The sequence below is a fragment of the Trichomycterus rosablanca genome, chromosome 24, assembly GCF_030014385.1.
Source record: "Trichomycterus rosablanca isolate fTriRos1 chromosome 24, fTriRos1.hap1, whole genome shotgun sequence".
NCBI lineage: Eukaryota > Metazoa > Chordata > Actinopteri > Siluriformes > Trichomycteridae > Trichomycterus > Trichomycterus rosablanca.
In genome coordinates, this window is record NC_086011.1 from 10338484 (window position 1) to 10410572 (window position 72089).

Here is a 72089-nt window from a genome sequence, read left to right on the forward strand (position 1 = left end):
CGAGACGACCGTGCAAATGATGCTGCTCCTGCCGGATGTGACGAGCCTGAAGCATTTGCACCAAGAATGACAAAAACTCACTACAGACTTCATTACATTCTGAACTGAATAATAACTCTATTATTATTAATAACTGTTATTATTTAAGTACTTATTGCCAGTTATAACTTTTAGTTCATTTAATTCTGTGTTTGTATGATTTGTGTAAATCCTATTTATTTAAAGTATCCTCCAGACCACCCAAGAAGGATGGGCCCTGCTGAGTCTGGTTCCTCTCAAGGTTTCTTCCTGTAATTTTCAGGGAGTTTTTCCTTGCCACAGTCGCCCTCGGCTTGCTGAACAGGGGTTTTTGGTATCTGTTGGTCCTGGAAGTTGCTTTGAGACAATGTCTATTGTAAAAAGCGCTATATAAATAAAGTTGACTTGACTTGACTTTTTGAGATGGTTATCTTCTAGACCTTCATCAGTGGTCACAGGACGCTGCCTACGGGGCGCTGTTGGCTGGATATTTTTGGTTGGTGGGCTATTCTCAGTCCAGAAGTGACAGTGAGGTTTTTAAAAACTCCATCAGCATTAATGTGTCTGATCCACTCATACCAGCACAACACACACTAACACACCACCACCATGTCATTATCACAGCAGTGCTGAGAATGATCCACCACCCAAATAATACTAGTAGACACATACAGTGTGGCAATGATCTGTGAGATCCACATAGACAAGCACTGACAGCAAAATGAAATTAGCAAAATGCCATTGGTTGGCTCCTTCTTAAAAAGTCAGTTTATGCACTGTTTGAACTGTGCTAAGTGAATACATCTGCATTTATCATCAGGTTGAAAAATCTAGCAGCAGCAAAATCTTGCACAAATCTGTAACTCATAGAGGTTCAAAGAGCAGGACCATACTTTTAAAAACATAGAACAGAAACTGTCAGGATCCATGCCAGGACGAACTTGACTGGAGCATCAGTCATGTACAAAGGCTTTGAGATAAAATTAATTGCCCAAATAATTGGCTAGATGCAAGATATTTTATGCAGTCATACCTGCAGCCAAAACCTAGTAAAACCCTTTTTAAAATATTAAAACCTACGTTTTTTTTCCTTCTTTTATTTCATGTGGTGTTAAAACAATCACATACGTATAAATGTAGGGTTTTTTAAATAGGTTTGTCCCATTGGTAGCTCATTGACACTTCAAAAAATGATAGAAATCAAAAGCACATACGCAAGTACTTGTTGATAAAAAGCACTATAATGTAAAACAAAGTTTATTTATAAGAGAAGATGCATTCCAAATCTAAACAATACATTTCTTGTTTACTTATAAACACCGGCACATCAAGGACATTTTAACTACATGGTAGTCATGTTGTTTCCTCCTTTGTTTATCCATCTTTTCAAGTGAGTGTTACTGCCTACCCTTTTATTAGTCCTTATAGTGACCGTCTTTACTCGAATGCAGCTGTTTCAGCACATTTAGCTTTGATGCTATCCAGTCTTTTAATCTGTGATGTATATCATGTTAGTTAATATACCTTGATTTCATAGATATTGCATTTTAGGCATTACCGTGCATCACAAGAACATACATAAAACATATATACTTAATGAAGACATGCTTTAAAGCGATTGTGCCTGTTTGATGTTTAATAAATATGCCATGTTAAGCTCAGACAAACATTTCTGAAGCTAACAAGCAACTGTATATCACAGTGGTTCTCAGCCCGGACTGTACTTTTATATAACAAAGCTAGAGTGTAATGCTACACACATTTCAGCCATAACAGTAAAACCACCTCCTTGTTTCTACACTCACTGTCCATTTTATCAGCTCCACTTACCATATAGAAGCACTTTGTAGTTCAACAATTACTGTCTGTAGTCCATCAGTTTCTCTACATGCTTTTTTAGCCTGCTTTCACCTTGTTCTTCAATGGTCAGGACCCCCACAGGACCACCACGGAGCAGGTATTATTTAGGTGGTGGGTCATTCTCAACACTGCAGTAACACTGACATGGTGGTGGTGTGTTAGTGTGTGTTGTGCTGGTATGAGTGAATCAGACACAGCAGCGCTGCTGGAGTTTTTAAATACCGTGTCCACTCACTGGCCACTCTAGTAGACACTCCGACCTAGTTGGTCCACCTTGTAGATGTAAAGTCAGAGATGATCGCTCATTGCTGCTGTTGGAGTTGGTCATCTTCTAGACCTTCATCAGTGGTCACAGGACGCTGCCTATGGGGCGCTGTTGGCCAGATATTGTTGGTTGGTGGACTATTCTCAGTCCAGCAGTGACAGTGAGGTTTTTAAAAACTCCAGCAGCGCTGCTGTGTCTGATCCACTCACACCAGTACAATGAGAATGATCACTGCAGTGCTGAGAATGATCCACCACCCAAATAATACCTGCTCTGTAGTGGTCCTGTGGGGGTTCTGACCATTAAAGAACAGGGTGAAAGCAGGTTAAAAGGTATTTAGAGAAACAGATGGACTACAGTCAGTAATTGTAGAACTGGAGCTGACAAAATGGAGAGTAAGTGTAGAAACAAGGGGGTGGTTTTAATGTTATGGCTGATCAGTGTATAATGAGGATAGTGAATCTACCTGCAACAATATTAGCAGCAGCTCCATGCAGTTTGTAAACTGTAATGCACGATGTGACACTGTGATATATAGAACAGGGTCGTGTCCTGAATGGCTCCCTAGAAGTCTGCACTAGTAATCGAGTTGAGATGCAGCCTCATAAGGAGTATAATTTTACCACAAGCCTGTAAGACTTGCCCTGTTACAAAAAAGGGTTGAGAACCACTGATATACTGCCTTGTCTTGCTTGTCCAATCGTACTGTTGATGTCATCAGTACTGTCAAGTGAACAGGAGCACTGTGCAAAGAGGAATTTCAATTCTTCCTATATCACTATTGAGTGAAGATATCTAAAGCACATGATGACATCCATGGGAATGGGAGGACTCAATTGATTACCATCCAGCCGCAGATACCTCAGCCTGGGCAAGTGGTCCGGATCGTGCACGTCTTCATTTAGCTGAAAGGGGCAGATCTCTGTTCCGTTTATGCCTGAAAGAAATACACAGTGCTGTTTAGGACACAAAGATAAGCATGAGATTAGTCAGTTTTGGGAAATACACAAGAAGATTTGATTTGTATATGCACTCTTTCATTCACCAGGGCCTGATGTGTACTTCTGAATGAGTATCCAGGAAGTACCTAAGCCTACAACCCTGTTTGGGTCCTACTCCAGCTCTGTTATTTAGCTCTGTTTACACACTACTCCACGTAACCAGAAACAAGAAAAATAAACAATGGAAAGCTGAGGGATCATATAAATACATGCCAAGATGACAAATCCAGATGTCCTAATAGTTGTTAATTCTTTTACTGTTGCTAAAACCTTGCTTGATGGTACAAGCCAACAGTGAACTACATCCCAGTCTGCTGTAAAACCACATCATCGTTTCTACACTCACTGTCCATTTAATCAGCTCCACTTACCATATAGGGGCACTTTGTAGTTCTACAATTACTGACTGTAGTCCATCTATTTCTAAGCATGCTTTGTTAACCCCCTTTCATGCTGTTCTTCAATGGTCAGGACTCTCCCAGGACCACTACAGAGCAAGTATTATTTGGGTGGTGGGTCATTCTCAGCACTGCAGTGACACTGACATGGTGGTGGTGTGTTAGTGTGTGTTGTGCTGGTATGAGTAGATAAGACACAGCAGCGCTGATGGAGTTTTTAAACACCTCACTGTCACTGCGAGGCCACCAGCCAAAAATATATCCAGCCAACATCGCCTCGTAAGCAGCGTCCTGTGACCACTGACGAAGGTCTAGAAGATGACCAACTCAAACAGCAGCAATAGATGAGCGATCGTGTCTGACTTTATGTCTACAAGGTGGACCAACTAGGTAGGAGTGTCTAATAGAGTGGACAGTGAGTGGACATGGTATTTAAAAACTCCAGCAGCGCTGCTGTGTCTTATCTGCTCATACCAGCACAACACACACTAACACAGCACCACCATGTCAGTGTCACTGCAGTGCTGAGAATGATCCACCACTCAAATAATAGGTGCTCTGTGGTGGTCCTGTGGGGTCCTGACCATTGAAGAACAGAGTGAAAGCAGGTTAAAAAAAGTATGTAGAGAAACAGATGGACTACAGTCAGTAATTGTAGAACTACAAAGTGCTTCTATATGGTAAGTGGAGCTGATAAAATGGACAGTTAGTGCTTTTAATGTTATGGCTGATCAGTGTATATCATATGTACAGTGTATCACAAAAGTGAGTACACCCCTCACATTTCTGCAAATATTTCATTATATCTTTTCATGGGACAACACTATAGACATGAAACTTGGATATAACTTAGAGTAGTCAGTGTACAGCTTGTATAGCAGTGTAGATTTACTGTCTTCTGAAAATAACTCAACACACAGCCATTAATGTCTAAATGGCTGGCAACATAAGTGAGTACACCCCACAGTGAACATGTCCAAATTGTGCCCAAAGTGTCAATATTTTGTGTGACCACCATTATTATCCAGCACTGCCTTAACCCTCCTGGGCATGGAATTCACCAGAGCTGCACAGGTTGCTACTGGAATCCTCTTCCACTCCTCCATGATGACATCACGGAGCTGGTGGATGTTAGACACCTTGAACTCCTCCACCTTCCACTTGAGGATGCACCACAGGTGCTCAATTGGGTTTAGTCCATCACCTTTACCTTCAGCTTCCTCAGCAAGGCAGTTGTCATCTTGGAGGTTGTGTTTGGGGTCGTTATCCTGTTGGAAAACTGCCATGAGGCCCAGTTTTCGAAGGGAGGGGATCATGCTCTGTTTCAGAATGTCACAGTACATGTTGGAATTCATGTTTCCCTCAATGAACTGCAGCTCCCCAGTGCCAGCAACACTCATGCAGCCCAAGACCATGATGCTACCACCACCATGCTTGACTGTAGGCAAGATACAGTTGTCTTGGTACTTCTCACCAGGGCGCCGCCACACATGCTGGACACCATCTGAGCCAAACAAGTTTATCTTGGTCTCGTCAGAGCACAGGGCATTCCAGTAATCCATGTTCTTGGACTGCTTGTCTTCAGCAAACTGTTTGCGGGCTTTCTTGTGCGTCAGCTTCCTTCTGGGATGACGACCATGCAGACCGAGTTGATGCAGTGTGCGGCGTATGGTCTGAGCACTGACAGGCTGACCTCCCACGTCTTCAACCTCTGCAGCAATGCTGGCAGCACTCATGTGTCTATTTTTTAAAGCCAACCTCTGGATATGACGCTGAACACGTGGACTCAACTTCTTTGGTCGACCCTGGCGAAGCCTGTTCCGAGTGGAACCTGTCCTGGAAAACCGCTGTATGACCTTGGCCACCATGCTGTAGCTCAGTTTCAGGGTGTTAGCAATCTTCTTATAGCCCAGGCCATCTTTGTGGAGAGCAACAATTCTATTTCTCACATCCTCAAAGAGTTCTTTGCCATGAGGTGCCATGTTGAATATCCAGTGGCCAGTATGAGAGAATTGTACCCAAAACACCAAATTTAACAGCCCTGCTCCCCATTTACACCTGGGACCTTGACACATGACACCAGGGAGGGACAACGACACATTTGGGCACAATTTGGACATGTTCACTGTGGGGTGTACTCACTTATGTTGCCAGCTATTTAGACATTAATGGCTGTGTGTTGAGTTATTTTCAGAAGACAGTAAATCTACACTGCTATACAAGCTGTACACTGACTACTCTAAGTTATATCCAAGTTTCATGTCTATAGTGTTGTCCCATGAAAAGATATAATGAAATATTTGCAGAAATGTGAGGGGTGTACTCACTTTTGTGATACACTGTACTAATAAAGAGATACTACTTAAACTTAGGTCACTTACTCTCAATATTATTGTTGTTGAGGTGTAGATGCTCCAGGTGGGAGTTGAACAATGGAACAGTGGTCAAGTTGTTGTGAGACAAGTGCAAATCCAGCAGTGTGCTAACATTAAACACCATCTTTGGGATGCTCTTGTCGGTCAAGTGATTATAGTTGAGTCTTACAAAAGCAAGATGTGTAAAGTCCTTAAAATAGTCTTGAGGAATGTCTTCAATGATATTCCTGTCCAAGAACAGCTGGTAGATGCTGTTGGGTACATTCATGGGCATTTTTTTCAGGATGTTGTGTGCAAGATTAAGTTGTACCAGTCTCTTCAGATCTTTAAATACATTCTTGCCCAGGTTGCTATCACTGATCTTATTATGGTGCAAATCCAGCAGAACCAGGTTCTCCATTTTGTTGAAAGATTCAGGACCGATCTTCGAAATCTTGTTCCGACTGAGTCGTAGTTGCTCCAAGCCAGCTGGCAGATTGCTAGGAACTTCATTTAACTGGTTCCTCTCCATATACAGATATAGCAGATTGGGAAGCTTTTTAAACACTTCTTTCTCTATTGTGCGAATGCGGTTGTTTCCAAGGTTGATCCACTTGACTTCTGTGGCATTCTTGAAGGACTCTGCAGCTACTTTATCGATGTAGTTGTTCTGTAGGTAGATGTAGAGGGTGCGAGATGGGATGATTGGTACCTTACGAAGGTTGCGGTTCTCACAATACAGGGCCGTTGGGTAAGAAGGAGGACAGAAACATTCCTTTGGGCAATCTGCGAATGGAGAAGGTGGGCCAAATATTACTGGTGGAAAGTCAGTGGGCTCCTTAGGTTCAGCAGTTGGAAGTTTCTTGGTGCTATGTGGTTTGAGCCGTTGACCCCAAACATCCATTGTGAGAAGAAGCAGGATCAGAGAGCTGCATCCTAGTTCAGACTTCATTGTCCTAGTTTAAAAGAGGGGGAGACAAATTAATACATAATAAAATGAATACATTTACTTTGACTTTTATTTCATTGCAGACAGGATGAACTTGAGATATTTCATGTTTTGTCTGCTCAACTTAATTTCATTTATTAATAAACATCCATTCCTGCATTTTAGGCCTGCAACACATTCCAAAAAAACTTTACTGTTGGGACAGTAAAGCATTTATCACTTTGTAACATTGCCATTCCTTTTCACCACACTTAAAAGACGTTTTGGCCCCGAGGAGACCAAGTGATTTAGTGTTTCAGGTTTATTTTGTCTCATTCTTCCTGCAAACACGTCTTAAGATGTGCAACAGTACGGGGTCGTCATTGTCGCATTTTTGTTTAAAAATTCTCCACACATTCTCTATTGGGGACAGGTCAGGTCTATAGGCAGGCCAGTCCAGTACCCGTACCCGTACCCTCTTCTTCCGCAGCCATGCCTTTGTAATGTGTGCAGCATGTGGTTTTTGCATCGTCTTGTTGAAAAATGCATGGACGTCCCTGGAAAAGATGACATCTTGAAGGCAGCACATGTTGCTCTAAGATCTCAATGTACTTTTCTGCATTAATGCTGCCATCACAGAAGTGTAACTGACCTTTGCCAAGGGCACTGACACAGCCCCATACCATGACAGACCCTGGCTTTTGGACTTCACCTTTGGCATCCATTTTTTTGACTTCATTTTTTTGACTTCATTCATACGGCGTCCATTTTTTCCAAAAAAAGACCTGGAATGCTGATTCATTTGAGCACAACACACGTTTTCACTGTATGATGGTCCATCCTAGATGCCTCCGAGCCCAGAAAAGTCGACGTCGCTTCTGGACATGGTTAACATAAGGCTTCTTTTTTGCACAGTAAAGTTTTAAGTGGCATTTGTGCATGTAACTCTGTATTGACAAATATTTGCCAAAGTAATCCCTAACCCATGTGGTTATATCAGCTATTGTTGAGTGGTGGTTCTTGATGCAGGGCCATCTGAGAGATTGAAGATCACGGGCGTTCAGCGTAAGCTTGCGCCCTTTGCCATTAAAAACTGAATTTCTTCCTGATTCCTTGAATGGTTTAATGATATTATGCACTGTAGAGGGAGAAATATGCAAATCCCTTCTGATCTTTCTTTGAGGTACATTGTTTTTAAACATTTCAATCATTTTCTCACTCATTTGTTGACAAACTGGAGATCCTCTGATCATCTTTGCTCATCAAAGACTCAGCCTTTCCTGGATGCTGCTTTTGTACCAAACCATGATTACAATCATCTGTTTAGAATTACATAATTATTTAGTTTTTTCAACTCATTACTAGCCCTAAATTGCCCCCATCCCAACTTTTTTGGAACGTGTTGCAGGCCTGAAATGCAGGAATGGAGGTAAATTAACAAATGAAATGAAGTTAAGCAGACAAAACATGAAATATCTTGGGTTCAAACTGTCTGTAATCAAATAAAAGTCAAGTAAATAAATATAAGGAACACTGTTTTTTTTTTATTTGCATTTTTCATACTGTCTCAACTTTTTCTGATTTGGGGTTGTATTTGGCACTGACTAGACTGAGGTTGTATTACTGATATATGATGCCAGCTTTACATCATGGGGAAAGAAAACACAGCCACATACGAATATAATGCAAGAAAGACAAATGTGAGCGTTCCCCTGACAGTGTTCAGACAGCCAAAGCATGGACTTGAACTGCCATGCTCTGACTTTTACAGACCCTTAAATTAACAAACCAGCACTTGATTTTCCTGGTTGCTTCCCAGTCTTGGGGTACACAGCTTCAGAGAAAGACCTCTTTGTGCAAGAAACAACCCTAGACAAAGAACTTAAACGATAAAAACAGAAGGTACCAAGAGCCCAAAGAAACTTAAAGGAAACATGTGGCCAAGAGTCATAAAATTTCAGTGCAGGCTTCTACATTTACCACACATCTGTCTACGCAGTCCGACTAAGGCAGCAGTACTTCAAAGGTTGATGGCTCTCCTGGGCAACATGTGGGAATGAGATAACCCTGACATATCTTTGAAAGGGTATGTGCAGCCATGCCAAGAAGTGAGCAATCAATCACGACTGACTGCTTCTGTGCAGAAGTCTTGCAGGGGCTCTCGGCTATACCAGTTCAGTTTATCAGATTTTTAAATACATTGTCTAGTCATCCTGAAAAGATACTTTTATGAAAAAATAAGGAAAACCATCAGGCTATATTTATTTAGTTAAGGTCAGGTTCCACAGGGGTTCCAGGTCTACAACCTTAAATCAGAAGTTGGGACAGTATGGAAAAATGTTTCTTACATTTACTTTGACTTTTATTTCATTGCAGACAGTATCAACCCAAGATTTATCATGTTTTTTCTGGTCAATTTCATTTATTTAATATACAGTGCCTTGCAAAAGTATTCAGCCCCCTTGAACTTTTCAACCTTTTGCCACATTTCAGGCTTCAAACATAACGATATGAAATTGTAATTTTTTGTGAAGAATCAACAACAAGTGGGACACAATCGTGAAGTGGAACGAAATTTATTGGATATTTTAAACTTTTTTTAGAAATAAAAAACTAAAAAGTGGGGCGTGCAATATTATTCAGCCCCTTTACTTTCAGTGCAGCAAACTCACTCCAGAAGTTCAGTGAGGATCTCTGAATGATCCAATGTTGACCTAAATGACTGATGGTGATAAATAGAATCCACCTGTGTGTAATCAAGTCTCCGTATAAATGCACCTGCTCTGTGACAGTCTCAGAGTTCTGTTTAAAGCGCAGAGAGCATCATGAAGACCAAGGAACACACCAGGCAGGTCCGAGATACTGTTGTGGAGAAGTTTAAAGCCGGATTTGGATACAAAAAGATTTCCCAAGCTTTAAACATCTCAAGGAGCACTGTGCAAGCGATCATATTGAAATGGAAGGAGTATCAGACCACTGCAAATCTACCAAGACCCGGCCGTCCCTCTAAACTTTCAGCTCAAACAAGGAGAAGACTGATCAGAGATGCAGCCAAGAGGCCCATGATCACTCTGAATGAACTGCAGAGATCTACAGCTGAGGTGGGAGACTCTGTCCATAGGACACAATCAGTCGTACACTGCACAAATCTGGCCTTTATGGAAGAGTGGCAAGAAGAAAGCCATTTCTCAAAGATATCTATAAAAAGTCACCTGGGAGACACACCAAACATGTGGAAGAAGGTGCTCTGGTCAGATGAAACCAAAATCGAACTTTTTGGCCACAATGCAAAACGTTATGTTTGGCGTAAAAGCAACACAGCTCATCACCCTGAACACACCATCCCCACTGTCAAACATGGTGGTGGCAGCATCATGGTTTGGGCCTGCTTTTCTTCAGCAGGGACAGGGAAGATGGTTAAAATTGATGGGAAGATGGATGGAGCCAAATACAGGACCATTCTGGAAGAAAACCTGTTGCAGTCTGCAAAAGACCTGAGACTGGGATGGAGATTTATCTTCCAACAAGACAATGAACCAAAACATAAAGCAAAATCTACAATGGAATGGTTCACAAATAAACGTATCCAGGTGTTAGAATGGCCAAGTCAAAGTCCAGACCTGAATCCCATCGAGAATCTGTGGAAAGGGCTGAAAACTGCTGTTCACAAACGCTCTCCATCCAACCTCACTGAGCTCGAGCTGTTTTGCAAGGAAGAATGGGCAAAAATTTCTGTCTCTCGATGTGCAAAACTGATAGAGACATACCCCAAGCGACTTGCAGCTGTAATCGCAGCAAAAGGTGGCGCTACAAAGTATTAACGCAAGGGGGCTGAATAATATTGCACGCCCCACTTTTCAGTTTTTTATTTCTAAAAAAAGTTTAAAATATCCAATAAATTTCGTTCCACTTCACGATTGTGTCCCACTTGTTGTTGATTCTTCACAAAAAATTACAATTTCATATCGTTATGTTTGAAGCCTGAAATGTGGCAAAAGGTTGAAAAGTTCAAGGGGGCTGAATACTTTTGCAAGGCACTGTACATCCATTCTTGCATTTTCGCCTGTAATACACTCCAAAAAAGTGTTGGAGGAGGAAATTTAGGGCTGGTAATGAGATACAAAACTAAATGATGATGTGATTTCAAACAGATGATTGTAATCATGCTTTGGTACCAATCAGCATCTTTGAAAGGCTTTGGGGAGTAGAGATTTAGGAGTATTTCCAGTATTGATGTTCCAGTGTAAATGTATAAAACATTATTTAAATGTTTAAAAACACCGTTCTTCATAGACCAATTTGAAATAATTTGAATATTTCTTTTTACTGTGCATAATATCATTTAATGACTCAAGGAATATGGAGGAATTTAAACTGAAGCTGAACACCTGTGATCGCTGAACCCCCATATGGCACTACATCATTCATCATTATTTCATTCATCAATAGCTGAAATAAAACATGGGCAAGGAATTTCTTTGTCAACCACAATAATATAAAGATATATTCACAAATGCCACTTAAAACAAGCCTTATACACTGATCAGGCATAACATTATGACCACCTTCCTAACTGACTGGTCTGCGGCTATGCAGCCCCATACGTAACAAACTGTGATGCACTGTGTATTCTGACACCTTTCTATCAGAACCAGCATTAACTTCTTCAGCAATTTGAGCTACAGTAGCTCGTCTGCTGGATCGGACCACACAGGCCAGCTTTCACTCGCCACATGCATCAATAAGCCTTGGCCGCCCATGACCCTGTTGCCGGTTTACCACTGTTTCTTCCTTGGACTACTTTTGATAGATACTGACCACTGCAGACCGGGAACACCCCACAAGAGCTGCAGTTTTGGAGATGCTCTGACCCAGTCGTCCAGACATCACAATTTGGCCCTTGTCAAACTTGCTCAAATCCTTAAGTTTGCCCATTTTTCCTGCTTCTAACACATCAACATTGAGGATAAAATGTTCACTTACTGCCTACTATACCACCTGTCAGTGGTCATTATGTTATGTCTGGTCGGTGTATTAACAATCTTCAGAAGCAGCGTTGAGATCTCTCAGCTCGAAGGCATCTAGGGTGGACCATCGCACAGTGAAAACGTGTACTGTGATCAGAAGAATCAGTATTCCAGATCTTTTTTTGGAACAAATGAAATACCATGTGCTCCAGACTAAAAACAAAAAGGACCATCTAGACTGTTATCAGCAAAAAGTCCAAAAGCCAGGGCCTGACATGGTATTTTAGAGCATCATATGCTGTCTTTAATGACATCTTTTCCAAGGACGTCTATACATTTTTACTCTTAATTGCGCCAGACAAACTACTCATCCACACTAGACAAACAGTTCTCGTGTTGATTTGTCACTTCATAGAACTGTTTCAACTCTGCAGGCCTATCTGAATTCCTTCTGGTGTATTCCAGTTGACTTGTGGAGCCTGCTATAAAGTCCATAAGTGATCTTCTTATTGCTGATACAGTCACATCTTATGGTTGTCCCAGCCTTCATTAGGACATCTTGTAACTCTTTGGCAGTAACACTGGGTTTTTCTTTGCTGTCCTGGTTAGATTGCTAAGCGGTTAAATTTGGGGTTTTCTCCCACGGTCAGGCAAGTCTGCTACTGCACCATTAGTTTTACATTTCCTGACAATACTCCCAGTGGTGTTTCTAGAAATCTTCTCATACCCATTGCACCCTTGGTGCAATTAAATGATCTCTCTCAGTGCTGAATAAATTTTTTGTTTTTCTCACGTCTAGGCAAGTTTGCTACTGCGCCATAAGGTTTACATTTCCGAACAATACTCCCAGTGGTGTTTCAAGGAATGTTCAAGACCTTCTTATACCCCATTGTACTTTTGGTACAAAGGAAATGATCTCCTCCCTCAGCTTTTGTAAAGGATATTTTGTTTTCACCATGGTTGCAACACACATCTGGGTGGTGTTTATAATGTATAACATATCACAGCTGAAGCTAATTTAGGGAGGTTATGGTTTAATCATGTTGTAACTCAAGTTTACATTAACTGTAAATTTTAAAAACAGCAATGTTGTGTAGGAGTTGAATAACTGTGATATGGCAGTATTAACAAAATATCCTGCTACTCTAAATTGGTACATGATTCATTTTCTATGTTCATTTGCTGTATCATTCAACTGATAAAGGCTTAATTTAAAGGAAAGTCTAACTGCAGGAAAGTTATAGATTCTTATTTTCTAACTTTTGTTAGTTGGTGGGATTCGGCAACAAATAAATCACAAGGAATTTAGGATTAAAGGTGGTAGCCTAGTGAGTAGAGCTGTGGGTTACCAACTACATCTAGCTCTAGGTTACCATCTAGCTGTGGATTCGAATCTCAGCTCTGCCATGCAGACACTGTTGGGGGCACCGTACAATGGCCACGCCTGCGATCTGTCATTAAAATGTACACCGATCAGCCATAACATTAAAACCACCTCCTTGTTTCTACACTCACTGTCAATTTTATCAGCTCCACTTACCATATAGAAGCACTTTGTAGTTCTACAATTACTGACTGTAGTCCATCTGTTTCTCTGCATGTTTGTTAGCCCCCTTTCATGCTGTTCTTCGATGGTCAGGACTCTCCCAGGACCACTACAGAGTAGAATTATTTGTGTGGTGGATCATTCTCACACGAACATTTATTTTTACACCACTTTTGTTTACAACTGTAAAGCTTAGATTTTAGAGAACTTCTCATTTGTGGACAATTGTTTTCATTCATATATTTAAAAATGCTTGTATACAGACCTAGAAAAGCTTACATATTCAAAATTCCAAATAACCTGCGTGTTTAGGGCGGGGTGGTCTTTTCATCACAAGCTGATGTTGGCTGTAGGCCATTTGGCTGAGTGACAAGTGCCTGGTCATGGAAACCAGACAGTGAAGCCTATTAGCCATGCCATTAATGGCCAGCAAAGAAAGCATGGAGGCATGGAGATGACTCAATGTAACCTCAGTCAGTTTCAGTCCAGTTCGATACGGTCCGGTTTTCCACTAGTACTAATGGATGTGTGGTTCTTTCAAGGGAACTCAGCCAGTGTTGTGGTGACTTTATGGGCATCAAGGGTAGAACTTCTCATATGTGGTCAACTTTTCTCATTCATATATTTACAAATGCTAGTATACAGACCTAAAAAAGCTTACATATTCAAAATTCCAAATAACCTGCATGTTTAGGGTGGTCTTTTGATTACAAGCTGATGTTGGCTTTAGGCCATTTGGCTGAATGACAAGTGTCTAATCATGGAAACCAGACAGTGGAAGAGAGGTCTGTGGAACAAAAAAATTCCTGGGAAAAATTGGGACTGTTTATTTATTCAGCTGCATGACTGTTTTAGGTGGGGCTAAGTAGGAAATTTGTGTCTACTAAAACCTAATAATTTGTCCAAATGCTAACTGTATAGATCCATCAAGGTCTTAATGTCTTCATAACGTCTTTTTAAGGTCATTAAATTGTGCTAACAGATTAATATACAAATCCCTGACAAATGACTTTAAATGCAGTGGTGTTGTAAAAATGATTTCATGTGCACATAAAACGTGATCCTGATTATAGTAGTCTGGAACTGCTTCTAAGCAACAAAAATAAATATTTGCAAAGTATAATAACCAGCCTAGCCGGCCTTTTTCTTGACAGTTTTCACCACAGTTTATGATTTCTCAATTACCATTTTAAAGTGCAGCAATATTATTTTCTAAAATTGTGTTTCTTTACAAACTCTATGTGATTGATCAGGTGTGCTGCTAAAAGCAAAAGCTTTAAATTTGCTAGGGTAGTTGGCCTCCATGTCTGAGGCTGAGATCCTGTTGTTATACAGTGCCTTGCAAAAGTATTCAGCCCCCTTGAACTTTTCAACCTTTTGCCACATTTCAGGCTTCAAACATAACGATATGAAATTGTAATTTTTTGTGAAGAATCAACAACAAGTGGGACACAATCGTGAAGTGGAACGAAATTTATTGGATATTTTAAACTTTTTTTAGAAATAAAAAACTGAAAAGTGGGGCGTGCAATATTATTCAGCCCCCTTGCGTTAATACTTTGTAGCGCCACCTTTTGCTGCGATTACAGCTGCAAGTCGCTTGGTGTATTTCTCTATTAGTTTTGCACATCGAGAGACAGAAATTTTTGCCCATTCTTTCTTGCAAAACAGCTCGAGCTCAGTGAGGTTGGATGGAGAGCGTTTGTGAACAGCAGTTTTCAGCTCTTTCCACAGATTCTCGATGGGATTCAGGTCTGGACTTTGACTTGGCCATTCTAACACCTGGATACGTTTATTTGTGAACCATTCCATTGTAGATTTTGCTTTATGTTTTGCATCATTGTCTTGTTGGAAGATAAATCTCCGTCCCAGTCTCAGGTCTTTTGCAGACTGCAACAGGTTTTCTTCCAGAATGGTCCTGTATTTGGCTCCATCCATCTTCCCATCAATTTTAACCATCTTCCCTGTCCCTGCTGAAGAAAAGCAGGCCCAAACCATGATGCTGCCACCACCATGTTTGACAGTGGGGATGGTGTGTTCAGGGTGATGAGCTGTGTTGCTTTTACGCCAAACATAACGTTTTGCATTGTGGCCAAAAAGTTCGATTTTGGTTTCATCTGACCAGAGCACCTTCTTCCACATGTTTGGTGTGTCTCCCAGGTGACTTTTTATAGATATCTTTGAGAAATGGCTTTCTTCTTGCCACTCTTCCATAAAGGCCAGATTTGTGCAGTGTACGACTGATTGTGTCCAATGGACAGAGTCTCCCACCTCAGCTGTAGATCTCTGCAGTTCATTCAGAGTGATCATGGGCCTCTTGGCTGCATCTCTGATCAGTCTTCTGCTTGTTTGAGCTGAAAGTTTAGAGGGATGGCCGGGTCTTGGTAGATTTGCAGTGGTCTGATACTCCTTCCATTTCAATATGATCGCTTGCACAGTGCTCCTTGAGATGTTTAAAGCTTGGGAAATCTTTCTGTATCCAAATCCGGCTTTAAACTTCTCCACAACAGTATCTCGGACCTGCCTGGTGTGTTCCTTGGTCTTCATGATGCTCTCTGCGCTTTAAACAGAACTCTGAGACTGTCACAGAGCAGGTGCATTTATACGGAGACTTGATTACACACAGGTGGATTCTATTTATCACCATCAGTCATTTAGGTCAACATTGGATCATTCAGAGATCCTCACTGAACTTCTGGAGTGAGTTTGCTGCACTGAAAGTAAAGGGGCTGAATAATATTGCACGCCCCACTTTTTAGTTTTTTATTTCTAAAAAAAGTTTAAAATATCCAATAAATTTCGTTCTACTTCACGATTGTGTCCCACTTGTTGTTGATTCTTCACAAAAAATTACAATTTCATATCGTTATGTTTGAAGCCTGAAATGTGGCAAAAGGTTGAAAAGTTCAAGGGGGCTGAATACTTTTGCAAGGCACTGTATATACACCGATCAGCCATAACATTAAAACCACCTCTGTGTTTCTACACTCACTGTCCATTTTACCACCTCCACTTACCGTATAGAAGCACTTTGTAGTTCTACAATTACTGACTGTAGTCCATCTATTTCTCTGCATGTTTGTTAGCCCCCTTTCATGCTGTTCTTCAATGGTCAGGACCCCCACAGGACCACTACAGAGCAGGTATTATTTGGGTGTTGGATCATTTTCAGCACTGCAGTGACAGACATGGTGGTGGTGTGTTAGTGTGTGTTGTGCTGGTATGAGTGGATAATACACAGCACCGCTGATGGAGTTTTTAAACACCTCACTGTCCCTGCTGGACTGAGAATAGTCCACCAAGCAAAAATATCCAGCGTAGGCAGCGTCCTGTGACCACTGATGAAGGTCTAGAAGATGATCAACTCAAATAGCAGCAATAGATGAGCGATCGTCTCTGACTTTACATCTACAAGGTGGACCAACTAGGTAGGAGTGTCTAATAGAGTGGACAGTGAGTGGACATGGTATTTGAAGACTTTGAAGACACTTATTCCAGCACAACACACACTAATACACCACCACCATGTCACTGCAGTGCTGAGAATGATCCACCACCTAAATACTACCTGCATACCTTGAAAAACAGGGTGAAAGCAGGCTATAAAGTATGTAGACAAACCGATGGACTACAGTCAGTAATTGTAGAACTACAAAGTGCTTCTTTATGGTAAGTGGAGCTGATAAAATGAACAGTGAGTGTAGAAACAAGGTGATTTTAATGTTATGGCTGATCAGTGTATATTTTTTTATGTTTTTCATAAAGCTCAAGTCTGTTAACGTTAACTAAACATCAGAGAAACATTCTCGTGCAGCCCTCCAGATGGGGTTGCCAGATTTAACAGAGCTACCTCTGCACTGCTGCTGCAGTACTTTTTTTTTGTCCATGGATTAAATGTTGAACTTTTCTGGATACTTTAGATTGCATAAGATGATAAACTTATACTGATTATATGGACTGATTCTATGGGAATGTGAATCCAAATCCAAACAACTCTTGGAACATAATCATTTATATGCAGTTTTAAGAGGTAGAAAGACCTGAAACAGTGATCTAAATGTATAAAAAATGACAGATGCTATGTAAGTAAACATAAAGCAGATTAATTATAATTTAGCAAAAAAAAGTATAAGGTATTTCTTTGCTGCTTGGACCTTTAAGTAGTTAATACATAAACAGATTTAGTTTTATCAATGAGTTTAATGTGTAAAAATGTGAGATTTTATTTATTAAACATCATTGGATGTGCTGATTCATTACACATTACATACTTTATTATTTAGTTACATTAGCTTAATGTCGATGCATTCCTGCCCCAGTCAAAATAATCATTTCCTTTATTAAAAAACAGATGCCCATAATAAAATAGCACACAATTCAAGATTTAACACAAGTATGTTATGCACTAGTTCTTTAAAACCTAACATGTACACGTTAACACAGAATTAAGGAGATTTAAGGTATATTTATTGTATGCCGATATTAAGTAACTCAGTTTTATTAATAAGAAATAGTTCAAGTAATAAGGACTACAATGTTTGGAAAAGCTGGCTGAATGTACACCCCTGTCCTAGCTTTGTTTTGTCCTAAACATCTGTCAAAAATGAACAGCACAATCTAGTTGTATTTGTAAGAAGTCGAGCTCTGGGACCTACATTTATTAAACTGACAGATCAAATATCCATAATATGTAGACATATGGTAACAACACAATTTAGTTGTATTTGTGAGAACTAGAGCTCTTGGTCCTGAAATAGCTGGATATAGATATCTGCATATATGTATGAACATTTATTAAAATGACAGATGCTATTCTTCAGTCCATAGACTTGTAATGTAGACTGATGTCCAAAATGTTTAAAGGTGTGGAGGAAAGTACCAATCAAAGGGTTTCTATAGAAACTCAACTTGCTAAGTTGTAAGCAAGGATTTGTACCTTTGTATCTCTAGTTTTATCATTTTTACACATCAACTAGATGACAAATTTTTCCTACCTATTTTTGGTACCTGCCCTCTGTTTTTAGTCCTTTTCCTTCCACTTTCCAGCTCTCTTCTGCCCGTATTCTTTCTCCGTCTCCTTGTTGTGCCACCACTCTTCGATCGTCTCGTTTCCCTGCCCTAAGCAGGCTGCCTGTTGGGTCCCTGCCTTTCTGCTTTTCCTTCTGTAGGTCAGCAGTGCTGCTTCTCTCTCCCCCACCCCTTGAGAAAAGTGCCAAAAGTCGAAATGCCCAACCCTCACAAAGAGGATGTACTTTCATCACCTTCTCTTCCCTAATGTGTGTTTGTGTGCTAACAAGCAGAGCTGACTAATTAAAAAAGGATATGATCACCCTGTTTATTCTTGGCTGCTGCTTTGTATTGTATTTTGCTCAGACTGGGGGGTACTTGGCAAACTTTTTAATAAGGTTCATGTGCCTTGTGTGTCATTCTGCCAGCAATATGACTCCTGAAAACCCAGACTGCTTTGGATTTAAATGTAAAAGCTGCATAAAGTTTCATTTTTGCACCAAAGTTTTATGTGTGGGAATATACTTTCCTGGCAGATATGTAGTGATGGTGTGTATTTTTTTTATCACTTATATGTTTTTATAATTATTTTAATTAATGTATTTATTTTTTATTAATTATGATTATTTTAGGTTTATTTTCCCATTTTTTGTAGGCATATCAATCCCCATCACATTATCAACATCATACAGAATGTTAATTCTGGCCTGGGAAGCCCAAGACTACCACACACTCCTTCAACACATATGAAAATTTTCTGTACAAATCACTTTTCCAAAAATGTTGGAACATTTTGTAAAATGCAATAAAAAGAAGAATCTGTAGTTTGTTATTTCTCTTGAATATTTATTTAGGAAAAGTAGAAATAAAGATTTTCAATGTTTTCAATGATCAACTTTATTGTATTTTGTAAATATAAACACATTTAGAATTTGATGCCTGCAACACACACCAAAAAATGGGACAGAGACAAAATAATAAGGCAAAGTAAAGTTACAGTGTTTTATATTATAAAAAGGGTTCACCAAAGGCTCATCCTTTGCAAGCAATGATGGGTCATGGCTCACTATTCTGTATTCTTCATGAGATAATTGTCAATCAGTTCGAAAAGAGCATTTCTCCATATGACATTCAGAGAAGCAAAAAAATCTGTATGTGTATGGCAAGGCTGGAAAACACTGTTGAAAGTGTGTGACCTTTGAACCTTCAGATGATGCTGAATGGTTACTGCCCTGCAACTATTCCATGTATGTCACTTTTGACAAGCGTCATTCTCATTGTGGAATCATGTACATTGAACTAAACTAGTGGCAAGTGAAACCTTGATGCGTTCTTGGTGAAAGTTTGGTAGGCCAGCCACTGAAGGTTTACCACTTAATTCCTAATTTGTTAAACAGCATCACCTGTTTTTCATTGTGTCCTGATTATGCTGTGTATATATATTTCTGATTGGTGATTGTGTGGTTGGTTGGTATTTTGTATGTGTTTGCTCTGGTGTGGTGCGTTTCCCAAGAGCATAGCAACTTACATAGTTGGAACGATGCAGTTGCGAGGCAAGTGATTTCCAAAACCATACTTCGAACATTGAGGGAACTATGTTGGTAACTTGCATAATCCAAAATATCGTTATGAGACACAGGTGTTTCTTAAAACCATAGTTCCATCAAACAGTTCTTTGTGGACTTCCTAATGTATTTATGTAAGTGTAGTAGCATTTGTCAAATGATAAATATATACACTATATTGCCAAAAGTATTCGCTCGTCTGCCTTCACACGCATATGAACTTGAGTGACGTCCCATTCTTAATCCATAGAGTTTAATATAAGATCGGCCCACTTTTTTGCTGCTATAACAGCTTCAACGCTTCTGGAAAGGCTTTCCACAAGGTTTAGGAGTGTGTTTATGGGAATTTTTGACCATTCTTCCAGAAGCGCATTTGTGAAGTCAGACACTGATGTTGGACGAGAAGCCCTGGCTCGCTCTAATTCATCCCAAAGGTGTTCTATCGGTTTGAGGTCAGGACTCTGTGCAGGCCAGGCAAGTTCTTTCACACTAAACTCGCTCATCCATGTCTTTATGGATCTTGCTTTGTGCACTGGTGCGCAGTCATGTTGGAACAGGAAGGGGCCATCCCTAAACTGTTCCCACAAATTTGGGAGCATGAAATTGTCCAAAATCTCTTGGTATGCTGAAGCTATTAAGAGTTCCTTTCACTGGAACTAAGGGGCCGGGCCCAACTCCTGAAAAACAACCCCACATTATTATGTAACAGACTCATTCTATAATAGATTGAGTTATTTTTTGCCTCAAACAGCTACACACAATCACCAATAATTATGAAGTGAAAACAGGGTTTAGAAAATATGCAATTTTATTTTACTGACAAAAATCGTTTACTTAGGGGTTACATATCTGTACACACCCTTAGCCTAAAACTTGGTTGATGCACCTTTGGCAGCAATTACAGCTTCAATGCATCTTGGGAAAGAAGCTACAATCTTGGCACACTTGTTTCTGGACATTTTTGCCCATTCCTCTTGGCATATCCTTGCAAGCTCCGTCAGGTTGGATGAGGAGTGTTGGTACACAGCCATTTTCAGCTCCTTTCACAGATAATCAACTGGATTCAGGTCTGGGCTCTGGCTGGGCCACTCAAGGACATTCACAGACTTCTCCGAAGCCACTCTTTTGTTCTCTTGGCTGTGTGCTTTGGGTCACTGTCATGTTAGAAGGTAAACCTTCACCCCAGTCTGAGGTCCAGAGCGCTCTGGAGCAGGTTTTCTTTAAGAATCTTGGTGTACTTAGCTGCATTCATCTTTCCCTCTTTCAGGACTAGTCGCTCTGGTCCCACTGCTGAAAAACATCCCCACATCATAATGCTGCCACTGCTATGCTTCACTGTAGGGATGGCATTAGCCAGGTGATGAGCGGGGACTGGTTTCCTCCAGACGTGACGCTTGGTATTCAGGTCAAAAAGTTTAATTTTGGTTTAATCAGACCAGAGAATCTTGTTTCTCATGGTTTGAGAGTCCTCTAGGTGCCTTTTGGCAAACTCCAAGCAGGCTGTTTTTCCACGTGTGACTGTGCTATTTGGTAGAAATCATCATCTGTACATAATGGATTCATAAAGGAATGAGTGAGTGAATAAATAAAATAAATGGTTAATGGATACATAAATGAATAAATTAAATAGTTGTAAAATAAAAGTGAAAAAAAAATACATAATATTATAAAAGGTATAGTGAAGGAAAAAGCTGTGGTTTAAAGAAGGGTGTGTGAGGAGGGGGTGGCGTGGTGTTATGGGCCAAACATATTTTCTATTAACTGGTGACATGTTTCTTGGCCTGTAGGATGCATTGTGTCATGTTGTAGACGGTCAGCATCATTTACAAATACCTCATTTTCTGGCAGCTGCACATTTGCTTTTAGGGCAAGGCTGTGCAGCAGAGCTGTAACCACCACCACAGCACAGCATTTTGTGGGATGCACTTGCAGGCCACCAGCAACTTTGCTCAGACAGTTGTGATGTGAGAGCTGTTGTATCTCTCGCTTCTGCCTCAGTGTTGGCTGGCTGGGTGTCAGTAGGTGCCCTCAAAGCCACCACTTTCTGCCACCTGGGAAAAAGCAGAGTTGTCCCAGATGAATGCTCCCTGGCCACTTTGCAACAATGTCAGTGAAAACACCCTGATAGTCACAGACCACCTGGACACTCAGGGCAGGGTATTCTTTCCAGCAGAAGTATGCTGGCTCATTGTTTTATGGGCTTGTAATTGGAATGAGGGTGCCATCGATCACGCCAATGACCCGGGTAATGTCGCAATGGTGTGGAAGCCTTGGTTTACTCTGGCGATTACCTCTGGTGTGTTTGGACAGGTCATCCTCTCACTAAGCTAACAGCACCTGAGTTACAGCTGTTACAGGTCTGCTGATGGATGCCCTGCTGAGATCTAGGACATCTCTCAACACCTCATAAAAACTGCCTGAGGCGTAAAAACGCAGTGCAGCCAAAAGCTGCACAGCTGGACTTGGTGCCTAGTTATGCCAAGTGGCCTTCAGCAAGTGAGGGTGAACAAAATGAAGCCACTCTTCAATAGTTGCCCGAGAGAGGCGATATTTGAGGATGATAGCCTCATCCGAAAGAACCCAGAGGGGGTTAAAGGTGGTGCATATGAATGCATTCATATATACCAAATCACTACACCGCCTGTGACGATGGTTCAATGCTATAATGCACTATAACGCTGCCATGTTGCTACCCACTGAGCCACTGTGTCGCCCCATGCATTCATCACTTGCATCACTATGCATCCGTTGGCCAGACTACATCTGTCTCCTCCTCTCACGACTAGGATAAGGGGTTGGATTTTGGGAGGCATGTAGGCCTGATTACCAAGCCTTTTTGGGGTAAAAAAAAAGAATGGGCTAGGGCACTCGGGTGGTGCAGCGGTAAAACACGCTAGCACACCAGAGCTGACATTTCAAACTCGTCGGTTCAAAACTCAGCTCTGCCATCTGGCTGGGTTGGGTGGCAACATGAACAACGATTGGCTGTTGTTCATACAGATGGGGGCCGGATAGATACTCCTCATAACCGAGGCAATTACGACCTCTGCTGGCTGATTGATGCCGCCTGCACAAAGTCGAGGAATAATACGTTGATCAAGGTGTGGCTCTCTGTACACAAAGCTGATCCACATTTGAACTCATCTCAAGCAGGTGAAAAGATGCAGTCAGCTACTGCACACTTGTCGGAGGGGCGTGTGTCATCCTCACTCTCCTCAATCAGGGTAGGGATTGGCATAAGTGGAAAGGAAGCATAATGCAATTGGGTAATTGGATACGCTTAAAGTCAGTAGAAAAAGGGGAGAAAATGCATAATAATATATATATAATTTATTATATTATATATATATTATTTATATAATGCAAAAAATTGGCAATATTAACTTACTCTTAGAGGTGGTGTGTTTGTGACACTGGGACCTACTGGCCTGTTGGGCCAGTAAGGCCAGTTTCTCCCTCCGGTAGGCTATCATCTCCTCATGATGTCTTTCTTTCTGTTCCCTCAGGGCTGCCAGTTCCTTCCTAATGCCCTTCAGAAAAGAGGAGCTCTTCACTGCATTGGCAGCGGACGGTTCTGCACTGGCGGGTCGTGGTGCGTGAAGGCTGCTGCAGTATGTGTAGCTGAGCTCCCAGACTGAGGAGATTCTGGGGGTCCAGAAGACAACACAGCCCTGAGAGACTGATGGCCAAGCCGGGGAGTGCCCAGTGTTGAGGGTCCCTGTGGTGGGATGGCAGATGTGGATGGGCTTAATGTAGGAGTCCCTGCTGTTGAAGGGCCCTGGGGATCACACTGCAGGGGGCCAGATGTTGATGGGCCAGAAGAAGGTGGGTGATGAGTGTAAGTCTGGAATCGATACCCCCTGGGACTCCCTCTATTACGTCTGGGCCTAGGACTGCCAAAACTCTCTCCTCTTCAGGAGCTTGTCACACCACCAGTCTTCTTTTGTTCCCTCTGTAGAGCTGAAGCCTTCCTTAGTCTCGCCATTTTGTCCTCACATCATCTGCCGTTCTTCTTCTTCTTGCCGTAATTTGATCAGTTATTTCCTGCCATGCTTTTTTGGCAGAATTTGTCAGAGTATTTTTTTAAACACGTGGCTGTTTAAGTTGACCTCATCGACCAACACACCAAGTTCTCCTTTTTTTTACAGGGGCCTATATAGTGTAGAGCAGCAATTGGTATCAGGTGTTTTCTTGCAGATTTCCCACCTGCTCCACATTGCTTAATTACTACATGACTCAACCAGAGGTAAAAAGACCAAAAAAGCATGAAAAATTTACCTTTAATTTGACCTTTTATGTGTTACTGACTCATGTATAAGTAAAAAAATAGTTTTTGCAAGTAAAATTAAACTTTTATGCATGCATTCTAAGTAAAATAGAACTTTTATGCATGCATTCTAAGTAAAATAGAACTTTTATGCATGCATTCTAAGTAAAATTGAAAACTGATGCATGTATTCTCAGTACAGTTGAACTTTTATGCATGTATTCTAAGTAAAATAGAACTTTTATGCAAGTATTCTAAGTAAAATAGAACTTTTATGCATGTATTCTCAGTACAATTGAACTTTTATGCATGTATTCTCAGTACAATTGAACTTTTATGCATGTATTCTAAGTAAAATAGAACTTTTATGCATGTATTCTTAGTACAATTGAACTTTTATGCATGTATTCTAAGTAAAATAGAACTTTTATGCAAGTATTCTAAGTAAAATAGAACTTTTATGCAAGTATTCTAAATGAAATAAAACTTTTATGCAAGTATTCTAAGTAAAATAGAACTTTTATGCATGTATTCTCAGTACAATTTAACTTTTATGCATGTATTCTCAGTACAATTGAACTTTTATGCATGTATTCTAAGTAAAATAGAACTTTTATGCATGTATTCTCAGTACAATTGAACTTGTATGCATGTATTCTCAGTACAATTGAACTTTTATGCATGTATTCTAAGTAAAATAGAATTTTTATGCATGTATTCTAAGTAAAATTGAACTTTTATGCATGTCTTCTAAGTAAAATATAACTTTTATGCATGTGTTATAAGTAAAATAGAACTTTTATGCATGTATTCTAAGTAAAACAGAACTTTTATGCATGTGTTCTAAGTAAAATAGAACTTTTATGCATGTATTCTAAGTAAAATGGAATTTTTATGCATGTTTTATTAGTACAATAGAACTTTTATGCATGTTTTTTAGGTAAAATAAAACTTTTATGCATGTATTGTAAGTAAAATAGAACATTTATGCATGTATTCTAAGTAGAATTGAACTTCTATGCATGTATTCTCAGTACAATTGAACTTTTATGCATGTATTCTAAGTAAAATGGAATTTTTATGCAAGTTTTATTAGTACAATAGAACTTTTATGCATGTCTTTTAGGTAAAATAAATTTTTTATGCATGTATTGTAAGTAAAATAGAACATTTATGCATGTATTCTAAGTAAAATAGAACTTTTATGCATGTTTTCTAGGTAAAATAAAACTTTTATGCATGTATTGTAAGTAAAATAGAACATTTATTCATGGATTCTAATTAAAATAGAACTTTTATGCATGTTTTCTAGGTAAAATAGAACTTTTATGCATGTATTCTAAGTAAAATAGAACTTTTATGCATGTTTTCTAGGTAAAATAGAACTTTTATGCATGTATTCTAAGTAAAATAGAACTTTTATGCATGTATTGTAAGTAAAATAGAACATTTATGCATGTATTCTAAGTCAAATAGAACTTTTATTCATGGATTATAAGTAAAATAGAACTTTTATGCATGTATTTTACGTAAAAAAGAACTTTTATGCTTGTATTCCAAGTAAAATAGAACTTTTATGCATGTATTTTAAGTAAATAAGAACTTTTATGCTTGTATTCTAAGTAAAATAGAACTTTTATGCATGTATTTTAAGTAAAAAAGAACTTTTATGCTTGTATTCTAAGTAAAATAGAACTTGTATGCATGTATTCTAAGTAAAATAAAACTTTTATGCATGTATTCTAAGTAAAATAGAATAACAATAATTGGAAGTTGGCCATTTCTGTAAATAATTAGATGAAAAAAGGATGTACTATCATTTTCAATGCACTGTATATGCCCAAACCCCCAAACAGTGTTTACGTCTGCCTTACAGATGTGGTGACACACTTATTGTGTTTACGGGAAGCACCACAGTCCAACAACTAAATTCTTGTTAACAAATTTCATGAAACCGAGCCAATCAAGCTTGTTCTCCAACCAGGAATGATTAACCACAAGGCTTTTTATTTTTCCATTCTTTGTGTTCCTATTTGACTTTTGTGCACTATAATTACTATCCGCCTTAGACTACAAAGAGCTACAGATGGGTAACACGTTAAAAAGTCTTAGTAAGGTGTTGGATTATGACACGTTGCCAGCATGGCTGGATTACTGACCGGGCCAGTGGGGTTCCAGCGCCCAGGGGCCCTTGAGGTCAGGGGGCCCTGGCCCAAAACATTTTGTGATGCCTATCAACATTTATGATACAATATATTTTTATTTTTGTATTTTTTATTTTACAATATTATTTCCGAGGGCCCTCCATTTTAAGGATCCTCTGACTATTAGGGACTTTGACCCCAGGGACTCTTCGGGGCCCTAGCCATGCTTTTGGGGCCCCTAGCCATGCTTTTGGGCCCTAGCCATGCTTTTGGGCCCTAGCCATGCTTTTGGGCCCCTTATGAAAATGGATGAGGCGTTGTGGCACTGCTCTGACTTCGACTTCTGGCTATTAGGGGTCCTAGGAAAGAGGGGGGCATATTTTTAGAGGGCCCTGGTTATGAGAGCCCCTACCAGGGGGCCCTAGAGAAGAGCAGGGCATACCATTAGAGGGCCCTTGATCACGAGGGCCCCTGCTATGGGGCCCTTGACTTCCATAAAAGTCGTTTACCATGGCTCCTTGACTTTCTAGGGACCTACAAATTGCCAGGCAAGCTACCATATTTCATAACAGACGTTTTGTTGCAAATATGCGATTCAGGCCCTTACTTAATGTTTCTGAATTTGTATTGTTTCAAAATTATTATGTTCAATTTCTCTTAAGCGCAGAGACACAAATTAATTTAGCAATTTTGCAATTATTTAAATTTAAGACAAGCAATTTCAAGCAGTTTGAATGCATACACACACTTAACTGAGCTATTTGATGTTCTTTTCATGCCTGACAATATGTCCAACAGTGAGCTCACTTTAAAGGCTAACTCACTCGCTGCAGCATATCCTTCAGATCTGAACATGAGCCTGGCAGATGAATTGATACAATACAAATCATTCATAACAGAAAAAGAAACCATGATAAATTTGAATTTACAGTCAACCTTTCCAAATGTCTACATAGCACTTAGACTTAGACGTTCATTCTCCAAACTGGCTCGTATTAAGAATGAACTCAGGATTAGGATGCGCCCAGGGGCCCAGACTATCCTTAATCCGTCCTTGGTTGCCAGAACAGCTTTAGTGCCACTTTGTTATGTCTATGGAACTATATTGGAGAGATGGGACACCATTACTTCCAAAAGATACTTTCCTTCGCTGGTGTTTTTTATGATGTGGTTGAGCACTGTCTAACATGTTGGACCAAAGTTGTATTTGTCATAAATAGTTTTCCAGTCTGATATGTGTTTAATCTACAGCCTGCGGGCCATTTGCGGCACGTTAACATTTTTGAAACGACTTGAGAGGTATCTCAGAAATAAAATTAAAGCTGGCTCGCTATTAACCTGGTATAATTGTTAGTATTTAGGTGGGTCTATTACATTTTCGTTTGTTTTATTGCTGGGTTTGTGGCCCGTGTTTGCATATTTTTTTACTCCATCTGGCCCTCAACAAGAAAAGTTTAAACACCTCTGAACTAGTGATAAGTCAGAACAGCTTTCTGTTAATATACAGTGACCTTTTCATTTAAAAGAAGTAGACTCAATCTATGTCTGCAAAATGTCACCTACAGCACAGCAGAGCAACCAGACCCTTTTATTGTAGAGATCAATCATTAACACCTGTAGTAACCCCAAATCAGAAAAGTTGGGACAGTATGGAAAATGCAAAAAAAATAAATATGCAGTGTTCCTTACATTTACTTTGACTTTTATGTGATTGCAGACAGTTTGAACCCATGCTATTTCATCTGCACTTATGTTTTTTCACCCGTTTTTTAGGTCTTTCCTAACAATATTATGGCGATACACAAGGGGTCGAGTCTTTGTTGCCCAGCTCTAAGATTAAAACAGGTGGGAAATGCAGTTCTATAATTGAAGAGTGCTCAAAATCCCTCTAGGGTCAATACGTACAGTAAAAAACATAGTATGTATTCCTTCCTACATCTGTACATTGAAATTAAACTGTATAAAACTAATATTTACACATTATTTATTTGAAGCTTACTTAAGGAATCTTGGGAACATCATGATAGCCCCGTCCACTCACCCCAGTCCAAAGAACCGGAGCGAGTCATCACAATATATACTTAGCTAAAAATGGTTACACCTTTTACAGATCAATTCTTTAATGTGTACATTTGTGTAATATCTGTCTAACAATAATAATGATTTATATTCAATAATTCTAAATCGATAATTATAAAACGGATAGTTCCGGTCCTAAAATCTGATTGGCTGAGCCGCGTTCGAAGCCGTTGTAAAATCCCAGATAAACGCACACCTAGGACCACCTCACATTATTCCATATTAATACGCCACTGAAAAGAAAATGTTAATGTTATGTTCGCCCTCATGTTGCCTAGCAACACTGTTAATCGTGCATCGCGGAAGAATGCTTTATTGTAAGTTTATACACAATAAATACATTTATGAATTAAACATTGTTGTATTTATTGTATTTTATGTTGACCGCCGTTTTTTAAAAGCAATAAGCCACTCGAGACCGTGCGTTACTGCGATTTTATCACGGGGATTGACGTTTTCCCTGTGATAAAATCGCAGTAACACACGCTCTCTCGTGGCTTATTGCTTTAATATATAACAGTATTATTTATCTTTATTATTTCCTTTCATTTCAATTTTTTACCACTGCCTTTACTGGTCAGGGTCCTGTTGGTCAGGTGTTACCTGTAACACACCTCAAACGGGAAGCCAATTAATCATAATTTTTATTTATACAAGTACATAGTTGTACTTGTATTTGAAATAGCCCATCCTCTTAGGAAACAGGAGTATCTGAAGTAAACACAAACAGACACTGCAATCTCTACACAGACAGTAGCAAGAGGCAGGGATTAAACTATAACCATCTGTGGGTTTTTTTTTTTACCAGTGAGCAGTACAGCACATGCAATATTATAATTACACACACCAATCAGGCATAACATAACATTGTGTCGGTCCCCCTTTTGCTGCCAAAACAGCACTGACCTGTCGAGGCATGGACTCCACTAGACCCTGGAAGGTGTGCTGTGGTATCTGGCACCAAGATGTTAGCAGCAGATCCTTTAACTCCTGTAAGTTGTGAGGTGGGGCCTCTATGGATCAGACTTGTTTGTCAACAAGTCAATACCTCAAACTCGTTCTTGTGCTTCTCAAACCATTCCTAAACCATTTTTGCTTTGTGGTAGGGCGCATTATCCTGCTGAAAGAGGCCACAGCCATCAGGGAATACCGTTTCCATGAAGGAGTGTACATGGTCTGCAACAATGCTTAGGTAGGTGGTACGTGTCAAATTAACATCCACATGGATGGCAGGACCCAAGGTTTCCCCAGCAGAACATTGCCCAAAGCATCACACTGCCTCCGCCGGCTTGCCTTCTTCCCATAGTGCATCCTGGTGCCATGTGTTCTCCAGGTAAGCGACACACACGCACCCAGCCATCCACGTGATGTAAAAGAAAACGTGATTCATCAGACCAGGCCACCTTCTTCCATTGCTGTGTGGTCCAGTTCTGATGCTCACGTGCCCATTGTTGGTGCTTTCGGCTGTGGACAGGGGTCAGCATGGGCACCCTGACTGGTCTGTGGCTATGCAGCCCCATACGCAACAAACTGCGATGCACTGTGTATCCTGACACCTTTCTATCAGAACCAGCATTAACTTCTTCAGCTATTTGCTTCTAACACATCAACTTTGAAGATAAAATGTTCACTTGCTGTCTAATATATCCCACCCACAAACAGGTGCAGTGATGAAGAGATAATCAGTGTTATTCACTTCACCTGTCAGTGGTCATAATGTTTTGCCTAGCCTGTGTATATATATTCCTCTGCAAAATATTAGCTTCTATAGCATTACTATTTATAGGTATGTGCATTTCCATTTCATTTTTCATTGTTATCAGCTGCTTTATCCTTGTCAGGATTGTGGTGGGTCCAGTTTTACTAGAAAACCCTGGATATTGCCAATCAAGTCTGTGTGAATGCTTAAACAACCAATAACATAATAGATTGCTTATAGGTATGTGTATAAGTAAAAAAAAACATTGATTGTTAATGTCTGTAAATAATTGAACACATTACTCCCAAATTCCAGATAAAACATTGTCCTTTTATTACATTTACATTTTCAGCATTTAGCAGACGCTTTTATCCAAAGTGACTTACAGTACTGTGACAGTATACAGTCTAAGCAATTGAGGGTTAAGGGCCTTGCTCAAGGGCCCAACAGCATCACCCTGGCAGTGGTGGGGTTTGAACCAGCAACCTTCTGATTACTAGTCCAGTACCCTAACCACTAGGCTACAACGTCCCATTTATTTGTCCAAAATGAAAAAAAAAAAACATTTTAAATAACAAAAAAAGATGCTGGCTCCTTTGTTGGCAACGTGCTTTACTTGAAACTGGATTTTTGCTGGTGCATAATGCCTGCTCACTTTTTTTTGGAGGGGGTGGGGGGTGCTATAAGCCAGCAATGTGGCATGTACTTTTGGGAGCAGGCTGCATACTTTAGTACTCATGCCGGTTAGTTGGGTGGGGTGCTGCTTTTTTGGATTACATTTCTAAGAGTAAATCAAGAGTATATCAGTACATCATATACAGTACAGTGGGGGAGAAATCTCTAGTGAATGTGGTTCTAATTTGTTGTCTACATTTAAAAGGGATTTTTTTTCTTAATAGGGATTTAGTTTAGATCCTTTTCGGATGGTCTTTTGTTCTTCTCCAGATCTATGCTTCTCTATAATTAGATCCTTACTACTGGCTTTTTCATATTAAAATTGTGCATTCTATACAGTATTATAGTGATAGACCTCGCTCAAAGACGCTGACTCTGCAAACCGACCAACATAGTAATGTGCTGCATGAGACTAAAGTTAATTGTACAATAAAAACAGTTATAAAATGTGACTTTTATTATAAATAGTTCCTTAGTAACTTTTATGAGGCATTATAAACTGATCAGCCATAACATTAGAACCACCTCCTTGTTTCTACACTCACTGTCCATTTTATCAGCTCCACTTACCATACAGAAGCACTTTGTAGTTCTACAATTACTGACTGTAGTCCATCTGTTTCTCTACATACTTTTTTAGCCTGCTTTCACCCTGTTCTTCAATGGTCAGGACTCTCACAGGACCACCACAGAGCAGGTATTATTTAGGTGGTGGATCATTCTCAGCACTGCAGTAACACTGACATGGTGGTAGTGTGTTAGTGTGTGTTGTGCTGGTATGAGTGGATCAGACACAGCAGCGCTGCTGGAGTTTTTAAATACCATGTCCACTCACTGTCCACTCTATTAGACACTCCTACCTAGTTGATTCACCTTGTAGATGTAAAGTCAGAGACGATCGTCCATCTATTGCTGCTGTTTGAGTTGGTCATCTTCTAGACCTTCATCAGTGGTCACAGGACGTTGCCCACAGGGCGCTGTTGGCTGGATATTTTTGGTTGGTGGACTATTCTCAGTCCAGCAGTGACAGTGAGGTGTTTAAAAACTCCATCAGCGCTGCTGTGTCTTATCCACTCATACCAGCACAACACACACTAACACACCACCACCATGTCAGGGTCACAGCAGTGCTGAGAATGATCCACCACCTAAATAATACCTGCTCTGTGGTGGTCCTAAAAGACTCCTGACCATTGAAGAACAGCATGAAAGAGGGCTAACAAAGATGAACTACAGTCAGTAGAACAATTGTAGAACTACAAAGTGCTTCTATATGGTAAGTGGAGCTGATAAAATGGACAATGTGTGTAGAAACAAGGAGGTGGTTTTAATGTTATGGCTGATCGGTGTATATTTTGAAGGTTTCATCTTGCTTCCAATTATTATACCCTGCCACATGTGCTTTTGTTAGCATAGACTGTATCTTCTTTCACAGCTGCTTTGTTTTTCTCATAACAGCATATTTAATCCTGAGCAGACATTTAATCACATCCTTTTGTGTCACCCACAACAAAGCCGTATCAAAAATTATGGCTTTCTCCTACTTTACAAGATGTAGTCAAAAGGGTGTTGCTAAAATTATCACACAGAAAGTACATGCCAGGAACTTTTGTTATATACGTACATTTGGCACTATAAAACTATTAGGCTGTTACATCTGTCCACAATGTTTCATTAGGTACAGATATCCCAGCAGCCTCTCCACCCATGTGACAGCATTCACCGCAGAAGTGTAAAGAAATTTACTGGCTTCCAAATGTGTCTGTGTCAGCAAAATCTGAGCAATTTCCTGCTAGGGGAAAGTCAACAGTTTTAATGAATCAGGATCTTTTAAGCATACGTTAGGCATATAAACTTAATGTGTAGCGCCTTACACCACACATTCAGTCAGTCTTAACCAATAAAAGAACAACAAGTGAGGCACTGAGGCTAGCCCACCATAGCTGAGATCTTGAGATTAAATCCCAGGTGGTGCTATCAGCCTGGCCAGACGTCTAAGCAGGCACAGCTGTGGCTGAAGAAGAAAGGTCAGCAAAACATTTACATTTACATTTACATTTTCGGCATTTAGCAGACGCTTTTATCCAAAGCGACTTACAATTATGACAACACAAGGGTTAAGGGCCTTGCTCAGGGGCCCAACAGTGGCGGTGAGGCTTGAACCGGCAACCTTTTGATTACTAGTCCAGTACCTTAACCACTGAGCTATCACTGCCCTGACTATATTACCACTGTACTCTGCTGTCTGCATTGTTGGTGTGGGATTTGCAGTTCATAGTTTGTCTGTTAATATGTGGTATGGCTCTCTGTGAGATTCCATCACTGGTAGGTAAAAGACAGACAGACAGAAGGACAGACAGACAGATAGATAAATAGATAGATAGATTACAAAGCAGATAGATTACAAAGCAAGGAAATGCAGATGTGGCTAGGCAAATGTAAGCATTTCAGAGGGGGCACATGACAGTCTCAGCTCTCCTATGCCAGCATGGAGGTAGTACAAACAGCAAGAGAATTGCTATAGGGGAATTGATAGTAATTACCTTGGAAGAAACATTTAGCAAATTTACGGTTACCGCATTTAGCAGATGCTTTTACCTACAGCGACTTACAGTTGCGGCCGAATACAACACAAGGGTTAAGGGCCTTGCTCAGGGGCCCAACAGCGCCAACTTTGTGGTAATGGAGCTTGAGCCACAACCGTTTGGTTACTAGACCAGTACCTTAACTCCAAAAAATAGTCTAATAGCTATTTATAGAATCCTGCCCATCTGCTATAACATTTATGGCCGGCAGAGGGGGCATGTAGGCGCCGATAATAAACATGCAGATTTCTCTTAACTGGCAGCCACCTGCGCCTTGTTGAGCGTTAATTTGTTTGCAGTGGAGGGATTTGTATCCCTAAAGCTGCTGGCTGCTTGTTTGGCAACCTGCTTTTATATGTAATTGGCCCACCAATTGCAATTTGTTGTAATTTTGCACATGAATTTTTGGCCATTCTTGCTGGATACAAGACTTCAGTTGCACAAAGTCTATGGTCACCATTGTCTGAATTTCCTCTTCATAATATGTTATACATTTTGAATAGCAGACAAATCTGCACTGTATAGTACAATACAGTGGTACCTTGTAACTCGACGTCCCCTAAATCCCAAATTTTTGAAACTCAACGCCCTTAGTTGAAAAATGTGTACCCTTAAACACAACGTTTACCTTAAACTCAATGTGTTTAGTTTTTTCTTAAATTAATTTCTTAAATTTCAAATTAAAAATGAACAGCAGCTTTGTTCAGCGCTTGGCTTGACCGCTCAGTAATGCAGTAATACGTCATCAAAGTGTGAATACAAGACAAATCTGCATATGTGTGGAATAGCCGGAATAACAGATTCACTCTGAAAGCATCACATGTATCTGTGTGTAGCTGGATTTTTCTCCTGTTTCACTTTTAAACTTGTTACAGCTTGGGGTGCTGAGAAATTGTAAGTATCAGCTTTTCCAAGAGTCTAAAACGCTTATCATTAAAAAAAGAAACGCAATGTGACTTAATGTATTAAAAGAATGACATAGAAACACTAAACCTCTTAATTATTACTGCTCATTAGTTTTTTCCACTAATAAAATTCCTTGTTGTTTTAGTACAAGTAAGTCATGTTAAGCTTTGTGCGCTGCCACACTCCATAGGAAACAACGGCACAGCCAGCGCAAAAGCTATTGTGCCGCTTCTCATGTGAATGCACCTTTACTGAACAAGATCAAGCATCTCCACCATTAAGAAGCATAAGGAAACAATAAATAAGTAAAGGTAAAGTTCAGGTTTTATTGTATTTTTTATTGATTTTATACTGTTTTTTAATTGTATTTCAGTGTTTTTTATATTATATTTGTGTTATTTTCAGTGTATAAGTGTCAAAAACAACCCCATTATTTTACATTAGCCTAAAATATAAGCAGTTTCACTGGATCATGGCATTAACAGGTTTTCCATACATCCCTATGTGAAAAATACCTTGAAACTCAACGCCACTCCCAGAACCAATTGACCAATTGAGTTTTAAGGTACCACTATATGCTTTTGTGTCAATGGTACATGCACACACATGCCAGTCACCAGTGACTTTTGTTCGTTGTCTCTGATTATAGTCTTATTTCTGATTATGCCCATTTTTTCCGAAAGCTGGCTGAAATGTGGACACATCTGACCACAGCATATGTTTTCACTATCTTATGGTCTATATGATATGAACTCGGCTGTTATTCTGCATAGAATTGATGTATGGCTTTCTCTTTGCATAGTACAGTTTCAGATTGCAATTCTTGATGCAACCGCCGACTGTTGTAAGTAAATATGGTTTTCCAAAGCGTATGTGGCTATGTGCAGTTGAAGTCATAAGTTTACATACTCTTTGGTTAAAGTCATTACAACTTGTTTTTATTCCCTCCACAGAATTCATGTTAACAAATATATAGTTTCATCTAGTTATTTAGAATACTTTTCTCTGTGACATAAACATTTTCCAGTGTTTAGTAGTACTTTAATTTAAAAAAGGGTTGGGTGCCAGCACAAGTTTGTTTTCCAAAATTTTAATTGCCATTGTCAGGAAAACCAATCCTGATCATATGTCAGTGGTTTGTAACAGACTCTGTTTCACTTTCAGAAAGAATGAGCCCATGGAACTGCATATACACTGCCTGGCCAAAAAAAAGGTCACACACTCTAATATTTTGTTGGACCGCCTTTAGCTTTGATTACGGCACGCATTCGCTGTGGCATCGTTTCCACAAGCTTCTGCAATGTCACAACATTTATTTCTGTCCAGAGTTGCATTAAGTTTTCCCCAAGATCTTGTATTGATGATGGGAGATTTGGACCATTGCGCAAAGTCTTCTCCAGCACATCCCAAAGATTCTCAATGGGGTTCAGGTCTGTGAAAATGATGTCTCATGCTCCCTGAACCACTCTTTCACAATTTGAGCCCGATGAATCCTGGCATTGTAATCTTGGAATATGCCCGTGCCATCAGGGAAGAAAAAATCCATTGATGGAATAACCTGGTCATTCAGTATATTCAGGTAGTCAGCTGACCTCATTCATAACATTGCTGAACCTAGACCTGACCAATCTCAGCAACCCCAGATCATAGCACTGCCCCCACAGGCTTGTACGGTAGGCACTAGGCATGATGGGTGCATCACTTCAGCCACCTCGCTTCTTACCCTGATGTGCCCATCACTCTGGAACAGGGTAAATCTGGACTCATCACACCACATGACCTTCTTCCATTGCTCCAGAGTCCAATCTTTATGCTCCCTAGCAAATTGAAGCCGTTTTTGCCAGTTAGCCTCACTGACAAGTGGTTTTCTTAAGGCTACACAGCTGTTTAGTCCCAATCCCTTGAGTTCCCTTGACATTGTGCATGTGGAAATGCTCTTACTTTCACTATTAAACATTTCCCTGAGTTCTACTGTAGTTTTTCTACGATTTGATTTCACCAAACGTTTAAGTGATCGCCGATCACGATCATTCAAGATTTTTTTCCAACCACATTCCTTTCTCGAAGATGATGTTTCCCCACTGTCCTTCCACTTTTTAATAATGCGTTGGACAGTTCTTAACCCGATTTTAGTAGTTTCAGCAATCTCCTTAGATGTTTTCTCTGCTTGATGCATGACAATAATTTGACCCTTCTAAAACAGATTAATATCTTTTCCACGACCACAGGACGTGTCTTTCGACATGGTTGTTTAACAAATGAGAAGCTACTCACTGCATCAGTTAGGGTTAAATAACTTGTTGCCAGCTGAAACATAATCACCCATGCAGTAATTATCCAATGGGATGCTCTTACCTATTTGCTTAGTTAAATCCAGGTGGTGGCATTTTTTTTGGCCAGGCAGTATATTTTGGACTAATGTAAAATAATGGGGTTGTTTTTTTACAGTTAAAAACATGAAAAAAAATACAACCCCAAATCAGAAACAGTTGGAAGAGTATGGACAATGCAAATAAAATAAACATGCAGTGTTCCTTACATTTACTTTGACTTTTATTTGATTGCAGACAGTTTGAACCCAATATATTTCATGTTTGTCTGCTCCATACCTCCATTCCTGAATTTCAAACCTGCAACACATTCCAAAAAAAGTTGGGACGGGGGCAATTTAGGGCTAGTAATGAGGTGAAAAAACTAAATAATTATGTGATTCCAAACAGGTGATGTCAACAGGTGATTGTAATCATGGTTTGGTACAAAAGCAGCATCCAGAAAAGGCTGAGTCTTTGATGAACACAGATGATCAGAGGATCTCCAGTTTGGCAACAAATTTGTGAGAAAATGATTGAAATGTTTAAAAACAATGAACCTTAAAGAAAGATTGGAAGGTATTTGCATATTTCTTCCTCTACAGTGCATAATATCATTAAACAATTTAAAGAAATCAGGAAGAATTTCAGTGCCTGTGATCTTCGATACCTCAGACGGCACTGCATCAAAAACCGCCATTCAACAATAGCTGATATAACCACATGAGCAAGGGATTACTTTGGCAAACCTTTGTCAAGCACTACTTTGTCATGCACAAATACCACTTATAACTTTACTGTGCAAAAAAGAAGCCTTATGTTAACCATGTCCAGAACCGGTGCCGACTTCTCTGGGCTCTGAGGCATCTAGGATGGACCATCACACAGTGGAAACATGTATTGTGGTCAGATAAATCAGCATTCCAAGTCTTTTTTGGGAAAAAAGGACCATCCAGACTGTTATAAGGAACAAGTCCAAAAGCCAGGGTCTGTCATGGTATGGGGCTGTGTCAGTGCCCTTGGCAAAGGTCATTTACACTTCTGAGCTGGCAGCATTAATGCAGAAAAGTACATTGAGATCTTAGAGCAACATATGCTGCCCTCAAGACGTCATCTTTTCCAGTGACGTCCATGCATTTTTCAACAAGACAATGCAAAACCACATGCTGCACACATTACAAAGGCATGGCTGTGGAAGAAGGCCTGCCTGCAGTCCTGACCTGTCCCCAGTAGAGAATGTGTGGAGAATTTTGAAAGGAAAAATACTACAACGACGACCCCGTACTGTTGCACATCTTAAGTTGTGTTTGCAGGAAGAATGAGACAAAATAAAAGCTGAAACACTAAATCACTTGGTATCCTCGGTGCCAAAACGTCTTTTAAGTGTGGTGAAAAGGAATGGCAACATTACAAAGTGGTAAATGCTTTACTGTCCCAACTTTTTTATCTTAGGTTCATCCTGTCTGCAATGAAATAAAAGTCAAAGTAAATGTAAGAAACTCAGATTTTTTTTATTATTTGCAATTTCCATGCTGTCCCAACTTTTTCTTGTTTGGGGTTGTTATCAAATTTAGTTAATATTTTAAGTAGACAAAACTACCCAGTGTTGTTGTGTTGTCATGCACTATGTGAGCAAACACTCTATTGGCATATCACTGCTAAATTATGTAAGGATGAAAACAACAAGTTTTATTAGGAATTCTTTCCTAGTCAGGTTAGAGAGGCAGAATTTTAGGGCTATGAGGCATTTTTTTCATTAAATGTGCTAAAGTTGGCCCTGAATATAGAGTTTGAATGATTTTGGCTATACAATCAAACATACAAACATGCAGGCAGAGTCTCAACAACAGACAAGATTATTAAAAATTGTAGTGTTTGCATAATATGAAACTTGTAAGATTCTGGAACAACAAAGTGCCTTTCTGAATTAAATATCTTTCATGCAGTTTTTAAAAGAACTCAGATGGACAAGTAAGACATTCCAGAGAGAAGGGGCAATCAAGCACGCTGCACGCAAACCCATCATATGCATTTTATTTCTGAGAAGCTGTAGAAGATGGTTTGAGTTAGACCTAAGCTTAGGGCTGGACTTATGGGGTTTAGGAGGCTTCTTAAGGTTTCCTAAATTCCCTAAATACTAAAAGGTCAGTGCAAAAAAAATGTAATATTGGTGTGGTGTCACTCTTTAACCCTTAACACATTGGGCTGGGTCTGATGGAAAAACATCTGCATGAATGTGTAGTTGCAATTGCAAAGTTTGGAGGAGAAAAATAATAGTTTAACCTAGCAGAAAAAGTTGGGATGGCATGGAAAAAGCTAATAATTAAAAAACACAAAGTTTCTTACATTTATTTTGTCTTTTATTTGATTGCAGACATGATGAATCTGAGATATTTCATGTTTTATCTGCTCAGCTTAATTTCATTTATTAATAAACATCCATTCCTGCATTTCAGGCCTGCAACACATTCCAAAAAAAGTGTAAACAGTACAGCATTTACCACTTTGTAATGTTGCCATTCCTTTTCACCACACTTAAAAGACGTTTTGGCACCGAGGATACCAAGCGATTTAGTGTTTCAGCTTTTATTTTGTCCCATTCCTCCTGCAAACACGTCTTAAGATGTGCAACAGTACGGGGTCGTCGTTGTAGTATTTTTCATTTCAAAATTCTCCACACATTCTCTAATGGGGACAGGTCAGGACTGCAGACAGGCCAGTCCAGTACCCATACCCTCTTCTTCTGCAGCCATGCCTTTGTAATGTGTGCAGCATGTGGTTTTGCATTGTCTTGTTGAAAAATGCATGTACGTCCCTGGAAAAGATGACATTTTGATACCAGCACATGTTGCTCTAAGATCTCAATGTACTTTTCTGCATTAATGCTGCCATCACAGAAGTGTAAATGACCTTTGCCAAGGGCACTGACACAGCCCCATACCATGACAGACCCTGGATTTTGGACTTGTTGCTGTCTGGATGGTCCTTTTCGTCTTTGGTCCGGAGCACACTGTGTCCATTTTTTCCAAAAAAGACCTGGAATGCTGATTCATCTGACCACAAAACACATTTCCACTGTGTGATGGTCCGTCCTAGATGCCTCCAAGCCCAGAGAAGTTGACGTCGCTTCTGGACATGGTTAACATTAGGCTTCTTTTTTGCACAGTAAAGTTTTCAGTGGCATTTGTGCATGTAACTCGGTATTGTAGAGCTCGACAAAGGTTTGACGAAGTAATCCCTCACCCATGTGGTTATATCAGCTATTGTTGAGTGGCGGTTCTTGATGCAGTGCCCTCTGAGGGATCGAAGATCACAGCCGTTCAGCTTAAGCCTGCACCCTTGGCCTTTACGCACTGAAATTCCTTCATATTTCTTGAATGGTTTAATGATATTATGTACTGTAGAGGGAGAAATATGCAAATCTCTTCCAATCTTTCTTTGAGGTACATTGTTTTTAAACATTTCAATAATTTTCTCACACATTTGTTGACAAACTGGAGATCCTCTGATCATCTTTTGTTCATCAAAGACTCAGCCTTTTCTGGATGCTGCTTTTGTACCAAACCATGATTACAATCACCTGTTGACATCACCTGTTTGAAATCTAGCCCTAAATTGCCTCCGGCCTAACTTCTTTTGGAATGTGTTGCAGGTATGAAATGTAGGAATGGAGGTATATTAATAAATGAAATGAAGTTGAGCAGAAAAAACATGAAATATGTTGGGTTCAAACTGTCTGCAATCAAATGAAAGTCAAAGTAAATGTAAGGAACACTGCATTTTTAATTTATTTGCATTTTCGATACTGTCCCAACTTTTTCTGATTAGGGGTTGTATATTGTGAACTAAACTATATTGGCAGATCATATCCCGTCTCTGCCTGATCACGTCCACCTTGGTAAAATTGTAAAACACTGATGTTTGTCATTTCATGGACACAAGACTCTGTGTACCCTTGTAAATCAACTTGCACTGGGTGTACAACTATGGCAAAACCAACTGATCAGATCATTGGCAACTTTTCCAAGCAAAAAGAGTCAAAGTACAGTCACCATGTCAATCACAATATTTATTTGTAATAACTAAACAAGTATTTTTTGGCCAAGCAAATGCTTACAGGTGTGTAAAATCAATTATAAATGATATGCTTCCAACTTCCAACACTTGAAGCTGAAGAATGGCTCTCCTGTTCCTGACCTTGCCACCTGCTCAGACTTCTGACCTCATTCATATTGACTGAAATGTAGATTACAAGCCAAGCCTTTTCATTTAACATCAGTGCCTGAGCTTACAAATGCTCTTTTGATGGAACACTCACAAGTTCTACAGACACACACACAAATTTTGTGAAAAGCCTTTCTAGAAAAGTGAAGGCTGTTATAGCTGCAAAGAGATCAACAAGCTTATGTTTTGGTTTTGACATTCTTTGGTCCATAAGGTGTATGTCATACTCAAATCTAAAATCTAACTAGTTGCTGAATAAATATACACTGATCAGCCATAACATTAAAACCACCTCCTTGTTTCTACACTCACTGTCCATTTTATCAGCTCCACTTACCATATAGAAGCACTTTGTAGTTCTACAATTACTTACTGTAGTCCATCTATTTCTCTACATACTTTTTTAGTCTGCTTTTACTCTGTTCTTCACTGGTCAGGACCACCACATGACCACCACAGAGCAGGTATTATTTAGGTAGTGGATCATTCTCAGCACTGCAGTTACAATGGCATGGTGGTGGTGTGTTAGTGTGTGTTGTGCTGGTATGAGTGGATCAGACACAGCAGCGCTGCTGGAGTTTTTGAATACCGTGTTAGCAGTACCGTACTATTAGACACTCCTAACTAGTTGATCCACCTTGTAGATGTAAAGTCAGAGACGCTTATCTATTGCTGTTTGAGTTGGTCATCTTCTAGACCTTCATCAGTGGTCACAGGACGCTGCTCATGGGGCACTGTTGGCTGGATGCTTTTGGTTGGTGGACTATTCTCAGTCCAGCAGTGACAGTGAGGTGTTTAAAAACTCCATCAGCGCTGCTGTGTCTGATCTACTCATTCCAGCACAACACACACTAACACAGTGCTGAAAATGATCCAACACCCAAATAATACCTGCTCTGTAGTGGTCTTGGGAGAGTCCTGACCATTGAAGAACAGCATGAAAGGGGGCTAACAAAGCATGCAGAGAAACAGATGAACCACTGTCAGAAACTGTAGAACTACAAAGTGCTTCTATATGGTAAGTGAAGCTGATAAAATGGACAGTGAGTGTAGAAACATGGAGGTGGTTTTAATGTTATGGCTGATCAGTGTATACACTTTTGGAAAACACACTTGTATATGATGTATAACAGTATTTACAGGAAGGCATTTAGGCTGCACAGAGATGGTTAATATGTTTAAAACAGTTTAGATGTAAATGTTGTGGAGGACACGGAGACAATACACCCACTCAGGAGGAAGCTGATGGTGCGTCAGTTTATTGCCGTCTAGTCGCAGTATCTTTAGATGTGAATAGGATGTCAAACCCACCGTCCTGCAGAGACTGGTAATGTTAAATTCTGAAAGTAATAAAACAAAACATAAGCATCTTGTGTTGACACAAAACAATAGAAAAGTTGGGACACTGTAATTTACTTAAACTAACTTTTATTTAACTGATAACACTGTGACTTGGTGGGTAACATTGTCGCCTCACAGCAAGAAGGTGGAGGGCCCTGGTTTCTTTCTGTGTAGAGATTGCATGTTCTCCGGGTGCTTTGGTTTACTTTTGGTTTTGATGACCTGTCTGAGGTGTTTTCTACTTTTCGCCCAGTGAATCAGACCCATTGTGACACGATAAAGCGACGGTAAAACAGACAATAAACGAATAATAAAAGTACAAAGAAAACATTTTTAATTAGAACAAGACAAACACAGGCAAAATAAGACTAAAGTTATACATATAATGCTGTTGTTTTGGTTCCACAATTAGCAATTTAACTGGTAAAAGGTGGGGTCATCAAGATTTATTATAAACGGAGCATCTACAAAAGGCTAAAGGCCACCGCAGTGAGTGTAGAAACAAGGAGCTGGTTTTAATGTTATGGCTGATCAGTGTATGTCTGTCAAAATAACTCTCTGAGTTTGAATCTCACCTCTACCACCAGTCTACCCCTGTTAGACACAATTGGCAGTGCCTGCAGCAGACAAAATTGGTCACTAGTCTGCTGGGTGGGAAAAAAACAGGACTGAAAAGGGGATGGGGTCTTCAACGCTGTGTAAGGATCCTGGTTAGTAGCCTGAGGTGACTGTACAGAAGCACAGAGATCAGCGCGTGTCCAACAAAGTGTGGGCGAATAAGAAGGGGTCAGTGGACTGCGCACACATCAGAGGAAGAGTTTGTCAGGCAAATACACCCTCCTCTGACGCGATCGGGGTCCCCAGCAGTGGAACACTAATTGGCTACACTAAATTAGGAGGAATTGAAGAAAGTCTAAAGTAAAATAGTACAAAAATAATAATAAAAATAGGTGAAACGTCAATGGACCACTGCTATTTAAGCACATATTATGTTGTTCATAATATTCATAATATAATAATGCCTTTTTCAGCGGTCATCTTCTGCACCACATAAAAATATCCAGCTCAAACAGAAGCTTATCCTTCCTTATGTGTTACAGGTATGCTAGCACTACCAATCATGCTGTAGGTTCTATTACAGAGAAAGAAAAATCAAAACATATTTTGCATGGATGAACTCCCAAAGTTCTCGTAACCAGAAATGGCAGATTTTATGTGTTTATAGATACAGATGTTTGTTATGTTGAGGAGACTGTCTGAGAGTGAGACATTTAATAGGTACAAAAGGTCAGGATATCTATGTTTGGTCCTATTGATTATTCCATTCTGTGTCATGTCTGCTGAAACTATTTGTGGAAAATAGAAGTGTAATCGCCTGCCAGTAGGTGAATGTGGCTCCTAATAATCCTTTTTCCTTTTAAAGAGGCAGGTCAAAATATTCAGTGTCTATGTATTTATTATTTACCCGTGTCTGTTTTTTATTATCTGTGAATCTAATACAATTTTAGGTCATCATTAACCTCCATATAAGGGATGTGGTGTTTCTAGAAACATCTAACAGAAGGGATCACACACACGTTTACTTAATCACTCATAGCTAGGGTAATTTGGAGTAGTCAGTACACCACCTGCATGCTTCAGGAGGTATCTAGTCATATTCTGTCTCGTATAAATCTGTCATTAATCAATTTATATCATAGAGTCAAATCAGTGTGTTATTATTGGGATCAATAATATTCTGATATAGACAGCGATATGCAATTTGGGATGAAGCCTTTTGTTTAAAATAGACCAGTTAGCAGGCTGGTTTGTTTTGGTCATCATTTGGCAAACTCCTATATGCAGAGTAACAAAAGTTCTTAAAATAATCTGAACCGTCCACAATTCTGTCCCAAACAATTGTGTCCCAAACCTCGTAAATCTGTACTGCAAAGCATGTCAGTTCACCACCAGTTGTGTGCTATGTACAACCCCAAATCAGAAAAAGTTTGGACAGTATAAAAAATGCAAATAAAATAAAAATGCGGTGTTCCTTACATTTACTTTGACTTTTATTTGATTGCAGACAGGATGAATCCCAAAATATTTCATGTTTTGTCTGCTCAACTTCATTTAATTTATTAATATACCTCCATTCCTGCATTACACATTCCAAGAAAAGTTGGGACGGGGGCAATTTAGGGCTAGTAATGAGGTGAAAAAACTAAATAATGATGTGATCCCAAACAGGTGATGTCAACAGGTGATTGTAATCATGGTTTGGTACAAAAGCAGCATCTAGGAAAAGCTGAGTCTTTGATGAACAAAGATGATCAGAGGATCTCCAGTTTGTCAACAAATGTGTGAGAATTATTGAAATGTTTAAAAACAATGTACCTCAAAGAAAGATTTGAAGGTATTGGCATATTTTTCCCTCTACAGTGCATAATATCATTAAACCATTCAAGGAATCGGGAGGATTTTCAGTGCGCAAAAAGGCCAAGTGTGCAAGATTAAGCTGAATGCCCGTGATCCTCGATCCCTCAGATGGCACTGCATCAAGAACCGCCACTCAACAATAGCTGATATAACCACATGGGTGAGGGATTACATGCACAAATGCCACTGAAAACTTTACTGTGCAAAAAAGAAGCCTTATGTTAACCATGTCCAGAAGCGACGTCGAATTCTCTTGGATCTGAGGCATCTAGGATGGACCATCACACAGTGGAAATGTGTATTGTGGTCAGATGAATCAGTATTCCAGGTCTTTTTTGAAAAAATGTGCTCCGAACCAAAGACGAAAAGGATCATCCAGACTGTTATCAGCAACAAGTCCAAAAGCCAGGGTCTGTCATGGTATGGGGCTGTGTCAGTACCCTTGGCAAAGGTCATTTACACTTCTGTGATGGCAGCATTAATGCCGAAAAGTACATTGAGATCTCAGAGCTACATATGCTGCCTTCAAGACGTCATCTTTTCCAGAGAAGTCCATGCATTTTTAAACAAGACAATGCAAAACTACATGCTGAAGAAGAGGGTACGGGTACTGGACTGGCCTAACAGCAGTCCTGACCTGCCCCCAATAGAGAACGTGTGAAGAATTTTGAAATGAAAAATGAGACAACAACAACCCTGTACTGTTGCACATCTTAAGACGTGTTTGCAGAAAGAATGGGACAAAATAAAAGCTGAAACACTAAATCACTTGGTATCCTCGGTGCCAAAACGCCTTTTAAGTGTGGTGAAAAGGAATGCCAACATTACAAAGTGGTAAATGCTTCACTAAAATATCTCAGGTTCATCCAGTCTGCAATGAAATAAAAGTCAAAGTCAATGTAAGAAACTGTGTTTTTTATTATTTGCATATTATTATTCCATGCCGTCCCAACTTTTTCTGATTTGGGGTTGTACTTTTGCACAGTGATTACTAATTAAGCCCTAAAAGCAATAACCAAAAATCAATAATTAGACATTTAAAACACGGAATATGAAATTTGGTAGGCTTTCAAAAGTAGAGGAGAAGAGAGAGAACAGAAAGTGCTTTTTGGCATGTTTGGTGTCCTCTTGGAGTGTTCCCAGATGTTTCCAAATGTTTCTCCACCTCCAATCCCTCCCACATCATCAGCTAACCCACTTCTTTCTTTCCAGCTTCCCCTCTTAAAATTTCTCATCTCTGTCTGCTAACAGGGGAAAACACTTCTGAGCTCTTTTCCCTTCGACCAAGTCACTTTTTCCATCCATTTTTCCTGGTCTGCATGTTGATCTTACCTCGCCAAGCATTGTATCATAGGTCTGACGGCATACAAACACTACAGCCGCCTTCGGTTCTCAGACAGCACAAGACTGTGGAAGGAGCGCGCTGGCTGGATTACAACTATGACATCAGAGACACATCTTGGTGAAATCAGTGGCCTTGTTTAGTAAATGTTAAAAGCAATCAATCTAACTAATTAAATATTATGATAGTTTTAACTATGCATACTTCTTTGATAGCTATACACCTCCTTGTTTCTATATGCACTGTCCATTTTATCAGCTCCTCTTACCATATAGAAGCACTTTGTAGTTCTACAATTACTGACTAGTCCATCTGTTTCTCTACATACTCTACACAGAGCAGGTATTATTTAGGAGGTGGATCATTCTCAGCACTGCAGTGAGACTGACATGGTGGTGGTGTGTTAGTGTGTGTTGTGCTGGTATTAGAGTATTCATCAGTGGTCACAGGACGCTGCCCATGGGGCGCTGTTGGCTGGATGCTTTTGGTTGGTGGACTATTCTCAGTCCAGCAGTGACAGTGAGGTGTTTAAAAACTCCATCAGCATTGCTGTGTCTTATTCACTCATACCAGCACAACACACACTAACACACCACCACCATGTCAGTGTCACTGCAGTGCTGAGAATGATCCACCACCCAAATAATACCTGCTCTGTTGTGGTCCTGGGAGAGTCCTGACCATTGAAGAACAGCATGAAAGGGGGCTAACAAAGTATGCAGAGAAGTCACTAATTGTAGAACTACAAAGTGTGTATTTATTGTTTATTAATTAGGATTGTTTAAGTACTCATTTATGTATTTTCTTCTCACTTTTCTTCCAATTCAGCGCAGCCAGTTAGTCTTTCGCTGCTGGAGACCCCGATCGCATTAGAGGAAGGTATATTTGCCTGACAAAGGCTCCCTCCTATCCCTTTTTAGTCACTTATACTCTCCAGTCTTGCACATGGAGAGTCACGCCCTGATCGCCCTGTTTCTCCACTTCTGTACAGACGCCTTGGGCTACTAACAAGGGTCCTTAAACAGCATCAAAGACCCAACCCCATTTTCAGTCCAGTCTTTTCTCACACAGCAGACTAGTGGCAGAACCTGCCAGGGGACACCCAGCCGACCAGTAGCAGAGCTGAGATTCGTACTCGGAGAGTATCTCGATGCACAACCTGGGTGCTTGATTTATTAGGATTTTAACGTAATTTTTTTGACCCTTTGGTTACATTCAAGATAGGACATGTAGTTACAGATTATACATGAGTCTTCAGTTCAAGTTCAATGTCAAATTCCATCATGGGCCATTTGGTATCTCCAGTTAACCTGACTGTTTTCTTTGGACTGTTCTTGCTGTGAGGCAAAATAGTCACTGTGTCAGCCCTGTGATGGACTGGCGACCTGTCCAGGGTGTTTCCTGCCTTTTACTCAGTGAATCGGACCAACCGCAATGCTGAATTGAGTAAAAAGGTGGTAAAACAGACAATGAATGAATGTAAATGCTAAGTACTATTTGCAAACCTCTTGCTCTTTTCAGATATATCAGATATCCTTTATTTGTCATATATACATATACAGATGTACAGTACAATGAAATTCTTTCTTCGCATATCCCAGCTTGTTTGGAAGCTGGGGTCAGAGCGCAGGGTCAGCCATTGTAGCGCGTCCCTGGAGCAGAGAGGGTTAAGGACCTTGCTCAAGGACCCAACAGAGGCTGCATAGCAGAGCCTTGGTTTGAACCGCCAATCTTCCGGTTGATAGCCCAAAGCTCTACCCACTAGACTACCACTGTCCCAAAAGGCTACCACTGTCCCACTAGGCTACCACTGTCCCAAGGTACTACCTTTTTGGTACTACCTTAAAGACGGCCAAAATGGAAACATTTATATAACTATTTTTACATTTTTTATCTTGGAAGACTGCAGTCTGCTTTTAATTTTGCTACCTCTAAATAAATTACGCCATGTTTCATAAAAGCTGCGAAGTATTTAAATGTAGTGAATCATCTCCATCAACGCAACTCCATGATCTTACCTCTGATGTAGTTAACCTCTAAGTAGAGGTACTGGAGGGTGGTGGGAACGACTGGGATTTCAGTGAGCTGGTTGAAGGAAAGGTCTAGTTCAACTAGAGAGGTCACATTGAAGGCACCATGAGACATGCCATCATTCTTCAGCTGGTTGTGGCTGAGACGCAAATAGCGGAGTCTGTTAAATCCTTGGAGGCTATCCTCAGACATGCCTGTCAGGGAATTACTGATGAGGTAAAGCTGCTGAACAGACGGAGGCAGATGTTTGGGGAAAGTGTCCAGGAGATTGTGACTAAGATCCAGCAGGGTAAGAACTGAAAGACCTGGTGATAAACATGACAACCAGACACAACAGAATGAGTCTTTTGTTTACAACTACGGTGGTTGTAGCCACTAGTTCAGTTTTTCCAAACATTAGTTTTGAGGCCTAAATGGAATAGTGCGAGATTTTGGTTGATGTCATTATTTAAAGGGAAATGAGAACATCTACTTTATTTTTAAAAATACAAAAATGGGCACAATGCTCCAAGACAGTTCAATGAAAGAAAATTATTATGTATTATAGGTGGTGAAAAAAAATGCCAACAAGCTCACCACGCAAATGATAGTTTTGGCTGAAAGTGCAGTGACCGAACAGAATCCGAATACGTGGCTGGATAAGTGGGAAAAATAAACAGAGTTAATCGCCCAAAGACAGGAATGACACTTGTGCTGTAGACCATCGGAGCCTAAAACTCTACAGCATCCGTTATTTAGTGAGGCGATTAAAGCAGGCATAAACAATCACAAATCCTCACTGCTCTCTGCATGACCATAGAAAACCCAGCAACACCGATTAGTTCACGAACAGGGAGACTAACAAATATACAAAGGAAAAAGAACTGCTGAGTTTCTTACAATTACTTTGACTATTGGACCATTCCTGCATTTCAGGCTTGCAACACATTCCAATACAAGTTGGGACAGTACAGCATTTACCACTTTGTAATGTTCCCATTTCTTTTCACCGAGGATACCAAGTGATTTAGTGTTTCAGCTTTTATTTTGTCCCATTCTTCCTGCAAACACATCTTAAGATGTGCAACAGTACGGGAACATCATTGTCTCATTTTTCATTTCAAAATTCTCCACACATTCTCTATAGTGGACAGGTCAGGACTGCAGGCAGGCCAGTCCAGTACCCCGTACCCTCTTCTTCCACAGCCATGCCTTTGTAATGTGTGCAGCATGTGGTTTTGCATTGTCTTGTTGAAAAATACATGGACGTCCCTGAAAAAGATGACGTCTTGAAGGCAGCATATGTTGCTCTAAGATCTCAATGTACTTTTCTGCATTAATGCTGCCATCACAGAAGTGTAAATGACCTTTGCCAAGGGCACTGACACAGCCCAATACCATGACGGACCCTGGCTTTTGGACTTTTGGTCCGGAGCACACAGTGTCCATTTTTTCTGAAAAAAGACCTGGAATGCTGATTCATCTGACCATAATACACGTTTCCACTGTGTGATAATCCATCCCAGATTTTTCTTTTAAGCCCGGAGATCTTAATGCCGCTTCTGCACATGGTTAACATAAGGCTTCTTTTTTAAGCAGCATTTGTGAATGCAACTCTGTATTGTAGTGCTTGACAAAGGTTTGCCAAAGTAATTCCTTGCCAATGTGGTGATATTGGCTATTGATGAATGACGGCTCTTGATGCAGGGTCGTCTGAGGGATCGGAGATCACAAGTGTTCGCCATTGCTCTTTACACACAGAAATTCCTTCCGATTCCATAAATTATTAAATTATATTATACACTGTAGAGGGAGATGTATACAAATCCCTTTCAATCTTTCTTTGAGGTTCATTGTTTTAAACATTTCAATAATTTTCTTACGCATTTGTTGACAAACTGGAGATCCTCTGATCATCTTTGCTCATCAAAGGCTCCTCCTTTTCTGGATGTTGCTTTCGAAACAAACCATGATTACAATCATCTGCTGACATCACCTGTTTGAAATCTCATTATTATTTAGTTTTTTCACCTTATTACTAGCCCTAAATTGCCCCTGTCCAAACTTTTTTGGTATGTTTATACCAAAAACTTTTTTGGTAATTAATAAACCCACTAGTGGCTCAAAAACATAAGATGATTACCAAATACCATATACCTTACCATCTAACTCTATTGACATGACCACACTTTTAAAGCTTGGGTCCAGTAGCAAATAATTGCGCTAATGACTTTCTGGGAAATTTAGATTATCTGGAACTACTATCACATTACGCTTGCCCATTGTAATCAGGAACTGCAGGTCCACCCATTACAGTACCCCCTCCCTTAAGAACATTCCCACTCCTGCCGCTCGGTTGAGCTTACCAGGATGTATTTTTTGTTTGGGGGGGCATATTCCTCCCAGTTTAATAGGTACTGCCACTAATGCGGAAATAGTGAAGGAATCAATAGACCTCGTATGTTGGGGATGCAGCAAATAGTCGGGTGGTGGAAGGGAATGAAGTAGGGTTGAAGAACTGCATAGAACTGGTTTAGGGCAAGACATGTTGGACAGTAGGAAGCTGCATCTTGCATGCAACACAATTAATCATCCGAAGGACCTTGAATGGTCCTCCATATCTGGGACCTATTTTCTTATATTCCAGTACTAGTGGCCCAGAAGGCCTTTCATTTTTTCCCCTGCCATTTCCATGAAAGGGTATATATTGTCTGCACTAGGTAGGTGGTACGTGTCAAAGTAACAGCCACATGGATGGTAGGACCCAAGGTTTCCCAGCAGAACATTGCCCAAAGCATCACACTGCCTCCGCCGGCTTGCCTTCTTCCCATAGTGCATCCTGGTGCCATGTGTTCCCCAGGTAAGCGACGCACACGCACCCGGCCATCCACGTGATGTAAAAGAAAACGTGATTCATCAAACCAGGCCACCTTCTTCCATTGCTCCGTGGTCCAGTTCCAATGCTCATGTGCCCATTGTTGGCACTTTCAGCAGTGGCCAGGGGATTTTACACTATATTGGTTGAATGAAACAGGACAAAACTGTTGAGAATATTACTATTTGACTCGAGAATATTGCTACATTATTAGGAAAATATTGCATAAAAGTGAAAGTACATGGTAAATACTACAGTCAAGCCGGAAAGTCTGCACACCCATTTTACCTTCTCCACATTTTATTACATTACAGACTCATTCTATAATAGATTGAGTTCATTTTTTGTCACAAAATTCTACACAAAATAGCCAACAATGACAGAGTGAAAGCAGGTTTTTAGACAGTAACTGTAAAATATCATGTGTACACAAGTGTGCACACCTTTTGATATGACACCCAAAAGTGAGCTGAGGTGCATTTTGTTTTCACTGATACTGCTTGAGATGTTTCTACAATTAAATTGGAGTCCACCTGTGGTAAATCAATTGATTGGACATGATTGGGGATTGCCAACACCTGCCTATATAAGGTCCCAAAGTTGACCGTGCATATCAGAGCAAACTCCAAGCCATGGGGTCAAAGAAATAATCTGCAGACCTCAGAAACAGGATTGTGTCAAGACATAGATCTGGAGAAGGGTACAGAAAAATTGCTGCAGCCCTACAGGTTCCAAAGAGCACAGTGGCCACCATCATTTGTAAATGGAAGAACTGAGCGACCGGGGAAGATGGGCCTTGGCCAGGGAGGTGAGCAGGAACCTGAGGGTCACTCTGACAAAGCTGCAGCGTATCTTTGTGGAGATGGGAGAACCTATCAGAAGATCAACCATCCAGGCAGCACTCCACAAATCACGCCTTTATGGTAGAGTGGCCAGACGGAAGCCACTCCTTAGTAAAAAGCAGATGAAAAATGTCCAGAAACAAGTGTGCCAAGCTCGTAGCTTCTATCCCAAGATGCCTTGAAGCTGTAATTGCTGCCAAAAGTGCACCAACCAAGTATTAGGCTAAGGGTGTGTACAGATATGTAACCCCTAAATAAACGTAAAATAAAATTGCATATTTTCTAAACCCTGTTTTTACTTCCTAATTATTGGTGATTGTGTGTAGATGATTGAGGCAAAAAACAAACTCAATCTATTGTAGAATGAGACTGTAACATAATAAAATGTAGAGAAGGTGAAAGGGGTGTGCAGACTTGACTGTATAAAGAAACAGCTCCCTACCTACAGAACTACAACACAGTGCCATTTCAGTGTTTGTTTTAAGGGGTTAACAAAAGAAAAGATCAAAATGTCTATTTTAAATAAGAAAGAAGCAAAAACTAAAAATCTTATACCAGTGGAATTAAAGCATTACCTTTGAAATCATCTTCTCTAATATTTTTTAGTTGGTTGCCTTTTAACAAAAGCACTGTAAGATTCTGCAAATTCTTGAAAGCTCCATTAGAAAGACTTCCAATGTGGTTGTATGCCAACCTCAGCTGCTTGAGTCCACCAGGCAGCCCGACTGGCACCTCAGTCAAATTGTTATAGTTCATAAACAGGTTTACCAATTTGGTCATATTGGAAAGCAGCCTACCATCAAATTTCTCGCTGAGCAATTGGTTGTTGTCCAAGAACAGCCAGTGTAAATTGCTAGCATTGACGAAAACTTCAGATTCAAAGCCAGTGATAAAGTTACCCTGAAGGAAGAGGTACTCAGTCCTTGACGGAAGGCCTTTGGGAAGCTTCTCTAGACCTTTGTGATCACAATAAAAAGCTGTGGGCCACTGGATTGGGCAGTCGCATTGTGCAAGGCAATTCTGACTGTTGACCATCCACGACCAGCTAGAGTCCTTGCGATCTCTCAGGGTCAAAACAGTAGGTTCTCCCAAAAAACGGTCAATCCCGAGAGGAAAGCCACCATAATCTGGGTCAACAGTAACAGCCCACATCTGCTCAAACACAGAGACTAGTGCAAACAAAAGCCTGATGTCCATATGTCGGCCTGTCTGAGATAGAAAAACAAGCTTTAATACACAGTATGCCTCTAATAGGGTATATTATTAAAGGGTGTAGTTTGGCAGTGCTTCATTGGTTTTTCTAAAGCTCCCTGTCGTTTGCAGCTTTTTTGTTTGCATTCTTTATAATAATACAGTACTAAAACCTAAATGACTGCAAAACTACTGACCATTTTCCCCCAATACTGGTCTTGGTCATCAGCCTTAACACTAATTCAATTGGTTCACATGCAGAAAGAAATGTATATCTCTCTTACCATGTCTGGTTTGCAGAGCCCCCATACAGCAAGTTAATCTAGCTTCTTGTTGCAGCAGGCTACAGCAAAGCATTTATGCAGGAAACCTGTAGAGTTTAACCAGCCAATAACACATTACACATGTTTTTGTGCCAAGGCCCGAGGGCTTTTCAAGACTTTTTTGCAACCAGTCCTGCCAGCCTTTGGGTAAAACATTGCCACTGTATAACATTCAATAAAAAAGTTGACTGGAAAATACTGGACTAATACAGAATAGTATAAAATGTATAAAATAGTAACCTAGATGCAGTGTAATACACAGAATTTCCAACATTAGTAGAACGTATCTTCAACCCCAAATCAGAGAAAGAGTTTCTTACATTTACTTTGACTTTTATTTCATTGCAGACAGGATGAACCTGAGATATTTCATGTTTTGTCTGCTCAACTTTATTTCGTTTATTAATAAACACCTATTTCTGCATTTCAGGCCTGCAACACATTCCAAAAAAAGTGTAAACAGTAAAGCATTTACCACTTTGTAATGTTTACATTCCTTTTCACCACACTTAAAAGACGTTTTGGCACCGAGGATACCAAGTGATTTAGTGTTTCAGCTTTTATTTTGTCCCATTTTTCCTGCAAACACGTCTTAAGATGTGCAACAGTACGGAGTCGTCGTTGTCACATTTCTCGTTTCAAAATTCTCCACACATTATTATCTGTCTATTGGGGCAAGCCAGTCCAGTACCCATACCCTCTTCTTTCACAGCCACGCCTTTGTAATGTGTGCAGCATGTGGTTTTGCATTGTCTTGTTGAAAAATGCATGGACGTCCCTGAAAAAGATGACGTCTTGAAGGCAGCACATGTTGCTCTAACATCTCAATGTACTTTTCTGCATTAATGCTGCCATCACAGAAGTGTAAATGACCTTTGCCAAGGGCACTGACACAGCCCCATACCATGACAGACCCTGGCTTTTGGACTTGCTGATGACAGTCTGGATGGTCCTTTTCGTCTTTGGTCCGGAGCACACAGCGTCCATTTTTTCCAAAAAAGGCCTGAAATGCTGATTCATCTGACCAATGTTGAGTGGCGGTTCTTGATGCAGTGCTGTCTGAGGGATCGAAGATCACGGGCGTTCAGCTTAAGCTTGCGCTCTTGGCCTTTAAGCAATGAAATTCGTCCCAATTTCTTGATTAGTTTAATGATATTATGCACTGCAATTGAGGTTTAAGGGCCTTGCTCAGGGGTCCAACAGTGACAACCTGGCAGTGGTGGACTTTAACCAGTGACCTTTTGATTACTAGTCCAGTACCTTAACCGATAGGCTACAACTTTGCTCATCAAACAATCAGCCTTTCCTGGGTGCTGCTTTTGTACCAAACCATGATTACAATCACCTGTTGACATCACCTGTTTGGAATCACATCCTTATTTAGTGTTTTCACCTCTTAGCCCTAAATTGCCCCCGTCCGAACTTTTTTTGGAATGTGTTGCAGGCCTGAAATGCAGGAATGGAGGTATATTAACAAATGAAATAAAGTATCTTGGGTTTAAACTGTCTGAAATCAAATAAAGGTCAAAGTAAATGTAAGGAACACTACATTTCCATACTGTCCCAACTTTTTCTGATTTGGGATTGTAATAAATTTAAGATTCAACCAAAAATGTGTTGTTTTTTATGGTCCCTTTAATGCAAATCTGTTAGCTACAATGAAAGTAAACAATAACATTCTAAATAGGGTTGTTTGTATATGTGTCAACACTTTGGGAAAGGTTTTTTTCTCGTTCAGCATGGTCTGATATAAAGGAAATTGACTGTTTTGGAACAACATCTGTATGTACTGGAATGTTCTGAGCCATTTCTAAATGAAAGTAAATTTATGTTTTATAAACTGCTGGAAAGCCTTCATAGGACTGTAGAGGCTGCAAAAGCAACACCATTATAATGTTTTTGGAATAACATGCACTTATAGATGTAAATGTTTCATATACTATGTGTATGTGTGTAATTTAACATTTTAAATTATTGTAAACAACAAACAAAACTTAACAAACAAACTTGTTGTATATGCACAGAGAATTAGACCTAAAACACTTTATTTTTTTTGGCATCTAAAGAGAACTATCATTCAGATCCAGAAACCCAGTGAGAAACACAAGGCACAGACTGTGACTGTATAAATGTTGGCATTGGCTAAGCCCATGAGTGCAGCAGAATGGAATGGAAAGAGAGCATGTTGTGTCCACTCACACACCCATCAACAGTCCCAGAAACAGCTACAGCTGGAGTGGGCCTGGGGAGCCAAACAGACCCTGTAAGTGTATCTGTGCATGGAAGTGTGGTTCAGTTATAAAACCAGCCTCAGCAAAAAGATGTAATTGTGGTTTGTGGTACAAAAATTGAAAGTAGTCAGAGTGCCCCCTACCATAAAAGTGAACTATAACAATAACTTAAATCTTGTTCTTTTGTTCTATTAATGTTTGATGCCAGTATAGAGAGGCACTCTTTGTCACTATTACAACCACAAATCAGAAAAAGACCGATAGTTGGAACTCAAGATTTTTCAGCTTTTGCATGCTCAACTTCATTTCATTTGTTAATATACCTCCATTCCTGCATTTCAGGCCTGCAACACATTCCAAAAAAAATGGGACGGGTGCAATTTAGGGCTAGTAATGAGGTTAAAAAAAACAAATAATGATGTGATTCCAAACCAGTGATGTCAACAGGTGATTGTAATCATGGTTTGATACAAAAGCAGCATCCAGGAAAGGCTGAGTCTTTAATGAGCAAAGATGATCAGATGATCTCCAGTTTGTCAACAAATGTGTAAGAAAATGATTGAAATGTTTGAAAACAATGTACCTCAAAGAAATATCAGAAGGGATTTGCATATTTCTCTCTCTACAGTGCATAATCTCATTAAACCGTTCAAGGAATCGGGAGGAATTTCAGTGCGTAAAGGCTTATGGTGCAAGCTTAAGCTGAACGCCCGTGATCTTCAATCCCTCAGATGGCACTGCATCAAGAACCTCCACTCAACAATAGCTGATATAACCACATGGGTGAGGGATTACTTTGGCAAAAATATCACCTAAAACTTCACTGTGCAAAAAAAGAAGCCTAATGTTAACAATGTCCAGAAGCGGCGTCGACTTCTCTGGGCTCGGAGGCATCTAGGATGGACCATCAGATTGTCTGATGACCGTCAGATGAATCAGCATTCCAAATGTTTTTTTTTGAAAAATTAGATGCTGTGTGCTCCGGACCAAAGATGAAAAGGACCATCCAGACTGTTATCAGCAACAAGTCCAAAAGCCAGGGTCTGTCATGGTATGGGGCTGTGTCAGTGCCCTTGGCAAAGGTCATTTACACTTCTGTGATGGCAGCATTAATGCAGAAAAGTAGTCAAGTCAAGTCAAGTCAACTTTATTTATATAGCGCTTTTTACAATAGACATTGTCTCAAAGCAACTTTACAAAATCCAGGACCAACAGATACAAAAAACCCCTGTTGAGCAAGCCGAGGGCGACTGTGGCAAGGAAAAACTCCCTGAAAATTACAGGAAGAAACCTTGAGAGGAACCAGACTCAGCAGGGCCCATCCTTCTTGGGTGGCCAGGAGGATACTTTAAATAAATACACGATTTACACAGAGCATACGAACACAGAATTAATGATCTAAAAGTTATAACTGGTAATAAATAGATAAATAATAATAGAGTTGTTCTTCGGTGTAGTCTTCAATAATGTCTGTTGTGATAACTGGTCCACCTTTGAGGGAAGGCCTGGTCTTTTGAAGCGGGATGGTGTCCACCCCACGTGGGAGGGTGCTGCTCGCATTTCTTGCAGCATACTGTATGTGACAGGCTTTACCACCGCGTTAGTGTAGCGGCAGATAGAGGTAAATGACTATCCAGAGCCAAGACCAGGCAGCAGACTAACAGGCCTAACCGACTGTCTGCGAGTCGCCATCGGACGTCACCCGGAATCCTTAGGTCACAAACCATTGAGACTGTGTCTGTTTACCGTGGCAGGTGTAAGCCAAAACAAAATCAAAAAGTATGTCATAATAACTTAATTAAAATTAATCTAAATGAGCATCATGAAAACCCTAGTAAAGTTAAACTAAAGTTAGGACTTCTAAACATCAGGTCACTTGCATGCAAAACAGTAATTGTAAATGAAATAATTACAGATAATTGTCTTAGTGCCCTGTGTTTAACCGAGACCTGGGCTAGACCTGATGAGTATCTAGGTTTAAATGAAGCATCTCCTCCGGGTTACAGTTATGAACATAAGCCACGTCTTAGCGGTCGTGGTGGAGGAATAGCCGCAATTTATGATAAAGACATAGGTCTTACTGTAAAATCAACTCCCATAACAAACTCGTTTGAAGTTCTTATCTCTGACATAACCAATAAATGTTCATCTGATAAAAATAGTATGTTTAAACTGGTTACTGTTTATCGACCCCCTGGTCCTTACTCAGAATTTCTTAACGAATTTGCCGATTTTCTTTCTAAATTAGTTTTATCAACTAAGAAAGCTTTAATTGTTGGTGACTTTAATATTCATTATGAGGATAAGTGTAATCCACTCAAAATTGCGTTTGATTCTATTTTAGAATCCTTAGGCATCACCCAAAATGTAACAGGACCCACTCACCGCTGTAAACATACCTTAGATTTAATACTTACTTATGGTATAAACATAGACAACCTGGAAATTATACCACAGAATGACTTAATCTCTGATCACTCCCTACTAATATATGAAGTGTCCCTGTCCAATAATATACAGCAACCAAATCGTTTTAAATGTAAGCGCACTATTACATCTGCAACTGCAGCAGCGTTCATAAACTGCCTACCAGAATTACCAAATATATCAGCATCAGAACCTAAAGAACTAGATCAGGCAACTCAAAACCTAGAAACCGTACTGCGCACAACCTTAGATAACGTAGCCCCACTCAAAACTAAACTGATTAGGGAGAAAAAACTTGCTCCATGGTACAATGACCACACATGCGCACTTAAACAAGCAGCACGGAAATTAGAACGTAAGTGGCGTCACACTACACTGGAGGTGTATAAGATTGCTTGGAAAGATGCTCTAACTGAGTATAAACATGCACTTATAAAAGCTAAATCTGTATATTATTCATCCCTAATAGAGAAAAATAAAAACAATCCTAGATTCCTTTTTGAGACAGTGTCCAAATTAACTAAAAACGTTAATGAAACTGAATCTAATATACCGCCTGACTGTACCAGTGATGATTTTTTAAAATTCTTTAATGACAAGATAGAAAAAATACGACTTCAGAGTCAGAGTGTGTCACTTGCCAATGTTAAGTATGGACTCACTCCGAGCAGCATTGGTGATAATAGTAACGAGTTAATCCAACTAAATTCCTTTAATCCAATCTCCCAAAATGAACTAACTGTGTTGATTAAATCATCGAAGTCATCATCGTGTATACTCGATCCTGTTCCAACTCGTTTACTTAAAGATTTACTCCCAGCTATTGTAGAGCCCCTGCTTACATTAATCAATGCATCCCTTAGCCTTGGGTATGTACCTAAATTGTTTAAAAGTGCTGTTATTAAACCCCTGATTAAAAAACCTAATCTTGATCTACATGTTTTATCTAATTATAGGCCAATTTCAAACCTTCCTTTTGTCTCAAAGATATTAGAAAAAGTCGTTTCCAAACAGCTATGTTCTTATTTGAATGAAAATTGTATTCATGAAAAATTTCAATCAGGATTTAGACCCAACCATAGTACCGAAACCGCATTAATTAGAGTAGTTAACGAGTTGTTAATGTCTTCTGATAATGGATGTGTCTCTTTTCTTGTTCTATTAGATCTTAGTGCAGCGTTTGATACGGTCGATCATAACATTTTACTGGAGAGGCTAGAAAATACAGTAGGTGTTAAAGGACTCGCACTCTCTTGGTTTCAATCATATTTGACTGACCGCTCTCAATTCGTTTATGTAAATAATAAATGCTCAGAAACTACAAAAGTAAAGTGTGGTGTTCCACAGGGGTCGGTACTTGGACCGCTATTATTTACACTCTATATGCTTCCACTAGGTGAAATTATTCATAAACATGGCATAAAATTTCACTGCTATGCAGATGACACACAGCTGTATATATCAGCCAAACCAAATGATACTGACACAATCAGTAAGATAGAAGATTGTGTAAACGACATAAAAAACTGGATGTCGTGTAATTTTCTTTTACTTAATTCAGATAAAACTGAGGTTTTACTTGTTGGCTCTAAAGCTGCAAGAGACAAGTTGTCTAACCTGGTGCTAAACTTAAACACGTTCTCTGTTACTCCCAGCCCAGATGTAAAAAACTTAGGTGTCACAATAGATTCAGATCTCTCCTTTGATACACACATTAATAATATTACTAGAGTTGCTTTCTATCATTTGCGTAATATCTCTAAAATAAGAAATATACTATCTGTTAATGACGCCGAAAAACTGATCCATGCGTTTATAACTTCTCGGTTAGATTATTGTAATGCTCTTCTAACTGGATGCTCTGGTAGATCCTTAAACAAACTCCAGTTAGTTCAAAATGCAGCAGCTCGAGTGCTAACTAGAACTAAAAAATTTGATCATATCACTCCTGTTCTATCATCTCTACACTGGCTGCCAGTTAAATTTCGCATTGATTACAAAATACTTTTACTAACCTATAAAGCGCTACATGGTCTGGCTCCACAGTATCTGAGTGAGCTTATTAATTACTACAACCCAGCACGTCCACTTCGTTCACAAGATGCAGGGTTACTTATAGTTCCTAAAATTAAAAAGACCAAAGCTGGTGGAAGAGCATTTTCTTACAAAGCTCCACAACTTTGGAATAATCTTCCTGCCTCTGTTCGGTATTCGGACACAGTCTCAATGTTTAAGTCTAAACTGAAAACATATTTATTTTCTCAGGCTTTTGATTAATATAGACAAAGGAGCAGAGCTTGGGGGTTCTTGGTCATAGAAACTTGTGGTGATCAGGGATGTTGGGTCGCTGTCGTTCTGCCTCTCTTGTCCAATCACTCTGGTTTGGGTAGGAGAGGTGGGCGCTGATGTCCTGTGAAAGCCTTCATGACCTTGTTACCTGCTCGCTCTCCCTTTTAGTTATGCTGTAATAATTAGGGCTGCCGGAGTCTAAAACTCTCTGTAAAACTGTTTGTCAACTAGCATTGTACATTATTAACTACATTCTCTGTTGTTTTACCCCGAGGGCATTCTGATGGAAACCTGTTTACCCGCCGAGGTTAAGGATTAAAGTCGAGACTGCCGGGACAACGATGCTGCTCCTGTCAGATGTGACGGGTCTGGAGTAATTGCAACGACAAGAAATCACTACAGACTTTATTGAAGACTAGAGCGGATAACAACTCTATTATTATTTAATTGTTTATTTATCTATTTATTACCACTGTATGACTTTTAGATCATTCAATTCTGTGTTTGTATGATTTGTGTAAATCGTGTATTTATTTAAAGTATCCTCCAGACCACCCAAGAAGGATGGGCCCTGTTGAGTCTGGTTCCTCTCAAGGTTTCTTCCTGTAATTTTCAGGGAGTTTTTCCTTGCCACAGTCGCCCTCGGCTTGCTCAACAGGGGTTTTTGTATCTGTTGGTCCTGGATTTTGTAAAGTTGCTTTGAGACAATGTATATTGTAAAAAGCGCTATATAAATAAAGTTGACTTGACTTGACTTGATTTCTTGTCATTCTTGGTGCAATTACTCCAGACCAGTCACATCCGGCAGGAGCAGCATAGTTGTCACGGCAGTCTCGACTTTAATCCTTAACCTCGGCGGGTGAACAGGTTTCCATCAGAACGCCCTTTGGAGTAAAACAACAAAGAATGTAGTTAATAATGTACAATGCGAGTTGAGTAAAACAGTTTTACAGAGAGTTTTAGACTGCAGCCCTAATTATTACAGCATAACTAAAAGGGAGAGCGAGCAGGTAACAAGGTCATGAAGGCTTTCACAGGACATCAGCGCCCACCTCTCCTACCCAAACCGGAGTGATTGGACAAGAGAGGCAGAACGACAGCAACCCAACATCCCTGATCACCACAAGTTTCTATGACCAAGAACCCCCAAGCTCTGCGCCTTTGTCTATACTAATCAAAAGCCTGAGAAAATAAATATGTTTTCAGTCTAGACTTAAACATTGAGACTGTGTCCGAATCCCGAATAGAGGCAGGAAGATTATTCCAGAGTTGTGGAGCTTTGTAAGAAAATGCTCTTCCACCAGCTGTGGTCTTTTTAATTTTAGGAACTATAAGTAACCCTGCATCTTGTGAACGAAGTGGACGCGCTGGGCTGTAGTGATTAATAAGTTCACTCAGATACTGTGGAGCCAGACCATGTAGCGCTTTATAGGTTAGTAAAAGTATTTTGTAATCAATGCGGAATTTAACTGGCAGCCAGTGTAGAGATGATAGAACAGGACTGATATGATCAAATTTTTTAGTTCTAGTTAGCACTCGAGCTGCTGCATTTTGAACTAACTGGAGTTTGTTTATGGATCTACCAGAGCATCCAGTGAGAAGAGCATTACAATAATCTAACCGAGAAGTTATAAACGCATGGATCAGTTTTTCGGCGTCATTAACAGATAGTATATTTCTTATTTTAGAGATATTACGCAAATGATAGAAAGCAACTCTAGTAATATTATTAATGTGTGTATCACAGGAAAGATCTGAATCTAGTGTGACACCCAAGTTTTTTACATCTGGGCTGGGAGTAACAGAGAAGGTGTTTAGGTTTAGCACCAGGTTAGACAACTTGTCTCTTGCAGCTTTAGAGCCAACAAGTAAAACCTCAGTTTTATCTGAATTAAGTAAAAGAAAGTTACACGACATCCAGTTTTTTATGTCGTTTACACAATCTTCTATCTTACTGATTGTGTCAGTATCATTTGGTTTGGCTGATATATACAGCTGTGTGTCATCTGCATAGCAGTGAAATTTTATGCCATGTTTATGAATAATTTCACCTAGTGGAAGCATATAGAGTGTAAATAATAGCGGTCCAAGTACCGACCCCTGTGGAACACCACACTTTACTTTTGTAGTTTCCGAGCATTTATTATTTACATAAACAAATTGCGAGCGGTCAGTCAGATATGATTGAAATCAAGAGAGTGCGAGTCCTTTAACACCTACTGTATTTTCTAGCCTCTCCAGTAAAATGTTATGATCGACCGTATCAAACGCTGCGCTAAGATCTAATAGAACAAGAAAAGAGACACATCCATTATCAGAAGACATTAACAACTCGTTAACTACTCTAATTAATGCGGTTTCGGTACTATGATTGGGTCTAAATCCTGATTGAAATTTTTCATGAATACAATTTTCATTCAAATAAGAGCATAACTGTTTGGAAACGACTTTTTCTAATATTTTAGAGACAAAAGGAAGGTTTGAAATTGGCCTATAATTAGCTAGTACATGTGGATCAAGATTAGGTTTTTTAATCAGGGGTTTAATAACAGCACTTTTAAACAATTTAGGTACATACCCAAGGCTAAGGGATGCATTGATTAATGTAAGCAGGGGCTCTACAATAGCTGGGAGTAAATCTTTAAGTAAACGAGTTGGAACAGGATCGAGTATACACGATGATGACTTTGATGATTTAATCAACATAGTTAGTTCATTTTGGGAGATTGGATTAAAGGAATTTAGTTGGATTAACTCGTTACTATTATCACCAATGCTGCTCGGAGTGAGTCCATACTTAACATTGGCAAGTGACACACTTGAAGTCGTATTTTTTCTATCTTGTCATTAAAGAATTTTAAAGAATCATCGCTGGTACAGTCAAGCGGTATATTAGATTCAGTTTCATTGACGTTTTTAGTTAATTTAGACACTGTCTCGAAAAGGAATCTAGGATTGTTTTTATTTTTCTCTATTAGGGACGAATAATATAAAGATTTAGCTTTTATAAGTGCATGTTTATACTCAGTTAGAGCATCTTTCCAAGCAATCTTATACACCTCCAGTGTAGTGTGACGCCACTTGCGTTCTAATTTCCGTGCTGCTTGTTTAAGTGCGCATGTGTGGTCATTGTACCAAGGAGCAAGTTTTTTCTCCCTAATCAGTTTAGTTTTGAGTGGGGCTACGTTATCTAAGGTTGTGCGCAGTACGGTTCTAGGTTTTGAGTTGCCTGATCTAGTTCTTTAGGTTCTGATGCTGGTATATTTGGTAATTCTGGTAGGCAGTTTATGAACGCTGCTGCAGTTGCAGATGTAATAGTGCGCTTACATTTAAAACGATGTGGTTGCTGTACATTATTGGACAGGGACACTTCATAAATTAGTAGGGAGTGGTCAGAAATTAAGTCATTCTGTGGTACAATTTCCAGGTTGTCTATGTTTATACCATAAGTAAGTATTAAATCTAAGGTATGTTTACAGCGGTGAGTGGGTCCTGTTACATTTTGGGTGATGCCTAAGGACTCTAAAATAGAATCAAACGCAATTTTGAGTGGATTACACTTATCCTCATAATGAATATTAAAGTCACCAACAATTAAAGCTTTCTTAGTTGATAAGACTAGTCTAGAAAGAAAATCGGCAAATTCGTTAAGAAATTCTGAGTAAGGACCAGGAGGTCGATAAACAGTAACCAGTTTAAACATACTAGTTTTATCAGATGAACATTTATTGGTTATGTCAGAGATAAGAACTTCAAACGAGTTTGTTATAGGAGTTGATTTTACAGTAAGACCTATGTCTTTATCATAAATTGCGGCTATTCCTCCACCACGACCGCTAAGACGTGGCTTATGTTCATAACTGTAACCCGGAGGAGATGCTTCATTTAAACTTAGATACTCATCAGGTCTAGCCCAGGTCTCGGTTAAACAAAGTGCACTAAGACTATTATCTGTAATTATTTCATTTACAATTACTGTTTTGCATGCAAGTGACCTGATGTTTAGAAGTCCTAACTTTAGTTTAGCCCTACTAGGGTTTTCATGATGCTCATTTAGATAAATTTTAATTAAGTTATTATGACATACTTTTTGATTTTGTTTTGGCTTACACCTGCCACGGTAAACAGACACAGTCTCAATGGTTTGTGACCTAAGGATTCCGGGTGACGTCCGATGGCGACTCGCAGACAGTCGGTTAGGCCTGTTTGTCTGCTGCCTGGTCTTGGCTCTGGATAGTCATTTAACACTATCTGCCGCTACACTAACGCGGTGGTAAAGCCTGTCACCTATGCTGCAAGAAATGCAAGCAGCACCCTCCCACGTGGGGTGGACACCATCCCGCTTCAAAAGACCAGGCCTTCCCTCAAAGGTGGACCAGTTATCTACAAAATCAATGCAGTTTTCTGAGCACCATTTAGACATCCAGCGGTTCAGCGACAACAACCTGCTGTAGGTTTCGCCACTGGGTCGAATCGGTAAGGGGCCAGAGCACACTACTGCCTCAGACATCGACCTAGCTAACTCACACACCTCTTTAACATTACTCTTAGTAACCTCAGACTGCCGTAAACGAACATCATTAGTGCCGACGTGGATAACAATCTTCGAAAATCTACGATTAGCATTAGCCAGCACTTTCAGATTTGCTCTGATGTCAGGCGCCCTGGCCCCCGGAATACAAGTGACTATGGTTGCTGGTGTCTCTATGGGGGTTGCAATACGCACATGTTGGAGCTGAGAATCTCCTATAACCAGAGCACTTACATTAACAGGCTTCTCAGCGGGTGGCTCACTGAGTGGGGAAAACCTGTTGGACACGTGCAACTGAGATGGTCGGTGCTTTGCCCTACAACTATGTCGCCGAGACGTCACCTAGTCGCCCCGCTGTGAGGGCTCTAATGCCGGAGTCTGGGGTTCTATACCTGAACTGCTGGCATTCGGGACTGCTACAGCTGAATCTAAGCCCTCACTAGTAGTAGTCTGTTCTAAAGCCCGAATGCGCCCTTCTAACACTGAGATCTTCTCCGTCAGACTAACAACTAATCTACACTTATCACATATAAAGTTATCACTAAACACGGAGAAGGAATAACTGAACATGTTGCACTCGGAACATGGATATAAAGCTCCTGCTGGGGCCATAATAACAGAGACATTTACTTAGCTTTAAAAGATGAGTTGAAGTTGATGAGTTGATGTTTAAGTTGGATTCACCGGCGCTTCTGCTGGTAGTCACAGAAAACCGGCTTTAATTCAGGACGAAACAGGCGATGATGAGCTGGAATACAAAAACCAACAACCAAACAACACAAACGCGCTTCGTTCGGATAAAACGGCTGTAATTCTAAAGGAAAACGGTGTTTATGCGCTCATGTACAAAACAAATAAACAAAACGCGGTTCCTACAGACAGAAAACGGTTTTAACTCCCCACAAAACAAAGATGTTTAAGCGCTGAACTACAAAAACAAACAAACACAAACGCGCTTTGTTTCCGACAAAACCGGCTGTAATTCTAAAGGAAAACGGTGTTTATGTGCTGGTGTACAAAACAAATAAACAGAACGTGCTTCCTACGAACAGAAAACGGCTTTAACTCTCCACAAAGTAAATATGTTTAAGCGCTAAAATACAAAAACAAACACAAACGTGCTTCGTGCGGACAGAAAGCGGTTTTAATTCTGGATGAATAATATGTTTATGCGCTGAATTACAAAACAAACTAAAACCGGCTTCGTTCGGATGCCGGTAGCAGAAGTTTTCACAAGCACGGATTTACGTTAGTAAACAAGCGTAAACACAAGCGCTTTTTTACGATAGACAAATTAACACTCTATATCAACTACGCGCGAAAGATTAAGGTTTAAAACATACGTATATAAAAAGTTATTTAGCTAATGGCTACAAACAAACAAACAACTAGGCTACAGTCTCAACGTGCGTACCACCGGAAACCGGAAGTTCCAACACCACTCGGTAATCCGGAGATCTTAGAGCAACATCCTCTTCCCCTCCAAGACATCATCTTTTCCAGTGACGTCCATGCATTTTTCAACAAGACAATGCAAAAACCACATGCTGCACACATTACAAAGACATAGCTGCGGAAGAAGAGGGTACGGGTACTGGACTGGCCTGCCTGCAGTCCAGACCTGTCCCCAAGAGAGAATGTGTGGAGAATTTTGAAACAAAAAATGCGACAACGACGACCCCGTACTGTTGCACATCTTAAGACGCGTTTGCAGGAAGAATGAGACAAAATAAAAGCTGAAACACTAAATAACTTGGTATCCTCGGTGCCGAAACGTCTTTCAAGTGTGGTGAAAAGGAATGGCAACATTACAAAGTGGTAAATGCTTTATTATCCAAACTATTTTTGGAATGTGTTGCAGGCCTGAAATGCAGGAATGGATGTTTATTAATAAATGAAATGCAGTTGAGCAGATAATCTCAGGTTCATTCTGTCTGCAATGAAATAAAAGTCAAAGTAAATGTAAAAAACTGTGTTTTAATTATTTGCATTTTCCATGCTGTCCCAACTTTTCTGATTTGGTGTTGTATTGTACATAACTATTATTTAATTTTATTTATTTGTTCATTTGCCGACCTAGGCAGGCAATTGTCTTTAGGCAATTACTGTTTTAAAAAATGAGTATAACTGGCCGCTCAGGTGGTGCAGCGGTATAACACACCAGAGCTGGGATTTAGAATACATCGTATCGATTCTCAGCTCTGCCATCCAGCTGGGCTGGGCGGCTGCATGAACAACGATTGGCTGTTGTTCACAGGGTGGGAAAAGCCGGACCAGGGTTCCTTATAACTGGTGCAATTACGACCTCTGCTGGCTGATTGATGGCGTCTGCACAGAGTTGGGGAATAATGTTGATCAGGGTGTGGCTCTCTGTACACAAGGCTGATCCGCATATGAACTCACCTCATGCAGGTGCAAAGATGCAGTCGGTACTGCACACGTGTCGGAGGGGGTGTGCGTCAGTTGCAAAGCTCCACAGTCAGCAGTGGAGGGTTGTATTGGTACAGGTGAAGCGTAACGCTATCAGGATAATTGGATACTACTAGATTAGGGGTAATCCTCCCCCTGTGTACACACAAATGTTGCTCAGCTAAATAACACAATCCTAATAGGTATCAATAACAAATTATCTATATGTGTTATTAAGACTGCATGTTTTCCTATGCACTTAAACTCTTAGTAAATCAGAGGTAGTGTGTGTTTTTTAAATTCATATGCTAGACAGCAGTTACCAAATCCTGACCTTTTCTCCTTGTCTGGACACATAATTTTTGGAAAGCACAGACTCATTTTGTCAAAAATAGTGTCTTCCTGAGAAGGTATCACATGCCATTACTTTCAAAGCACCACAGTCTACCAGCCTAATTTCTTTTCCATGTGAATAATAGGAAATTGAACTATGCAGTGACTACTGGAGAAAGAATCTCACAGTGGGAACACAGACTAGCAATGCAGCTCTAAGACTAAGGCTATATAAAGGCATTTATATTAGTCATGTGCGTTTAAACATTACTATTTAGTCTATATTATTTGTGGAATAATACACCGATCAGGTATATTATATATTATGTCCACCTTCCTAATACTGTATTGGTCCCCCTTTTTGCTGCCAAAACAGCCCTGACCCGTCGAGGCATGGACTTCACTAGACCCCTGAAAGTGTGCTGTGGTATCTGGCACCAAGATGTTAGCAGCAGAACCTTTAACTCCTGTAAGTTGTGAGGTGGGGCCTACATGGATCGGACTTGTTTGTCCAGCACATCCCACAGATGCTGGATTGGATTGAGATCTGGGGAATTTGGAGGTTGTCAATACCTCAAACTCGTTGTGCTCCTCAAACCATTCCTGAACCATTTTTGCTTAGGGGCAGGGTGCATTATCCTGCTGAAAGAGGCCACAGCCATCAGGGAATACAGTTTACATGAAAGGGTGTAGATGGTCTGCAACAATGCTTAGGTAGGTGGTACGTGTCCAAGTAACATCCACATGGGTGGCAGGACCCAAGGTTTTCTAGCAGAACATTGCCCAAAGCATCACACTGCCTCCGCCGGCTTGCCTTCCTCCCTCCCAGGTAAGTGATGCACACACACCCGGCCATCCACGTGATGTAAAAGAAAACGTGATTCATCAGACCAGGCCACCTTCTTCCATTGCTCCGTGGTCCAGTTCCGATGCTCATGTGCCCATTGTTGGCACTTTCAGCAGTGGCCAGGGGTCAGCATGGGCACCCTGACTGGTCTGTGGCTATGCAGCCCCATACGCAACAAACTGTGATGCACTGTGCATCCTGACACCTTTCTATCAGAACCAGCATCAACTTGTATATGTTTCTTGTTTGCAATTCTTGCCTTGTTTCTTTGTCTTGTGTTGCCAATAAAATCTACTGCCACGTTTCTGCACATGTCCCATTTAATAATCCAGCTTAGACGGGCAGACGTAACAAGGGCATGTACACCCACAACCAAAAGATTGTTTTGCATTTTTCCCCAATTTTCCTCCCAGTCTAGTCGTATCCAATCATCCGATTGCATTACACTTCCTCTTTACTGATGTTGATGGCCACCCTGATTGAGGAGAGCCGAGACTAACACACGCCCCCTCAGACACGTGTGCAGTACCAACTGCATCTTTTCACCTGAACAAGGCGAGTTCATATGTGGATCAGCTTTGTATATGGAGACCCACACCCTGATCAATGCATTATCCCTCGTCTCTGTGCAGGCACCATCAATCTGGTTGTAATTGCATCAATTATGAAGTCCCCTCCGGTAACCCCCTTGAATAATAGCCAATCGTTGTTCATGTAGGCACCCAGCCTGCCAGATTGCAGATCTGAGTTTCGAACCGACGAGTTAGAAATGTCAGCTCTGGTGTGCTAGTGTGTTTAACTGCTGCGTGACTAAGGGAATCTTTGGAAATCTCCAGTACAACACATTACCTGGATGTTTTATCTCTATGTTTCAATACATAAAGACGTATAGTAGCTAGGATAAACAGTGGTATTCATCAATAAATTGGCACATTCAGCAAACTTCCAAATGGGCATGTAAAGGGTTAAGCCACATCTGCATGCATGAAGGAAGCCTGGGGGAACAATCCCTTTGAAGTCATGTGCTCCTAACTCTCCATCGCCACCATTTGTTTTCATTAAACTTGCATATGACCTCTTGAAAACCATCCAAACTGCTGCATGTGTTCTATTGCCTACACAAAGCCGTACAATATGTTACCCTGAACAGATAATGTACTGTAAAATGATTAAAATGATATACGCAGAGAAAGGTTTCTTGATGCACAGCAAAAGCTAAAATGACTTTATTTTAAACCTCCTTAGAAATAGTAGAATATATAAACTGATCAGCCATAACATTAAAACCATCTGCTTGTTTCTACACTCACTGTCCATTTTATCAGCTCCACTTACCATATGGAAGCACTTTGTAGTTCTACATACTGACTGTAGTCCATCTGTTAGTCTGCTTTCATCCTGTTCTTCAATGGTCAGGACCCCCACAGGACAATGACAGAGCAGGTATTATTTAGGTGGTGGATGATTTTCAGCACTGCAGTGACAATGACATTGGTGGTGGTGTGTTAGTGTGTGTTGTGCTGGTATGAGTGGATTAGACACAGCAGTGCTGCTGGAGTTTTTAAATACCGTGTCCACTCACTGTCCACTCTATTAGACACTCCTACCCGGTTGGTCCACCTTGTAGATGTAAAATCAGAGACGATCGCTCATCTATTACTGCTGTTTGAGTTGGTCATCTTCTAGACCTTCATCACAGGTCACAGGACGCTGCCCACGGGGCGCTATTGGCTGGATATTTTTGGTTGGTGGACTATTCTCAGTCCAGCAGTGACAGTGAGGTGTTTAAAAATTCCATCAGCGCCGCTGTGTCTTATCCATTCATACCAGCACCACACACACTAACACAACATCGCAATTTTAGTGTCACTGCAGTGCTGAGAATGATCCACCACCCAAATAATACCTGCTCTGTGCTGGTCCTGACCATTGAAGAACAGCATAAAAGGGGGCTAACAAAGCATGCAGAGAAACAGATGGACTACAGTCAGTAATTGTAGAACTACAAAGTGCTTCTATATTGTAAATGGAGCTGATAAAATGGACAGTGAGTGTAGAAACAAGGAGGTGGTTTTAATGTTATGGCTGATCGGTGTATGTTACAGCTTCAGCCTTGCCAGGCTCCCAGAGTGCATGGACTTTTATTCCATGCCTCCATTGTCTCCGTGCTGCTTTTTGATTTGCCATACCTTAATCATAATCACATGTTCCTTGTATTGTGTATAAATTAACCATGCTCCTCTGCTCAGGTTAAGAGCTTTTGGAGCAGAATTATGTGTAAGCAAGCTAGCACAGCTTAGCCCCTTGTTAGCTTAACCCTCCTTGTTGTAGCTTGCTTATACAACCTTGACATAAAAAAGGTGGAAATCAGATGGTGCTAAATTCGGACTATAAGCTCTCTCTCGATCTCTCAGACATGGCCAAGTACTACTCCTCCCGCCCTCACCGTTTCCAACCAAAATATAAAAGTGCATTATCCTGCTGAAAGAGGTCACAGCCATCAGGGAATACCGTTTCCATGAAAGGGTGTACATGGTCTGCAGCAATGCTTAGGTAGGTGGTATGTATCAAAGTAACATCCACATGGATGGCATGACCCAAGATTTCTCAGCAGAACATTGCCCAAAGCATCACACTGCCTCCGCTGGCTTGCCTTCTTCCCATAGTGCATCCTGGTGACATGTGTTCCCCAGGAAAGCGACGCACACACACCCGGCCATCCACATGATGTGAAAGAAAACGTGACTCATCAGACCAGGCCACCTTTTTCCATTGCTCCGTGGTCCATTTCCGATGCTTACGTGCCCATTGTTGGTGCTTTCGGCTGACAGGGGTCAGCATGGGCACCATGACTGGTCTGTGGCTATGCAGCCTCATACACAACAAACTGTGATGCACTGTGTATTCTGACACCTTTCTATCAGAACCAGCATTAACGTCTTCAGCAATTTGAGCTACAGTAGCTCGTCTGTTGGGCCAGCCTTCGCTCCCTGCGTGCATAAATGAGCCTTGGCCGCCCATGACCCTGTCGCCGGTTTACCACTGTTCCTTCCTTGGACCAGACCGGGAACACCCCAGAAGAGCTGCAGTTTTGGACATGCTCTGACCCAGTCGTCTATCACAATTTGGCCCTTGTCAAATTCGCTCAGATCCTTACACTTGCTTATTTTTCCTGCTTCTAACACATCAACTTTGAGGATAAAATTTTCACTTGCTGCCTAATATATCCCACCCACTAACAGGTGCCATGATGAAGAGATAATCAGTGTTATTCACTTCACCTGTCAGTGGTCTTAATGTTATGCCTGGTCAGTGTATTAGCTTGCATTTCTCAAGGATAGACACAAGTGCAGTATCAGTACTGATGCTTCATTAAAATTTTAAACTACATTGTAAGGATTATGTACTTAATAGAACCCAATCCTACTAAAATACTGTACATTTAAAGTTATGTATTTGAAAGACTACTAAACTGTCTACTAAAATTAGTAGAAAAGAGGAAAATATTTGACATATGGGCTGTACACTGAATGCCCAAAAGTATATAAAACACCACTTCCAATTAATTGATTTTGAATGGCTTTTAAACTCTTTATTAATCCCTATAGTGTTGAAATGGGATTTCCAACAGAGCTTTTGTAAGATGTACACATGGTTTTGGCCGTATTTCTATGCTGAGATAGCCAGAGGGTGTTCTATCCCAAACCACAGGCATGTCAAAGACTTATGAAAGTGGATTTTGGTGTGCATGTGTTTGATTAGCAACTGTACTACAAATGATTTTTCAGCATTTGCTGTTCATATATTTCTTTTTCCCAAAGAATGTGATTTCTGAGGGATTCTAATGTTAACCATGTGTGTATGCAGGAAGAGTAAAGCCATC

At 40.2% G+C, this 72089-nt stretch overlaps 2 protein-coding genes across 2 annotated transcripts; both read right to left on the reverse strand.

The window, feature by feature from the left end:
* Window positions 1–2528: 2528 nt before the first annotated feature.
* prelp (proline/arginine-rich end leucine-rich repeat protein) lies at window positions 2529–18477 on the reverse strand. The gene is made up of 3 exons (XM_062986877.1): window positions 18332–18477; window positions 5924–6852; window positions 2529–3080 (listed from the first exon to the last, which is right to left on the reverse strand). The coding sequence occupies exons 2-3, from the start codon at window positions 6846–6848 to the stop codon at window positions 2914–2916; spliced, it is 1092 nt and encodes a 363-aa protein (XP_062842947.1). The 5' UTR covers window positions 6849–6852; window positions 18332–18477; the 3' UTR covers window positions 2529–2913.
* A 23508-nt stretch (window positions 18478–41985) lies between these two features.
* Window positions 41986–52822, reverse strand: zgc:113307 (uncharacterized protein LOC553753 homolog). The gene is made up of 3 exons (XM_062986162.1): window positions 52201–52822; window positions 47917–48234; window positions 41986–42137 (listed from the first exon to the last, which is right to left on the reverse strand). The coding sequence occupies exons 1-3, from the start codon at window positions 52820–52822 to the stop codon at window positions 41986–41988; spliced, it is 1092 nt and encodes a 363-aa protein (XP_062842232.1).
* Between the last annotated feature and the right edge of the window lie 19267 nt (window positions 52823–72089).

Coding starts and splice junctions, on each gene's coding strand:
- prelp (XM_062986877.1), bottom strand. CDS start 6,848: ATGAAGTCTGAACTAGGATGCAGCTCTCTGATCCTGCTTCTTCTCACA. Junction 3,081..5,923: donor CAACAACAATAATATTGAGA/GTAAGTGACCTA, acceptor TATTTCTTTCAG/GCATAAACGGAACAGAGATC.
- zgc:113307 (XM_062986162.1), bottom strand. CDS start 52,822: ATGGACATCAGGCTTTTGTTTGCACTAGTCTCTGTGTTTGAGCAGATG. Junction 48,235..52,200: donor TAGAGAAGATGATTTCAAAG/GTAATGCTTTAA, acceptor GTTTATCACCAG/GTCTTTCAGTTCTTACCCTG. Junction 42,138..47,916: donor AGAGGTTAACTACATCAGAG/GTAAGATCATGG, acceptor TATTACTTTCAG/AATTTAACATTACCAGTCTC.